This window comes from Physella acuta, unplaced genomic scaffold (genome assembly GCF_028476545.2).
Source record: "Physella acuta isolate Inbredline_101_S28 unplaced genomic scaffold, ASM2847654v3 ptg002145l, whole genome shotgun sequence".
In the NCBI taxonomy this organism is placed as follows: domain Eukaryota; kingdom Metazoa; phylum Mollusca; class Gastropoda; family Physidae; genus Physella; species Physella acuta.
Genome location: NW_026733646.1, coordinates 63,613 through 124,967, shown reverse-complemented (window position 1 = coordinate 124,967; position 61,355 = coordinate 63,613). Strand labels below are relative to the sequence as shown.

The window sequence follows — 61,355 nt, the reverse complement described above, 5'->3', positions numbered from 1 at the left end:
ATAGGCTATAAATCTGTTAGATATAGAGTTCAAGAGGGTGGGGATCGCCCTGGAGTCCCTTATACTGTCATTTGTTATCAGGCCCATTGTCTTCTTTTTCAATAAGATTACAAGTCTTAAATTAAACTTTCCTTTATCTTTCTCAAGGTTGAATGTCTAATCTATGTAGGTCTACGTATGAGTTTAACGTGGGTTTTTTTCATGGGCTTGCTAGTATTTATGAATATAAATCAGCCAATGCTTTACGGATGTTTAACTTCTTGTAAACTTAGCAAAAATCGAGATTGGCGACACCTAAAGACAGATGCGGATCCACCCATACAAACTTACTATAAGCAAACCATAAAGCATAATAATGTGTTAATTATAAAAAGCATTTAAAAAACTGAAGAGTTGATTACTGTTGATTTAATTAACTATAAGTCCACCGGTGATTCGCATTCGCGCAGCTATTAAAAGCTTCCTATATTAGCTAAACAGCTAAGGTAGAGCGCACTACTGCTAGCCCGAAAGTCTATAGCTGGGATCTCGGGTTTGAGATTGTCCCTGAGTCAGAGGCGTAGCGACCCTTCCCGGCGCCCGGGGACAAACTTTTTCGATTTGCACCCCCCCCCTCGAACTTTTCATTTTCACCCCCCTCAAACTTTCGATTTGCACCCCCCCCCCTCGAACTTTTCATTTGCACCCCCCCTCAAACTTTCAATTTGGCGCCTCCCCCTTAGGTCGGCGCCCGGGGACGTATGTCCCCCGCCCCCCCCCCCTCGCTACGCCTCTGTCCTGAGTCCACCCAGCTCGGATGGGTACCTGACTCACGTTAGGGGAAAATAATGGCAACTGGACATAGTGCTATCCCTTCATATGCCAAGGTCACAGAAACAGATTAACACTTTTTTCCCCTGCCCCCATAGACTATTAATTTAAATAGGGTAACTATGTCATCTAAATATGACTTTAAATAGCCTACTCTTTGTTTGTGATGAAAATTTTTAGTACTATATAATGTAAAATCAGTTTTTAAAAATAAAAACGAATTAACAAATTTGCTGATACTTCTTAATTAGGGCTTAAACAATTCATTTTTGTTGTTATAAGGTGTTAATCTCCCCTTCCTGTACCAAACTCACAGGGGAGGAGGGGAGGGCTATCTCCATTTTCATTCTTTCCCCCTCGTGGGGCTCAGAGATTTATCAGCCATCTCTCCGGGGAGGGAAGCGTACCCCCTCCACTATATAGAAAATGTAGGGTCTATAAAGAAAAAAAGATTGTATGAAAATTATTGAAAAATATACTTTGACCAGTGTGCCCCCCCCCCAATCCTCAAGGAAATTTTAAGCGTGCCCCCCGATGTTTTAAGTAAACCCCGATCCCCGGTGAATAGTGTCTAAAATAAACCATGACGATGACGCAAATTTATTAGGGCTATATATACCATAAAAAATGTGACAATTTTGATCCACCATTTCTTTCCATATGGGACGGCGTGGTATGATGGTAGAGCTCATGACTGCTAAACCAGAAAGTTCGGGGGGGGGGGGGAATCAAGTCTGTAAGGCGTCCCTCTCTGATGGCGCTGATGAGTACCTTAATTACGGTAGGGAAACAAAAGCGGCTGGGCATAGTGCCGAGGTAACCAGTGTTTCTTCCAGTTTTTTTTCTCGGGGGGGGGGGGGGGCGAAAAGATGCCTGGAAGAAACACTGGAGGTAACAGAAACATATTAACTCTACTTCTTGGTCATGAACGGCAAACGATGATGATCATATGATTTCTCTCCGTGCAACGTTTACGTAACAATGATCATCCCAATGTTATGTAACAATAGATCATCCCAAACAGTGTTTTCTTCCAGGCATCTCTTCGGGGGGTGGGGGTGACACCATTTATGGGGGTTACACCAAGGCAAAAAAATAGCAAAATATATAGAGAAAAAACTTGAGGGGGGGGGGTGCAAATCGAAAGTTTGAGGGGGGTGCAAATCGAAAACTTGAAAGTTCGTCCCCGGGAAGGGTCGCTACGCCTCTGGGGGGTGACACCATTAAGTGCCGCACCGGGTGACACCCGACCTCGCTACGCCACTGCACTACACCATTCTAGATTTTATATATTATCCTACTGTTTGTAAAAAATGAAATGTAGATCTAATAGTTATCAGAAAATGAGATGCACACTTTTGAAAGAAACACGTCAAACCACTAAAAATACACAGGTTATTTAATACATTTAATTTAAATTGGGGTAGTCCAAGAAGGACTCGTTCTTTTAATTTAGAACGATTTACCCCCCCCCCCCCCCATGGTCACAAAACGACACCCTAAAATGACGTCACACCTCAGCCTACAAATTCTAAAAACGATTGCAATTTAAAACTGTTGTTTCTTTATAAAGGATTGATATGGCTTTATTTTTTAAAAAAATCAAATTTCTTTACAAAAAAAAAATATATAGATCTAGAATCTATATTAAATTTCAATGTGAAGTAAATGCTAAAATACTTTCCACTCCAGTCTGTACTTATCAAAACACAACATTTAAATAAGGCTGACGCTCTCTCATGCACCACGTTTGAGTGCGAAATTTGGTCTATAAAGTATAACACGGCTCTTGACAAATTCTGTTATTTTACTATCAGGCTACAGTGAGATCTATAAAAAAATGTCTATTTTCTAACTTCTTTCTAAAAGTTTTTATACTCGTTTTTATTTGAAAAATAATAATTCGAATTAATAATTAAATATTCATGCGACAAAAAATATATTCAAAAGTTTTCGCGGAAACTAGTGATCACTCTAAACACCATAAGATACCAAACAAAACAAAAAAGCTTTGTAAAAAGGTTGTAGAAATTCTAGATCGCCCTAATGCTCTCCAAGGAATTGAAAAAAAAACAACTATAGGTCAGAGGGTTCCCAGAATGTTTTCCATCTACTTCCATCTATATTAAAAAATGAGCTAACGGAAGCGTACATTATATATATATATATATATATATATATATATATATATATATATATATATATATATATATATATGCAGATGTGAGCAATATAAAATAGTGGAGCTATAATTGGACTGAGTGGGCAGTTCGCCATAAATGGCACCTCTTTTTGTAAAAAAAAATGAGGAATTTTAAAGTTAGTTATTGTAGTCATAAAAACAGACTCAAGAATGTGTAGCCTAAATGCGAAATAAAATCCATTTTAAAATTACTTTTTAAAATGCAAATGTTTGGAATCATACACTCTGCCCAACCCTCCCATGGTCACAGGTCGTCACAAAATCCTCACCCCAGACGAATAACGTTGTTTATGGACGACCGCCATTGTAATCTTGAGTTTTAATAGTTTATATTATCAGAACGCCTATATATATATATGCTAGATAATTCGACTTCGACTTATTTCTTTGTTTCTCATGGGGAGCAAAGGGCAGCAAATCACACATCCCTGCCCGACTCGGTTTCAGGCAGCTTTCCTTATCTGCGTCTACGTGAGCCCAGCGCAGTGTTTCTTTCAGAATTTTTTTCTCCAGGAAACTCCAGGAAAGGGGAGGCACTTGAAACTTTCGATTGGGGGAGGTCTTATTTTTCTATTTCCTTCGTGGGCGGTATACGCGCTTGGGGGGGGGGGTGGCGGTGCCCCTCGAAGAGATGTCTGAAAGAAACACTGGTCCAACAGCCTATTCCTCTTCTTCTACCGTTCTTCTCTATGATTTGTTAGGACGGCCCACTTTATGAACGACCGCCATTATGATCTCGATATGTTGATATTATCAGAACATGCCTAGATCTATATGTTAGATATCAGATTATTGTTATTAAAATTTTAAATACCCATAGAATCTAGATGGTTTAAAAATATATTCAGTTATTTTCAGTATATTGTTCGCTCTTCCTTTGGACCTTAGGCCTAGATCTTCATCGTGTGTATTTTTTACTTTACATTTAGGTAATTAGACCAACCCAGTGTTGGTGATTCAAAAAAACAACAACCTTAGATTGAATTGAATAATCACATTCACATCGATTATATAATATATAGTTCTAGATTTAGAATCTAGATCTATTAGTATTGTTTTCCATGTGCATTTTGTAACTGTGTACCTAACGGTAGGCTTTGTCTTAAAGTCTTAAACAAAAATTATTAAAAATAGAGGCTCTTCTTGTCACAATTTGTGACAATTGTCACCTCATTTGTGGCAGTCTTGACTCTTGATACTTGATTCAAGTCTTGATTCAAGTTGATTGAGTCTTGCTTGGGCCTAGGGCCATTTGATTTTGTTTACTATTTAGGCATACAAACCTGAAATTTTTATGGCAATTTGTTTTTATCAGAGACAGATAATTCTACGCTGATTTAATTTTTTGAATAAATCAGATTGTTTTATGATTAAAATAAAAGGTAATCTATCGTTTTGGGTACGTAAAATCGCCCGCGGCTATTTATGTACGAAAACGTTACCTCATTGTCAAGGCTTTAATAGAAGTATATTGAATATTGTCATACTTTTGTGTCAAATATTATAGATAAATGAATAATAAACCTAAATCAATGGCTAAATATATCGATATAGGCCAGAAATTAACTTTAAACAGCAGTGTCTGAGAGCAAGATTTGCTATATAAATAGCAGCCATTTGTAAAATAGAGTGGCTTCCCCCTGAATCTAGCGCTAAAAGCTTATAAAAATAAAACTTAGACAAGATGGCTGCTATAGTACATGAGCATGGTTGCATCTGTTGGAAACATCGCTAGTCTTCATTTATTACGGAAAAGATTTAATTCAATTGTTTAAAAACAGGTACATAAATGAATCAAGGAAACATTTTTGAATTTTTTAAAACATAAATCTTCCTCAAAATGTGAAATAATTATTAAAATGTAAGGAGTCACCTGTTTTTCACATTACAAATCGCCGGCGATTTTACGTACCCAAAACGATAGATTACCAAATAAAATAAATGGGCCTACAACCCTTACAAGTTTATAAAAAAATTGATTAAGTAATGATACTAATCTGTCTTTCTGCAACTAGTTCTAGACCTATATCTCACACATTAACATTGAGGCATCCCGATTTCTGATATCTTATTTTACCAACTGTAATACTAATTTTTTTACTGCCTCCTCTGTGTTCCTCCATGTTCTTGTATCTATGTGTGTGAATATAATAAATGTGTGCGTGTTTCTTCCATCCATTTTGGTAGCAGAGCAACACTACTCATGTTGCCAACACTCCTAATAAACTAACCAATAAAAAAAGGGTCTTTAGATATTATGCCTCAAATTTATTTTTTTAATACATTAGTTCATGATGCCTCATTTTTTTTCAGAAATCACCAAATTCTAACATGGATAGTATTGTTTATGGATGTTATCAGTTAAAGTCACAACATTAATACTGTTAATTCAAATAAAAGTAAGTTTTGCATTTTCAATTTAAGTCAGTGATGTATCACAGTATCCTTACTTTGATATAAGCCTCAGAGCTTACATTTTTAGGTTCTTATTTGAATCAGGTATTTGTAAATGTGAGTTCACTATCATGTTACTGCATCAGTAGAAAACAAGAATGGATAATTAATCCAACTAATTAACTAGACCTTAGTAAATTCTTTGCCTGCAATTTAAGGGTATTTAATATATTGTGTTGGTGATTCTTGATGGTTATTTTTTTTAGATTTTAAATAATATCAGAATGTTATAATAAATTGATATTTCTGTGTTATTTGGTGAATAAAATTTTTTGTTTCTCCATCAAAAAATAATTGCGGATTGTTTTCTTCGTTTTTTCCAGTTAATTTTATGCTTGTGTGAGAAATTTCTTCATTTTTTCCAGTAAATTTTATGCTTGTGTGAGAAATTTCTTCATTTTTTCCAGTAAATTTTATGCTTGTGTGAGAAATTTTCCCATCACACTGGAGTCAGAGGAGATGATTACAGCTTGTGACACCCAGGATTTTGTCCCTTTCGGCCGCGAATACCTTCGCCGACATCCTGGGCAGTTTCAAATTAAAAGGAAAAGCAGCTATCCCATAACAGATCATGGCATCCCATTGATCAAATCTTTCAAAGATATTTGTTTACATGAGCCAGATAAAGTAATTTGTTTATTTAAATTACATTAATAGCTACTTTATTATTATTATCTTAGTAGAATTTTTGAATAATCTCATAATTTGCTTAAGACTTAAGTTCTTGCATTAACTTTCATTATGTAAACACCATTTTAAACATTAGTTTAATCACTAGTTATAATTTCTGTTGATGATATATTATATGTGACCCTTTGCCACAGTTTAAGCCCTTTGTATGTATAGATAACTTTGTCTTATTATTGTGTGTTGAGCCAGGCACCTTTTTTTAATGTGATATAATTTAAAAATCAGAGAGATACTCTCTGAGCTGTGGTCTGTTTCTATAGACTGTTAGAAAAACAATTCTGTCTGAGAAAAAACACCTCCTGCTTATGTGTTGCGCTATTGAAAAAAAATGTAAGAAATAACAAAAAATACCATAATCTATATGTACCATCTACCAGAGGTGCAAAATAATGAAAACTGTCCAGATGTATGTATACATTCATAAACCTACTGTTTTTTTTTAAACCATAAAAGTAGATCACATTGAAAGTTGTTGTACTGTTTTTGTTTTTCTAGAAGGAGAGCTGGGTGTTTAGACAACATGAGACCAGTGACAGCTATGATGAGGAGCTCTACGTCCATGGCCCTACTGTCATTTGGAGTAGAGGTAGCCAAGACAGTATTAGGACCCTGGTTAAGACCTTTACCATGGATTCTCCTGTGTTGCAGGTACTTGAGAAATAAGATCTGTAGTACGTTAGTGGTAGAACATTATTGGAATATTGGGTGAGATTGAACACCTGTACTGAGCCTGTTCAGATGTGTATTCTATGATGAAACAAAATTAAATATCTACATTTCATTTTGTTCTAATTTCCACATTTAAAATTTATCCTGTATTGAAATTACAGTGAGACCCGTGCATCTATTAATCTCTAGTATTGTCTATGTGGCTGTACATTGGTTTTTGTCTTGACTTATTATTTAGGAATTTGTCATGGATCATTTCTTTTATTCTGTCATTGTTAGGCACTGTGGGGATCTTTTATTTTATCATCTGATAAACAGACAGTCGATTACAGCTCCACAATGGGGTCAGAAGGTTAGAAATTTTTTTTTAAAGTTCTAATTAAAATGTTAATTTTTAAATGGAGTTTTTAGTTGGTTATTATGGTTAATCTTTAAAAAAAATTAAATGACGTTTTCTAAACTTGCATTTAACAAAGGAATGTTTCTTCTCTTTAACTTAGGGCAAGTGCAGAAAGGTATCTGTGTTGTGGAGTCTAGCACATTAAGTTTCTTTATAGAAGAAGGGGGAGAGTACTCAACACCATTGCCCTTTCAGGTACCATACATTGCATGTTAATTGCCGAATCTAAAAGAAAAATAACATATAGCCTGGCAATACAAAATAGATGGTTTAGGTTAAGGCTTAGTTTTTGTTAAGGTACAAAGCCGCATATTATAATAAGTTGTGGATGGGATAGAACAATTGTGATACATTTTCTTCTATCATTCTTCCATTTCTTGTTAAATGCTGTTTTAATTGGTTGTTTAAATTAGTTTGTGGTGTTTGTCTAATTTGTAAGGGATTAATAGAGATCACAGAGATAATCCTTTGCCAACAGTGCAGTCTGTGTTAGCTGCAAATGTTCCATATCATTCACCAAAGTACACTTAAAAAGTTACTGTCTATTAAGGGTTCTTACTATTATCTTTTTTGATTAAGCTCAATTTATTTTCAACAGGTCTCTCAAACATGGCTCATCAAGAATGGGCTTTTATTTGAAAGAACACTTACAAACGCTGAGATGAAGTCACAGAAAAAGTAGGCACATTTTGTTTTAGTAAAATATTTTAAAATATTTCTAAAAGTATATTTTTTTCAGCCTTTTAAATTTGTAAACTGGAGGTTTACCAACACAAATACGGACAGGCTACAGCTGCTCACAAACAGATGTTTAAGACAAATACTAGATAAGATGGCCAGACAAAATATTCAATAAAGACCTGTGGCAAAGCACCAAACAACAGCCAATAGAAAATGACATAAAAGCCTGCAAATGGGGATGGATAGGGCATACTCAGAGAAGGGAGGGATAACATCGCGAAGAAAGTATTAAACTGGAATCCAACCAGCCAATTAGATGGGTAGAAACTAACCAGCCAATTAGATGGGTAGAAACTAACCAGCCAATCAGTATTCCAGTATTAAACTGGAATCCCCAGTAGGCTGTCTCAGGAAATCCTTGAGAAGGACAGTATAAGATGAGGCTAGGGCTGCCGGGCTTATGTGGGTGCAAAAAAAAGAGAGCAGCTTAAAACTGAGTCTGTTGGAGAGGTATGGCTGCAGCCCATTGCTCATCATGGCCCAGAAAGGAATGTGAATTCAGTGAAATTTGTAAACTTGTTTCCACAGCCCTTGAACTCTGACACGTAAAGTTAAACTGTGTTGTATGTTCCAGAAACTGCCCAAGCCAGACTGTCATATTTAGCATGTTGCACCCGCTGGATGATATAGCACCTGTGATAACCAGAGTGTCAGGTATTTGCTGTTTCACCATAATAAACATCCATCCGCTAAAGTTTTGAGATCTGTTCTTCATTAAAAAAACAACAAATGTTTCAGTTTTAATACAATGGCTGTTGTAATGTCTATAAGTATTAGTTTTTTGCAAAAAAATTAAAGTTGTATTCAGAATTAAAACTACATATTAAATATAGATGAGATTATTTAAGCTTAGATATTTGAATTTAAAAATTTAAAAAACTATAAATATAAATATTTTCTCTGTAGTGGGGGTATTTTTAATACTGTACCCTTTCAAATCTGATGGCTCATAATGATATTGGATTCATCTTTTTTTTACTTGAGCATCTAAAGAGATACTATGCTCAGCACTAAGCCCAGTTGAGCTGGGTGGACTCAGGGAATCATACTGTTTTGAGCCAAAGAACCAAACTTGAGTTTGCTTGCCCACAGCATCCTATAGTTTGATTATGTTACGTTAGGTTAGCTTTTTGCCCTTCCTGGGACATAGGCAGCTGACGAGAGCTTTCCAGGCATCTCCGTCTTTGGCTAGACTCTGGTTTGATAATGTAATTTTCTAAAACTACCCAAAAGGTTTTGCTAACTCCTGAATTAAATTTTTTAGGTGTAGGTGGCTCACCCAAGATGTCGTACCTAACAGACAGCAGTATGACAGTGATTTTCACAAGTTCCGAACCTTCACTTGCTTTCACGTACGACTGTGTTGCTGGGGTTCACTCTGTGTGGAAGATTAGAAGAGCTAGACAAGAGGTCAGTCAGTTATTTTGACAAGAGGTCAGTCAGTTATTTTGACAAGAGGTCAGTCAGTTATTTTGACAAGAGGTCAGTTTGTTATTTTGACAAGAATTCAGTTATTTTGACAAGAGGTCAGTCAGTTATTTTGACAAGAGGTCAGTCAATTATTTTGACCAGAAGTCAGTCAGTTACTTTGAAAAGAGGTTAGTCAGTTATTTTGACAATAAGTCAGTCAGTTATTTTGACAAGAGGTCAGTCAGTTATTTTGACAAGAGGTCAGTCAGTTATTTTGACAAGAGGTCAGTCAGTTATTTTGAGAAGAAGTCCATCAGTTATTTTGATAAGAGGTCAGTCAGTTATTTTGACAAGAAGTAAGTCAGTTATTTTGACAAGAAGTAAGTCAGTTATTTTGACACAAAAATCAGTCAGTTATTTTGACCCAGAAATCAGTCAGTTATTTTGAGAACAGTTCAATTTTTACTATATTGTTTATATTTTTCAATAATTTAAAAAGTTTTTGTTTTAATAAAAAGAACTTTTGTATTATTCAATTCTTACTTCTATCAAAAATCAGGTTCAGTTACGTTCATTGTTTATTGTTCAACATTTAATTATCCTCTCAGGAAATCAACACGTTGGTTGCATCCGTGGATAACACATCATTTCTGCACATGACACCATACACTGCACGTACAGGTCACAACCTGTCTGCTAGTTTCTCCCAGCATGCCAATGCCTCTGGCACCATGCAGGGTTACAGTAACTCTTCCAGCTTTTCACCATTGAGAAGTTTTTCTGGGAAAGTTATGTCCCCTGGGGGGATTTTGCGCTCAAGCCCCGGTGTAGGAGTGATGGCAACCAAGTGAGTTTTAGCTTTTGTTTTTTATTCATAGAAATTACTTTGATTCTTATACTGTTGGATTTCTGAGCATTACATGCATCTCATAAAATGCTTTATATTTTATGCTTTTAAAATTTTTAATTGCTAAGCAAAAATGACATCAGCAATGTTCACATGATTTTTAAACATACTTAGTAATAAAATATGTTTATTTATATTTGTGCTTGTAGGCTATACCATACAATTTTACAATTAACCATGCTAACTTGCTTTATTAATGGTATGATTTCTAAAAAATGATATGTTTTCTAATCAGTAACATACAAGCATGTATACATTTTTGAAGATGGTATGTAGTAAGCAATATGTTATCAATGGTATGATTTCTAATTACGACCAATTTTTTTCAATCCTCAGCCGAGCTCAGTCCCCTGGTGTATCTGGCTCGGTGAATTCAGCCCTGTACAGGTTTCACACCCCTCCCCTGGCCAGGTCCCCCGGCAGGTTCCTCTTCTCCCCGGGGTCAGGGCACAACGGGTCCTTTGGGGGGAATGAGAGCTTTTACATGGACCCAATGGCATCCCTGCAGCCTAATGTGTGCCTGGAGCAGCAGTGGAGTGAAACTAACCAGCCAATCAGGTGGGTGGAAACTAACCAGCCAATCAGGTGGGTGGAAACTAACCAGCCAATCAGGTGGGTGGAAACTAACCAGCTAACCAGCCAATCAGGTGGGTGGAAACTAACCAGCCAATTAGATGGATAAAAAACCAACCAGCAAATTAGATGGATAGAAACTAACCAGCCAATCAGGTGGGTAGAAACTAACCAGCCAATCAGGTGGGTGGAAACTAACCAGCCAATCAGGTGGGTAGAAACCAGCCAATCAGGTGGGTAGAAACAAACTACTCTATAAGGTGGATAGAAACAAATTAGCCAATTAAAAGTGTCAAAACAAAAAACAATCAGATAGTTTTAATCATCTCATCTTTTTCCGTTTGTGCCCAAGACACATGGGGGAGATGAAGTAGAGTTCATATGTTTCAAAGACCTCAGCATATGAAGAGATAGTGTGGTCAGCACTATGCCCAGACGCCAGTGTTTTCCCTAATTCGAGGTATGCGCCCATCAGAACTAGGTGGACTAAGGGACATTTTCCTGACTTGAACCTGGTTTTGAACCCGAGTCTTTCGGATTCGTAGTCTAGCTCTCTGCCGCTAGGCCACACCTTCCGACACCAACCTAATAACTTGTTTAAAACAATGTCCAGTTATTATGTTATGAGTAATTTAAATACCTCTTCATTGTATTTACATTTTTCCTCTATTCCAGGGATGGCTCCCTTGGGAAAGCATCAAAAGCTTTTTTGTCTCAAGATCTCTGTGGCCAGCAGTACTTGTGTTACATGGTCCCTTACAAGCAGCATTTAAGGTAAAATCCTGTCCTGTGATGCAATGGTGCAGTTTTTTTATTCAATCTTATTTTCTATTCCCACATTTTCTTTTAGAAAGCATAACTAAATAGGCACAACTAAATTAGAAACAGATAAAAAATTATAGTTGAAAAGAATTAATAATACCTAGATTAGAGCTCACAAATTTTAAATTAATATATTAAAAAGTACAGTACCTAAATTTGTAAAAAAAAAAAAAAAATTAAAAAGAGTTAAAAAGAACATAAAAAAGAATAATTCCTAATTGTCAAACAATTAACATCAGTAAAATTCCAACAAAAGTACAAATATATTAAGATAAAAATCAAATTAAAAGATTATTTGTATGTAACAGTTACTAAACAATTAACTGATTCGTGCACGTACAGGTGTTTAAAGTTTGAGGAAAGCAATGACGGAAGCCAGCTGATCTTTGGTTCACTGACACTTCTCCCTGCCAAAGATGCCACTTCAATTGAAGTAAGATACTGTTGTGTACACATTAAACTTCACTCTTTAGTAACATCCTGTTTTTGTTATAACTCTGTGGCAAATAAAAGTAATGTGTAGTGAAGAAATGTTGTTTTCTTGTTTTTTAGGGTCAAAATATGATTTTAATTCTTGAGATATCTGGTGTTCTTGTCTTATATACTGGTACAACTAAGGTAGGGTTCAACTTATACATATCTTTATCATTTAAATAATTAGTTTAATTGTTCATTGCTTCTTTTATATTTTTTTCAATTTTCATTCTCATGTATGCATTTATTCTGCAATTGTCTTTCGTGTAATTTCACTTTTACACAGAATTTTTATGTAAAATTAATTTTGATATTGTGTTTCTGGAACCATTTTCTTTTAAGGATTATATCCCTTGTTAAAATAGTACAAATAAATGTATACAACTCTGTTGATAACTATGGTTGAATTATATCCCTTGTTAAAATAGTACACATAAATGTATACAACTCTGTTGATAACTATGGTTGAATTATCTCCCCTAGATAAGCCAGGTTCACATCCCCATCTTTTCACTGGGCTCAGGGTCCATTAGCATGGTGCGTTCTTCAACCACTCCCTTTGCTAGCCCAGTCAGGGGGGAGGTCTTCACCAGCAGCCGGCCCCCTTCAGCCATGGATGTGAGGTTTGAGGATGAGGTAAAGTGTCACAAAATTTATCAAAACTTGGTACACAAAAGAATCACTAAAACAAATTAAATCTAGTGTTTTCAACATATTATAAAAAGTAAATTTGTAGAATACTATGCTATTTAAAGTGAAGACTAGTTATGTACGTTTGCTTGTTGTCACCGCCTGGGACATATGCCGCCCCCGTCTGGGACATATGGCGCCTCCCCCTGGGACATGACGCCTCCCCCTGGGACATATGACGCCTCCCCCTGGGAAATATGACGCCTCCCCCTGGGAAATATGACGCCTCCCCCTGGGACATATGACGCCTCCCCCTGGGACATATGCCGCCTCCCCCTGGGACATATGCCGCCTCCCCCTGGGACATATGCCACCTCCCCCTGGGACATATGCCGCCTCCCCCTGGGACATATGCCGCCTCCCCCCGGGACATATGCCGCCTCCCCCTGGGACATATGACGCCTCCCCGTGGCACATATGCCGCCAACAAGAACTTTCCTGGCATCTCTACCCTGAGCTAGTCTCCCCTGTTTTTGTCTGGACTCTACTCACACAGATCTTCCTATCTTGGTTGAACTTGCCAGGAGTTTACACTCCCCCTGGTAGAGTTCTAGAGGTCATCAGGGTATACAAGCTACCAAGCCACAACAAGGCTTTTGCACCAGATGTCAGGAAAACTAGTCATGTTCTTGTATTGTATTTAAGTTTCAACTTGCCAAAGAACTTGCTCAATGGAATTTTTTAAAATTTAATGTCACAAAAGAAAAGCAGTTGAAAAGAAAAAAACTTATTTCATTTTATTAATAGAAATCTGAAATGGAGTTTTGTAATTTATTTTCTAATGGTTTATAATTTTAACATTTTTTTTACTGCAAGAGTAAAAAAAAACCAATATAATATTAATATATTATGTTATAATTATATTATTATTATAATGCTTTAGTTAAAGAATGTAATATTCTGGAAAAATGTTTGTTTCCAAACTTTAAAAACCAAACTTGCTTATCTGGCATGTTACATTCTTTGTGTTTTTAATGAATAAATTGAGAAAAAAGACTCCACCCATGTAAATAGAGATACAAACCTTCTCAGATGAATCACATCTCACCTGTGTCTGCTAATCTGGAAGATTCCAGCAGCCAGTTAGACTTCTCTATGGGTGGACTGGCAATGGTCACTCCAGGCAGCTGCTTCATCCAGAATCTCAGAGACAACATTGGCTCCAAGTTTACTGCTGTAAGTTGTTGATTTCTTACTGCTGTTAGTTGTTTACTTTTGATTTTTACTTCTGTGAGTTGTTAACTTTTTATTTTTTTTACTGCTGTAAGTTGTTTACTTTTGATTTTTTACTGCTGTGACTAATTTAACATTTGCATTATTTACTAGCTGATAGTTGTTTACATTTGGTATTTTACTGCTGTAAGTTGTTAACATTTGATTTTTTACTGGTGTAATCTGTTCATGTTTGAATTTTTTTACTGCTGTAAGTTATTTACATTTGATTTTTTACAGATGTACATGGTTAACATTTGTTTTTTTTACTGCTGTAACTAGTTAAAAGTGCAAAAAGTAGATATTGTAAAAAAAAAAGAATAGTAATTCAAGTTGATTTTTAAGTGATAGATTTATTTATAACCTCATTGTATCAAATTTTATATTGTAAGATTTATTTATAACCTCATTGTATCAAAATTTATATTGTAATATTTAAGGAACTTCTGAATGGAAGTTTTTGTAGAACAGAGTTACCTCCCATGACAACCTCACCAGGAAGTGAGTAGACATGTTTGTTTCCCTTTCATTTTAACCCAATCCTCTCTTAGGAATACATTACTTGACTCCACCCACTTAGTTACCTCTTCCTTATTCCTTTATTATTTACTTGCTATTAGAGTATTATGGTATGGTGTGGCCTAGCGGTGGAGCGCTAGACTGCTAACCCGATAGTTTCGAGTTCGAATCCGGGTTCAAGTTAGTGAAGCATCACTGAGTCCACCCAACTCCTGTTAGGGATAAAGGCGGCTGGGCATAGTGCTGACCACATTATCCCTTTATATGCTGAGGTCAAGAAACATAAACTCCACATCATCTGCCCAATGGATTGTTAGGTCTAAAGAGGAATCTTTACTTTTTTTTATTAGAGTATTGTCAATTTTAGTTTCCCAGTTTCTAACATGATGTCTTATCATGCAGTCGACCTTTGCCTGAAAGCCTTGAAGCACCTGCTGCCCAAGGATATTGCCCTGCAGGTACTGGGGCGCTGGTACACTGTACGCAACTCCCCTGGGGGCGTGGGCAACGTCTCGGAATGGTCAATGTTTAACAAGTGCATTCTGGGAATGATGGGATATGACACTGGCAAGCTGGGACTAACAACTAAAGTAAGATTTGTGTTTCTAGTCTAGGACAAAGTGTGACTTGTGTTAAGTAATAACATGTTTTTAAAAAATAAATTTTTTTTCAAACAAATTTTCTAAATGTAAAGAACATTTTTATAAAATAATGCTTCACAAATGTAAAAATATGAAAGTGTTTTAGAACATTATCATATAGCGATGGCTTGGGATTTGCAAATATTTTTTTATTAACGTCAAATTTTGTATTCAAACACCAAATTTTGTCCACAGGGAGAGCGTGATGGCTCCTCTTCTCCTGTGATGCATACCAAAAAGGCCAAACCTTCTGACCAAGGGTTAGATGATGTGAGTCATAAATTAATTTTTCTTAACATTGGAGAGTATAAAACAAAACAAGTAAACCAGTAAGCAATAATTATGTCCTCTAAATTTAAGTAACAAATTGTGTCCCTTGCATTGAGTCACAAATTATGTCCCTTATAAATGGATAGCTGTAAAAGCAGCCTTTCTATCTGTCACCTGGTAAAAAGGGGAAACATGAGCCTATCCGAGACTACCATAACATGGCCCTAATCCTAGATTTATTTTTTGCTCAAAATGTACTACCAGTATACTCAGATACTGTAAGCCTACTATCCTGTGTTTATAAAAAAAAAACATTAATGTACTTTTAAAAAAATACCTGAGAAGCTGAATCCTCTCCCTAGGACTGGGACTACCTGTTGATCTCTGACCACCACCTGCTGTCCAGCACGTCCCATCACACCCTGGGTATCACAGGGTCCGCCACCTTCAATGAAAACTGGCAGCCGTCGCGTCCCTGTGCCATCAACAGTTCCGCACTGCTCTTCCCGTTTTGTCCTGCCATTTTAATTGCATTACACTTAGTCTACGAGGTGGGTAATATTTCACCTTCTAATTATAAACAAGAATATTTTATTTTTATATTCTTTACATCAATAGATTTTATTAACTAGAAATAAAAGGTTATTATTAAAAGAAGATTATTATTATTTTAGCTGCACACAACTATATTTTATTTGTTAACTTCTTAATTTTATTCTTTTTGTTATGAATCCAGGAAATGAAACTCAATATACTTTTGAAAGAAGAGTTGCAGGACTTTGCTCCACTGGTCCATCAAATAGCCTGGTATATTGCACTCAGTACATTTTAGAATTTTAGTTGGTTTATAAACAATAAACAGGTTACGGTGTCTGGTTATCAACCTCTTATTTATATACATATTTTTATGTGTATTTATCTAAGATTTCAGTGTGCTGAATTAGTTCGCCATATAAATTTATTTTATTCTTGTGCTGAATTAGTTCACCATATGTAATTTATTTTATTCTTATGCTGAATTAGTTCACCATATGTAATTTATTTTATTCTTATGCTGAATTAGTTCACCATGTGTAATTTATTTTATTCTTATGCTGAATTAGTTCACCATATGTAATTTATTTTATTCTTATGCTGAATTAGTTCACCATATGTAATTTATTTTATTCTTATGCAGAATTAGTTCACCATATGTAATTTATTTTATTCTTATAATATTGTTTATAAGACTGACTGTAATGCCATATTCCTCACAGTGATCTACATTGTACCAGCTATGCTGATTGTTACCAAAGAGATTTTCCAAAGTTGTTTGAGCAGATAGATGACATAAGTCAAGTTACAAATGGTAAGGTACATGTGACATATGTCAAATTATAGTTGTTAGGTACATGTGACATAAGTTACAGATGGTAGGTTCAAGTCACAAGGTGACACCTAATTACATTAAGAATGTTACCTTTTAGAATTTCCTTGGATTTCCAAATATTTTCTTCCCTGAAAATATTCCTTTAATATTTTTCAGTTACAAAAATGGTTTTTAAAAGTATTAAATTTAAAAAAAAAATTATGTCATTCTCTAAAGGAAATTTACACCTAACTCAAGTTTCTTCACTATTCATCTAACATTTGTGGTCAAATCTCTGTAACATTTACTGGAAAAAGAAAAGTAGTCTAGTTACAGATGGTGATTTATTCTTGTTCAGTAAACAACCTTTACTTTTTTTTTCTTTCAGATGATTTGAGCAAAATGCAGTATCCTCAAATCTTTCCTAAAGAAGCTCCCACTGTGCTAGGGTGGATAACTCAAGCCTTGGGTTCAGGGCCACAACCTAAACCCATGCCTTATCTCCCTTTATGTGAAAACATAAAGAAAGTCATATCAGTAGGACTTTTAAAATATTCATTTTTTTTTCAATAAATTAAAAAATAATTAAATGTGTTTATTAAAAATGTTAACATTTTATAAAGATAGGAATAGACTGAATATAACTGCTGCTGTACTTTCATACTCTTAAAACCGTAAAAACAGTTCATTTAGTTCAGCATAAATTTCCTCTCAGTAAAGATACATTTTTTCCTCTTCCTATCTTACAGAGCTTTGTATTTTCTGTCTTGTAGGAGTCTGTTAATCAGTCTCTCATGCGGTAGCAGTCTTATCAGTATATTTTCTATCATGTCGGTGTCTATCAGTCATGAAAGTGACTAGCGATCTATTTTCTATGCTGAGAGTTTCTAATCTACTTTGTACCCTGTAGGTGTATTCTGTGTTGGTTAATGAAGGTCTCCCCGCAGAAATTTCTGTAGAGAAATGTCTAAAGAAGGTCGCCCCTGCAGGTTAGTAGTCTATTTTTAAATCATTTTTTAAGCGTAATGAGCCAATCATTGCAGCTTTAACTAACTAATCATATTGACATTTTTAAAGTTGGTTTTTAAAACCTTTATTTATTTACCAGAAGTAAATAAAATTTGGAGAAAAAGCGGCGTATCATATGCCGCTATTTAGTTGTTTTATTTTCTACTTTTCAGTAATTCATAATTTGTGAATTCGACAGTACCAACGCTGCCACTGAAAATATTTGCTTTAAAACACTATCAGTAGCTCGTCAAGGATGATATTTCCCCTACCCCCCCCCCCGTGAAAGTAAACTCCTCTTAGTTACCTCCCCTAAATTTAAAATCGTTTCAAACTAAATTATCTGCCCCTAATAGCTGTCACTAAACACGGCTCTACGATTGTAAATATTTAGCGTGAACCACAGCTCACCAGACCATGTAGGGGTGGGGGTGGTAGGGAGCTTGGTGTTTTCTATCGTCTCCAAGAAGAGAATTATATATATAGATTCTTTTTATCTTTTCAGGCCATAGGGCACCCACTGCAGACACTTCACTGTCCTTCTCCTTGTCCAAAAGTTTCCGCATGTCCCTGGCATCATCGCAGGCTGAGAAACTGGTCCTTACCATGACGGAGCTTGGTAGGTGGTTTTATAGTGACTGGTCAATAGGGCTGGTAAGTAGGTCACCAACCAGCTCTAAGGGCTCAAGCAGGTTTTATTGAGCCGTAGAACTGGTTGGTGACCTACTTACCAGCCCTATTGTCATAGTAAGGTCTGGCCAGATTCAACAGCAATGGCTGGTCAGCTCTTTTTCTTCCTCATTCATAGATGTAATATTGGGAATTTCCTCCGAGATGATTCAGTATAACACATCAACATATTATCCGCTATTTAGCTCATTGAAGACTTCAGACTGTTTTTCTTTCTGGATTTGCTTCCGTTGACTTTGTTCACCTTAGAACAGTCTTCCCGGTAGCAGTTGTTTTATTTTGGAGTTTTCTCTCCAAGATGGGTTGCTGTCTCCAAATTATGTGCATCATCTGCTTGGGGTTTCAATTTGTGACTTTTGGAGTGAGCTATCTTACACACCATCCCATGGGCAGTTCTTAAAATAAAGTTTGTTCCAAATCAACATAAGTAGTGTCTGGTCAAGTTTATTAGTAGTGTATGGTCACAATAACAGTTATAATTGGTCAGGCAAAGTAGTTTCTGGTCAGTTTATCATTAGTGTATGATCACTATAACAATTGTGGTTGGTAAGCTAAAGTAGTTTCTGGTCATTTCTATCCGATTTTTATTTCCTTCCCCAAACCTTGTTTGGATGTGATGATTATTGGGTCATTGGATGACTTGTCTAATTGGTGCTGAACTCAGCACTTTTGGTTAATCAAGCCCAAGTTCTAGCACTAGACCAATGTGTCTTTAGTCATTGTACTAGGAAACCTTGATAAATTGTTTCTTTTATTATTCTACACTCATGTTTTTTTTTTAAATTGGCATTATTTACAATTAAATGATTCAAATCCTGAAGCTCCAGTAAAAAATTTAAGATTGAATGATTTAAATCATCTAGTTTCAGAAAAAAATGTATTTCATATTTTAATGGTTGAAATAATCCAGCTTGAGTTGAAGTAAAAAAAAATTCTGTATTTTATCAGACCTGACCCAGAGAGATATTGACTGCCTGCCTGTGGGTATCAGTGTCCCCATGAGGGAGGCGTGTCTTATATGTAGGTCCCAGCCTCCATCTGACTGGCCACAAAGCGCCTATATCCTGATTGGTAAGTCTTGAAAGGCTAGGTTAATTTATTAGTCATGTGCGTTTAATGAGCTCCTGGGTATAATTATATTTTAATGTTTTAATTTATTGAAATATCTGAACTGTTTATTTTAAAGAAATTTTTTTTTAACCAGGTCGTCAAGATCTTTCAGAGTTAGCTTCCTTGAAAGTAGCAGCCACAGGGGTTAAACATCCAGAGTCGACGCCCAGGGAAAGAGAGGATGTTGAAAAAGAAGATGAAGATGGCATGGAACATCTAGACGATGAGGTGGGATAATTTCTTTTTACTATATCAGCGTTATAATGATTAGACTCATAGCTATTTAAAAATACTGTGAAAAGAGAAACATTATAATTTATCTTGAAATAGCTTTATAAATGCATTCAGAAAACATGTAAATGCAATTATGAAGATAATACTCATAATTATACTACGAAACTTACAGATCTACACATTGTGATTTACTAATGGATATATGAATGTAGATATTTGATAGTTTAATTTTGTACAAGTAACATAAAGTTTAAGAGAGGTTACTTAGAAATTTTTAACCCAGATTTCTATATAATTAAAAAAAAAGTTTCCTTTTCAAACCTGACGGTCTATGGGGCAAGTGAAGTAGAGTTCACTTGTTTCTGTGACCTCGGCATATTAAGAGATAGTGTGGTCAGCACTATGCCCAGCCGCCTTTACTTTCCCTAACGTGAGTTAGGTACCCATCAGAGTTGGGTGAACTCAGGGACAGTCTACTGACTTGAACCCGGATTCGAACTCGAGACTTACAGGTTAGCAGTCCAGCTCTCTACCACTAGACCACTCTGTCCCATCTATATAATTACACCTAGAAGAAATCTCTTTGTAATGTAAGCCTCCACCTCTCCAGGTTTTGAAGCTTAGGTTCCCTAAGGACCTGCGTCTGCAGGAAGTCAGGCGCCTGCTGCAGTCAGCTCGACCTGTGACTATAGCCATCAAGCAGAGGCCAGAGGTCAACGACCATGACTTCATTGAGGAGCAAGAAAAAGCTTTACTGGCAACTTGTGTTAGAACTATGGCTCTGCCAGTGGGAAGGTACCTGGCTACATACTTTTTTTTATTTGTTCTGATAATGATTTATAAGTTTTATTTTCTTCAATAAATTAATTAGGATGTATTAAAGCTTTTCTTTTTTAGCTTCTCTAACCCTGAACTTGCCCTAATCTTGACAGAAAATTTGTTCATTACTGTTTTTTTAATGTCCTAATTACCCTAGTCCTAACCGTTACCCTAATCGTTAGACACAAAAAAATTCAATATAAAGAGCCTTCTCATGAATTATACAGAAAAACCAAATTATCAACCATAAGACTAAAACTTTAAAACAGACTTATAGATATTTAAACACTGCTTTTATTTTTTAAATATTTAATTCTTTGTCTTAACTAACTCTTAAAAGCAACTTACAGAAGTATAATTCTAACAGTTAGAGCAATAATTTTTAATATTTCAACAGTGATGGGAATTAAATGGTTACTTGAATAAATGTAACAAAACAATTAGATGCATCCTAATGCCTGACTACATCCCAATTTATCCATTTGTACTTTTTTATTTTTAAATGCTCTTTTGAAATAAGACTTTTAGAAATAAATTCTTGGTTTTCTATTTGGAACCACCTAAATTGACATTAGCAGTGAAACTAAAATTTGTTTTGTAAATTGTTTTTTACCAAAATGCTGTCAGGTTTTCTAGTTAGCCCCTCCCAAGTTAACATCACTTGTGAAAATTGTTTTGTTGCCAAAATACAGTCTTAGTTATCTAGTTAGCAACCACCTAAATGTACATCACTAATGAATTTTAAAATTGTTTTGTTGCCATATGCAGTCTTAGGTTTCTAGTTTTTTAAATTGATATCACCAGTGATACTAAAAATTGTTTTGTTGCCAAAATACAATCTTAGTTTTCTAGTTTTTTAAATTGATATCACCAGTGATGCTAAAATTTGTTTTGTTGCCAAATGCAGTCTTAGTTTTCTAGTTTTTTAAATTGATATCACCAGTTATACTAAAAACTGTTTTGTCACCAGGGGCATATTCACACTCCACACCTGCAGACCTCTGCTGACTGAAACACTTCCCATACCGAAGCTGTGTCTGACTGGCAGGTCTCCCCCCAGGTATCCTACATATTTTAAATTTATTTTTATATATTTAGTTGAGTGGCTGGAAAGATTCGCAACGGAAAACTGCGCACAAAGAAGTGGGCAAGGGCATTTTTTCTTTCTTAAATAGAGCATTTATAGACATAAACAAAGAATGACCACATTTTAGCATAATAAAACACTTTTCCATGAAAGATGACAAAATTAAAGTGAATTAGTATGATTAGTTTGTTATAGTGCATTTTTCTTTTTACGCAGTTTTCTGTTGAGCATTCTTCTGAAAATCATTTAGTGGAGATAATGGTTTGGTCAAGCAGTAACTTTCTAAGCTGCCCACTTTATTGTCTGGAGTTCAATTCCTGGTCATTAGCTAGACCTGGAAGCTGGGTTTTGAATTCACCCAGCTCTGTAAGGGACTTATACAAATTTAGGACAATAAAGATGGATGTGCTGACCACATGTCCTCCTTATATGTGGGTGAACTTTAACCTCTTTGTTGACTCTCAAGTTCCGAAAGGTTATTTTACTTTTTGCTAATGCCAGTTAAGTACCTTTTTACATCTGGTAACTCAGGTGAAGCAGGGTTGATTTGTTTTGTTTTTCAACCTACAAAGGGATTTTGTTATCTTCAGTCTTTTCATTAGTCAGGTTCCGTTCAGAGCTCGGCAGATTTAGATACATCCTAGGACTTTGAGCCCTGGGTAACAGCTCAACACTTTAGCAATCTTATATGGTGTCACTTGTTCATGCTATCCCATATGGTTTATGCATGGGGTTAAAAATATTATATACATCGATGTATATATAAAAATGAAATAAAAGCATTTACACATAAAATGGTATAGTTTTAGATCACTCTGAAACTGGTAATTTACAGTGAAATAAATTAAGGTGATTGGCAGTTATGTTTCTGATAATGCTAATTGTAACCATTTAACTATTGCTTAAGCTCATGACTAACATTTTATCTAAACAGTATTGTTAAATAATTTGTTATAAAGATCTAACGAAATGATTTTCCTAAATAACATTAACAATTGTTTAGTTAAATAGATTTAATGACAGGGTTTATTTTTAATATCCAGAAACAAAACCATTTACCTAAATCAAATTAATAAATGAAAAGGTTTATTTTTTATTTATTCAGAAACACTTAGATTCTTTTAAATAATAATAATTGTTTTGTTAAATAGATTTAATGAAAAGGATTTTAAATTTTTTTTTATAGAAACACAACAGTTTACCTAAATAATATTAACAAATGTTTTGTTAAGCAGATTAGATAAAAAAAAATGCAATTTCTCCAGAAACACAAGTTGACTTAAACAATAACAACAAATGTTTTATTGAATAGATAATAGATTAGATTTTCAAAATTTTCAAAAAAATTTCTCCAGAAACAAGACAGTTGACCTAAATAATATTAACTAATGTTTTGTTAAACAGATTATATAAACAAAATTTTTTTAATTTCTCCAGAAACAAGACAGTTGACCTAAATAATATTAACTAATGTTTTGTTAAACAGCTTATATAAAAAAAAAAAAAATTTTTTAATTTCTCCAGAAACACAACAGTTGACCTGACCCGCATCGAGGTGCCAACAAACATGTCAGTGTGGCCGCTGTTCCACAACGGAGTGGCCGCTGGCCTCAGGATTGCTGACTCCACCCAAGTGGAATCTGCGTGGATCATTTACAACAAGCCTAAAGAACTGACCAATGAGTTTGCTGGGTTTCTTATGGCCCTTGGGCTGAACGGCCACCTGCCTAATCTGTGCACGTTCAACATACACGAATATATTAGCGAAGTGAGTTATATGTTTGGTTTTTGTTTTTAATGATTGGTTATGTTAATGTATGTTCAACATACATGAATATATTAGCGAAGTGAGTTGTATATTTGGTTTTTATATTTAATGATTGATTATGTTAATGTATGTTCAACATACATGAATATATTAGCAAAGTGAGTTGTATATTTGGTTTTTATATTTAATGATTGGTTATGTTAATGTATGTTCAACATACATGAATATATTAGCGAAGTGAATTGTCTATTTGGTTTTTGTTTTTAATGATTGGTTATGTTAATGTATGTTTAACATACATGAATATTTTAGCGAAGTGAGTTGTATATTTTTCATCCTTATCCCACCTTTGAAAGTTGTAATTTCTTTTCTTAGTTTCTAAATTATTTTAACCACAGACAGTTTACTCTTTTAATATTTTGAGAACAATAAAAAAAAAGTAAACATTTGGGGAAAAATAATTTTTATGGCATGGTTGGGGGAGGGGAAGTAACAAGATTTTTTTTTTTCAAGAAGCTGCATTTACAAAAAGTTTGGAAATTGCTTTAGTAGACAATATCATGCTTCTCCAGAGCTAGATTGTTCCAACTCCATTGTTATTTTTTTTTCAACGTTTTCCCACCATTTTACTCCAAACTCACTATGCCATTGTTGTCAAAACATTTGTGGCACATTTTGTCACCATTATTGCAAAACAATATATTTAATATAGAATATGCTATATATTATATGATTTTGTATTATAATTACAAAGTCTTATTGTGAACATATTTGAAAAGTAGAGTTAGAATAGTCTGGTTCAAGGGAAGTGAATACCTGAAAGAATTAATATGGCACCCTATTTGAAAGTGTTCTTCATATTTAAAATATAATAGTTAGAAATTTAAAATATACTTTGGTAAGATGCAAACCCAGTTTTTACAAGTTTTATTAATTCTTTTTATATGACATAATTTAATTCACAGGGGAGTGAACTTGTCACAATAGGAATCCTTTTAGGGATGTCTGCAGCAAAGTAAGTTGTCTTCTCTTTAGAAATTTTTGATAGAAAAATGTGACCAAAGCAATTCACATGCATCCACTATATTACATTTAAAAAGTATGTATAAAAGCACAGTAAAAATTTTTTAAATATACTATAGTACAATTTAGAAGAAGAAAGTATTTAACTGCTTGTATAGAATTTATAAGCAAACAAAGTAAGAAACCTTTTTGGAGCTGGCTAGATGAAGTAGAGTTTAATCTGTTTCTGTGACCTATGCATGTGAAGGGGTGGTGTGTTCAACACTATGCTCAGCTGGCTTTTCTTTACCTGACTTGAGTCAGGTACCCATTAGAGCTGAGTGGACTCAAAGACAGATTACGAACTGGGATCCGAATTCAAGACTTTAAGGCTAGGGGTTGTGTGCACTAGCACCTGGTCACCCCGCCCCAGATGTATATTCTAACAACTTTGTGAATGTTCTTCAGGCATGGCACCATGGACCAGATAGTCACCACACCACTTGACCACTCTGCCCCATATGTTGACATATAAACTCTAACAACTTTATGAATGTTCTCCAGGCGTGGTACCATGGACCAGATAGTCACCACACCACTTGACCACTCCGCCAGATAGTCACCACACCACTTGACCACTCTGCCCCATATGTTGACATGTAAACTCTAACAACTTTGTGAATGTTCTCCAGGCGTGGCACCATGGACCAGATAGTCACCACACCACTTGACCACTCCGCCCCATATGTTGACATATAAACTCTAACAACTTTATGAATGTTCTCCAGGCGTGGCACCATGGACCAGATAGTCACCACACCACTTGACCACTCTGCCCCATATGTTGACATATAAACTCTAACAACTTTATGAATGTTCTTCAGGCATGGCACCATGGACCAGATAGTCACCACACCACTTGACCACTCCGCCAGATAGTCACCACACCACTTGACCACTCTGCCCCATAAGTTGACATGTAAACTCTAACAACTTTGTGAATGTTCTCCAGGCGTGGCACCATGGACCAGATAGTCACCACACCACTTGACCACTCTGCCCCATATGTTGACATATAAACTCTAACAACTTTATGAATGTTCTTCAGGCATGGCACCATGGACCAGATAGTCACCACACCACTTGACCACTCCGCCAGATAGTCACCACACCACTTGACCACTCTGCCCCATAAGTTGACATGTAAACTCTAACAACTTTGTGAATGTTCTCCAGGCGTGGTACCATGGACCAGATAGTCACCACACCACTTGACCACTCCGCCAGATAGTCACCACACCACTTGACCACTCTGCCCCATATGTTGACATATAAACTCTAACAACTTTGTGAATGTTCTTCAGGCATGGCACCATGGACCAGATAGTCACCACACCACTTGACCACTCCGCCAGATAGTCACCACACCACTTGACCACTCTGCCCCATATGTTGACATGTAAACTCTAACAACTTTATGAATGTTCTCCAGGCGTGGTACCATGGACCAGATAGTCACCACACCACTTGACCACTCCGCCCCATAAGTTGACATGTATAATCTAACAACTTTGTGAATGTTCTCCAGGCGTGGCACCATGGACCAGATAGTCACAAAAGCCCTGAGTGTTCACGTCTCCGCCCTCCTCCCTCCCACCTCCATGGAGCTCAACATCGCTCACAACACCCGCGTGGCCGCCATCTTGGGGGTGGGGCTGCTGTACCAGGGGACTGGTCACCTGCATATGGCTGAAGTGATGCTCTCTGAGATTGGTCAGTAGTGGTGTTTTGATACGGTTCATTGATCACATAAAGTTTGTTTTAATGGTTTTGTTTTGTCAATGTTAAAGTTTATGGCTGATGATTACTGATCACATAAAGTATTGTTTTGAGGTTGTTGTTTTTTACTTTCTCGTATATACGAAGTATAGAGAAAGTCTTGTAATCGTGCAAAAAAAAAAATCTAGATTTTTGCAAATCTCGACGTTTTACATCTCACTGATACGGAAAAACATAATTTTGCAATCTTGTCCGTATGTCTGTGTGTGTGTGTGTGTGTGTCCGTGTGTAAACACGATAACTTGAGTACCGTTACAGCTAGGTTGATGAAATTTCATATATAAGTATTTTATCAAAATCTTAGATCCGTATCAACTTTTGAGCGATTTCCGATAACCGGAAGTGGTACTTTTTCTACTTTGAATTTTTCAAAAGCCTATAACTTGAGTACTATTTCAGATAGATAAATGAAATTTGATATGTAAGTAAAAGATCTAATTCTCTACCTTCTGTCAAATTTTGAGTAATTTCCGTTGACCGGAAGTACTTATTTACGCTATTTCCGATTTCTCAAAAAAACGCATGTAAATTTATAAAGTACCAATAATATTGCGCACTATTATACACATCTTTATGTAGCGTTCACTTGGTGTGCATTTCTTTTTTCTACGAGATTATATTCTATTTTTTAAAATTTGAGTATTTAAAATTGATTAAAAATCATGTCTAGAAGTCTATATCCCGAGTTGCCATCCCCCGTAGTGTTATATTAGAAAATTCAAGAAAGTTTATGGGAGATCACTCTCGGTTTATTTGTGTTAGGGATAGGGCTAAAGTAAAGACAATGGTTACTGATCACATAAAGTATTGCTTAGAGCTGAGGGTTTTTTTTTGTAAGCGTGGGGGTTAGGGTTATTGTAATGATGCTACCAGCAAAAAATTAGAACCAGAAACAAATAGTTGAATATGTGGTGAAAATTATACTTTAATTAAAATCCTGTGTTTATTTTTTAAATATTTAAATAATTTTTTTGTTGAAAAGGGTTTTTCTGTTTAATATAGTTTTCTAAATGTTATTTTATTTCATGTGTTTTATTTATTGTACTGTGTTTTGTTTATATTTTACTAATGTGTATTGTCTAAATATTACAAATGTTTATTGCCTATATTTTAATGTTTATGGTCACTTTGTTTCTAATGTGTATTGTCTTAATATTACTAATGTTTATTGCCTATATTTTAATGTTTATCGTCACTTTGTTTCTAATGTGTATTGTTTATATTTTAATGTTTATCGTCACTTTGTTTCTAACGTGTATTGTCTATATTTTCTCAATGTAAACTGTCTTGGCCAGGTCGACCTCCAGGACCTGAGATGGAGAACTGTGTAGACAGGGACTCGTATGCTTTGTCTGCTGGACTTTCCCTTGGTCTCATCATGTTTGGGGTAAGTACAAAAAACAAATTATCACATAAAAATACGGGAACTATATTTATTTTGACAAGAATTTTTTTTTAAACATATTTAAATTATAAAACATAAGGATCTTGTCTAATTTATGCTTAATTATATTGAAAGAATGAAAGGAAATTTTAATTAGGTACAAAAATACTTAACTTTTTGTGTGGGTTTGGGTGTATAACTCTAGTTCTAAGAAAAGAAGAAATATAAATTCTCAAGTAAAATAATATGAATGGTGTTAAGTTTTACAAAACAAAAATTAGATCACTGCTAGTTTTTTGCTTGAAGCTGGTGGTCTTGTCATGAGTTTTTATTTCTTCCAGAAAGGCAATTAGACAATGGGAAGTTTTAATTAGGTACCTAAGTACTTAACTTTTTGTGTGGGATTTGGGTGTATAACTCTATTTCTAAGAAAAGAACATATGAATTCTCAAGTAAATAAAATATGAATGGTGTTTTACAACACAAAAGTTAGATCACTGCTAGTTTTTTTCTTGAAGCTGGTGGTGTTGTCATAAGTTTTTATTTCTTCCAGAAAGGCAATCAGACAATGGGAAGTTTTAATTAGGTACCTAAGTACTTAACTTTTTGTGTGGGATTTGGGTGTATAACTCTATTTCTAAGAAAAGAACATATGAATTCTCAAGTAAATAAAATATGAATGATGTTTTACAACACAAAAATTAGATCACTGCTAGTTTTTTTCTTGAAGCAGGTGGTCTTGTCATGAGTTTTTATTTCTTTCAGAAAGGCAATCAGACAATGGGTTTATCTGACTTGAGCATGGCAGACTTGCTGTGTCATCTCATGGTGGGCGGACACACTAAACAAATGGTCAGTAATTCATTTGTTATCTATCTTTCTTCTTCGTTCTTAATTTTAGTGTTGGAAGGGAACCCCTTCTAACACAATTAAGTATATGTGACAACCTATTATGCGCCATTGAGGCCATTGACTCCGATTTCAGCCTGCTTTTCTTTTTGGATTTGCTTCCATAGCCTTTGTCCAACCAAGAACAAACTACAAGGCAGCAGTTGTTTGATTTTGGAGTTGTCTCTCCTAGAAGAGTGGCTGTCCCCAGCTCCGATTTCAGCCTGCTTTTCTTTTTGGATTTGCTTCCATAGCTTTTGTCCAACAAAGAACAAACTACAAGGCAGCAGTTGTTTGATTTTGGAGTTGTCTTTCCTAGAAGAGTGGCTGTCCCCAGCTAACGAGCCTCATCTACCAGAGGGTTCAAACTCGAGACTTTTCAGTTTAGCAACCATGAGCTTTAACAACTTGACCACGCCGAGCCCTGTTATCTATCTGATTTGCCTCAGATTTACTTTTACGCCATACTCTGCTTCATATGCCCTGTGGATCCTTAAGTCTCCCTTTTACTTTTTTTAAAACTTAACATGTTAAATGGGGCGGAGTGGTCTAGCGGTAGAGAGCTGGACTGCTAACCCGTAAGTCTTACATGTTAAACTTTTTTTTTCTTGTTCAGCAATGGCTCAACAGGGACAGACTTTACAAGGCACCAAGTTTTCTCATCAAAGTAATACATTTTTTAAAAATTCATTCAAATTTTAAAAATATTTTGTTTCCTGCAAATGTTTAGGAATTTTTATGCAGTTGTTGTATTATAGTTAATTATAGTTGTTTATTCAAAATTGTTTTATAATGTTTACCTGTAGGAGGGAGATAGAGTGAATGTTGATGTTACCTCCCCTGGTGCTACTCTGGCCCTTGGTATGATCTTCTTCAACACACAAAACAGGTATGTTATGTCAGTGGATTTTTTAATGTTTTTTTTTTTTTATTTTTTGTAATGTAACTTGCGTCATCATCTCATGGCCCGTGTATCACAAGGGCTGTAACAAAGTAATGTCCTAGTATCATGATTTTGTCACCACTAGTGTATCACCAATCAGTGTTTCTTCCAGACATTTTTCTCCGGGGAGTGGGGGGGGGCACTTGAAATTTTTTTTGGGGGGGGGGGGGGGGGCGGTAGACTGTTAAAAGTATATATTTTCTATATAAATTATAGAAATTTCATTTTGTTCGGGGGGGGGGGGGGGGGGGGTAAAAAAATTTCGGGGGGGGGGGTTTGTTCCCCCGAAGAGATGCCTGGAAGAAACTCTGTCACCAATCCACATGTCACCTCTAGTGTATCACCAGTCCACATGTCACCTCTAGTGTACCAATGTATGTCACCTATAGTATACCACAAGGTCATGTCCATTTGAATTGTGTCACCAAAAGTGTGTTATCACTCATTCATCTCCAGTTATCAAATCTACATGTGTCACTCAGTCATGTCTATGTGTCACCTTTTGTCACCAAAGTGCATCACCTCTTGTGTATAACCATTCCATGTGTCACCTCTAGTATACCACTAAGTCATGTCCATTTATCACCTTTACTTGTGTCACCTCTAGTATTACCAAAGTGTGTCACCTCTAATATATCACCAAAGTGTGTCACCTCTAATATATCACCAAAGTGTGTCACCTCTAATATATCACCAAAGTGTGTCACCTCTAATGTATCACCAAGTTGTCATTTCTAAGGATCACCAAAGTGTGTCACCTCTCAGTCATGTCCATGTGTCACCTCTAATGAATCACCATGGTGTGTCACCACCAGTGTACCACCCAATCACATCCCTGTATCACCTTACATGTACCACCTTTATCACCTTACATGTACCACCTTTATCACCTTACATGTACCACCTTTATCACCTTACATGTATCACCTTTATCACCTTACATGTACCACCTTTATCACCTTACATGTACCACCTTTATCACCTTACATGTACCACCTTTATCACCTTACATGTACCACCTTTATCACCTTACATGTACCACCTTTATCACCTTACATGTACCACCTTTATCACCTTACATGTACCACCTTTATCACCTTACATGTACCACCTTTATCACCTTACATGTACCACCTTTATCACCTTACATGTACCACCTTTATCACCTTACATGTACCACCTTTATCACCTTACATGTATCACCTTTATCACCTTACATGTACCACCTTTATCACCTTACATGTACCACCTTTATCACCTTACATGTACCACCTTTATCACCTTACATGTACCACCTTTATCACCTTACATGTACCACCTTTATCACCTTACATGTACCACCTTTATCACCTTACATGTACCACCTTTATCACCTTACATGTACCACCTTTATCACCTTACATGTACCACCTTTATCACCTTACATGTACCACCTTTATCACCTTACATGTACCACCTTTATCACCTTACATGTACCACCTTTATCACCTTACATGTACCACCTTTATCACCTTACATGTACCACCTTTATCACCTTACATGTACCACCTTTATCACCTTACATGTACCACCTTTATCACCTTACATGTACCACCTTTATCACCTTCTTCCTTTACCCCCAGCGCTGTATCAGAATGGCTGAAGGCACCAGACACCCAGTTTATGTTGGACCAAGTCCGACCAGATTTTCTCTGTCTGAGGGTCAGTACAGTTTTACATCATCTTTTGGCCACATGGAAAAGAAATCATTCATAAACATGATCCGTTGTTTTAAGTCTAATTAATGGTTTCGCTTCTTCCTAATTTTTTAATAATCTTTTAGCCGTCATTAAAAGAAATATTTATAAACATGATCGTTGTAAATCAAATAAATTGTTTAAGTTTTTTCCTAATTTTTAGATAATCTTTTAGTCATTATAAAAAAAAATCACCGATAAACAATAACAGTTGTTTTGAATCAAATGAATTGTTTCGTTTCTTCCTAACTTTTAGAAAATCTTATAGTTATAGCCATTATTCAAAGAAATCATTGATAAACATAAACAATTGTTTTAAATTAAATAAATTGTTTCATTTCTTCCTAACTTTTAGATAATAAGCTATGGACTTGTCAACTGGGATACCATCTTACCCACCACAGCTTGGCTAACTAGCAACATTCCTGAGGTAAGACTATCCAATAGTTGTATCCACAAACTTTCAATTTCCTGAGTTTCTAAGGATTACTTGTTAAAAAAAATTGTGGAGAGTTGAAATGCAGTTCTTTTGTTGTTTTTTTTTTAATTTATACATCAATGTGAATAAAGAGTAAACAGATCTTCTAAAATTCTGGCATGGCAATGTAGTATTACATTCAGTTTTCACATATCAGTATTGCAGTTAAGGTTAATGGAAGGTCTAAGGTGAGAGTCAAGTTGAGCATTAACTGTGATGAAAGCTAAATTCGATATACTGCAGACTATCTAAAAGCTATAAGATTATTTAAAGTTAGCTAGAAGTATTTTTATATAGTTATTTTTTTCAAACCTTAGTGGCAGATGAAGTAGAGTTCATTTGTTTTTGTGATGAAGGTCATCTCTATGCCCAAGTGCCTTAATTTTCCCTAACATGAGTCAGATACCCCTCAGAGCTGGGTGGATATAGACTTGAGCCCAGGATTTGAACTTGAGACGTTTGGGACAGCTGTTAAACTTTCTACCACCCAGCCATGCTATCCCCTTTGTTGAAAATTTAATTTTATTTCACATCTAGCTTTCATATATCTTCTTTCTTTAGTAAAAAAATGAAATAAGTTTATATCAATAAATGAACTTGTATTTAATTAAAACTGCTTTACACTTTCAGATAGTGAAAAAGTATGCATTTTTTAAAACAAGACCAAATGACGAGACTGAATTGGATTCTTCCATTGATCTGCAGACCATGAGGTAAATTATCATTTGTCTTACATCAATTGACACCAGTCATACAACTAAAATAACAAATATAATTAGGTGTGGCAACTGGTGGTCCAGCAAATGTGGTGGTTGTTTTCCACCATATGTGACAGCTGCTCCAAATGTGAGGCAGGGTTTGGGGAAAGTCATATATCGGTAATGTTCTGCCATGAACATATTTCTTCCTACAGGGATCGCCTGTTCTTATATACGCCTGGTATATTGTGTAATCAACACAAAAGGTCCAATTCAATATAATACAGTTCTTTATTTACACATGACTTTGACTCCTACCATAACTATGTCCTAACACTTGATTGTCTAACACTATATAACTACACTAACACTTGACTTATCCCTATACACTCCCATCACCATCCCTCACACTATCTACATTCTAACTTTCTACATCTTTCCACTAGGGCTACCTATCTCTAACTGCCGACCCACGCTTCTGATGTCATTTGACCGTCTCATGTGACTTGTCATCTCCTGTATTTCTATTGGTCTACGCTATGCTCTGTTTCTGCTATCCTCTACTTGACCTCCATGACGTAAACTTGCGTCATCACAGTAGGGATAACTAATAGAATTACTTCTTCAGCCAAGCCCACTGTAACATCACAAGTGGGGCCTGTCTAGTGCTGGCTCTCAAGTTTGCTGGCTCAGCTAATAAAGAGGCATTCAAGACATTGGTATGTTGTTGTTTATGTTTTACTTCAATGTGCTGTGTTAAAAATAAATAAGTGGCTTATAATATTTTAATTTAGTTAATTATGTTAAGTTAATCACTATTATATTTGCTTAGAATTTTCTTGTACAATAATTATAATAATTTCTATCATTATTTGTATATAACCCTTACTTTTATAGTGTTTATATTAAAATAGTTCAATGACTTGTTTAGTTTAATGCAGTTTTTAATAAATTGTAACCATAGGTTCATGTAGTCTTAAAATAAAAAAAATTCTGTTTACCTTAGCTATTATTGATTTTTATTTGAATTGATGAGATGAATATCATATGTGAATTGTGATGTTTGTAACATCATGAATTGTGATGTTTGTAATATCATAGGTACAATGTTTTAATGTCTGTAACATCATATTTACAATTTATTTGATGCGTGGTGTGTCACATTGTTGTGATGTTCATAAAATCATCATGTCAAAATATTGTGATGTCTGTAACATCTTATTCTTAATGTTGTGATGCTCATAACATCAAAATGTTGTGGAGTCTGTCACATATTCACAATATTGTGATGTCTGTAACATCTTATTCTTAATGTTGTGATGCTCATAACATCAAAATGTTGTGGAGTCTGTCACATATTCACAATATTGTGATGTCTGTCACATCTTATTCTTAATGTTGTGATGCTCATAACATCAAAATGTTGTGGAGTCTGTCACATATTCACAATATTGTGATGTCTGTAACATCTTATTCTTAATGTTGTGATGCTCATAACATCAAAATGTTGTGGAGTCTGTCACATATTCACAATATTGTGATGTCTGTCACATCTTATTCTTAATGTTGTGATGCTCATAACATCAAAATGTTGTGGAGTCTGTCACATATTCACAATATTGTGATGTCTGTAACATCTTATTCTTAATGTTGTGATGCTCATAACATCAAAATGTTGTGGAGTCTGTCACATATTCACAATATTGTGATGTCTGTCACATCTTATTCTTAATGTTGTGATGCTCATAACATCAAAATGTTGTGGAGTCTGTCACATATTCACAATATTGTGATGTCTGTAACATCTTATTCTTAATGTTGTGATGTTCCTAACATCATCAATGATGTCATAATGTTGTGATGTCTGTAGCTAGACAGCCTGGGCTCCTCTATGAAAATGTTGGGTGACCAGACACTGCTGGACCAGGCCGGACGCTCCACTGTGGAGAACTGCATCAGCATCAAGCTCCTCTCCCTGGCTATTGTAAGTTGTTGTTTTTATGTAAACCCTATCTTTCCAAATGGACGTGACTGAACAAAATTATTTCCTTGTCCCTTTAGGAAGAAAACTAACCTTCATATCACAATTCCCTATGGGTTTTTAATTTATTTTAAAAATTTGTTGGCTGTAGAGTTTTTTGCCAGTGCAATACTCAACAGCATTTGCTTTGCCCAAGTAAAGTTGGGTACCACTTAAAGCTGAGTAGGTTCCAAGATGCTGTGCAATTGCTAGTTGAAAATCTGGACATGAATATTTATCCATGGCTTAGTAATTATTTTTTTCAAATTTTTTTCAGATGAATTATTTAATTTTTTGATACATTTTCAATAATATACTTTTTACATCTGTTACTAGATTCTTTGTAATTCTTTAATTTTGTTACCTTATAAACCTGATTTATTTATTTTAAACCTACTTTTTGTATTTCTATACTTTTTATATCTATAATTTGATTTTCTATAGTTCTATAGACTTTTTACCTTTTGAACCTGAGTTATTTACTTTAAACCTGATTTATTTATTTTGAACCTGAGTTATTTACTTTAAACCTGATTTATTTTTGACGTATGACGCAGGTGATGGCTGGCACTGGTGACCTTGTGACCCTAAGAATATGCCGGGCTCTACGTCGTCGCGTGGGCTCACAGTACCACCAATTCACGTATGGCAACCACATGTGTACGGCCATGGCCACTGGCCTGCTCTTCCTGGGTGGGGGAAAGTAAGTTTTTTTGCTTCAAACACCGAAACAGTTTTATGCATACTGTTTATTTTGTTTAAATTTCATAACATGCTACAACTTTTCTTAACAAAGTTTTATTTTTCTTGTAAATTAATGCTACATCAATAATTTTTTAAGTTTATTTGTTAAAACTTCATACACAGCAGTTGTAGAAATAGTTTTCATGTTGAAGTATGATCCTAGAGAAGATAGGGTTAATGCACAGATATTGTTTTAGATATGTTGTTTTATTGATTGTAAAGGACAAAAGTTTGCAACAATAAAATATAAATCAGTACAACTTTTTGTAAAGTGTTTATCAGAAAGTGCTGTGAAATATTTTCTGTGAAATAATTCCTTTAAAAAAATGTACCCAGAGTGGCATAGATTTATCTTCCCCTTTAATTTTGATGCTGGCCCATCCTGCAGATTAACCAAAAATGTACCTTATGATGTAGTTTTACCAAAAATGTCCCTTATGTTGTAGGTTTAACAAAAATGTCCCTTATGTTGTAGGTTTGACAAAAATGTCCCTTATGTTGTAGGTTTGACAAAAATGTCCCTTATGTTGTAGGTTTGACAAAAATGTCCCTTATGTTGTAGGTTTGACAAAAATGTCCCTTATGTTGTAGGTTTGACAAAAATGTCCCTTATGTTGTAGGTTTAACAAAAATGTCCCTTATGTTGTAGGTTTGACAAAAATGTCCCTTATGTTGTAGGTTTGACAAAAATGTCCCTTATGTTGTAGGTTTAACAAAAATGTCCCTTATGTTGTAGGTTTGACAAAAATGTGCCTTATGTTGTAGGTTTAACAAAAATGTCCCTTATGTTGTAGGTTTTACAAAAATGTCCCTTATGTTGTAGGTTTTACAAAAATGTCCCTTATGTTGTAGGTTTTACAAAAATGTCCCTTCTCTTTTAGGTTTAACAAAAATGTCCCTTATCTTGGTGGTTTAACAAAAATGTCCCTTATGTTGTAGGTTTAACAAAAATGTCCCTTCTCTTTTAGGTTTTACAAAAATGTCCCTTATGTTGTAGGTTTTACAAAAATGTCCCTTATGTTGTAGGTTTTACAAAAAATGTCCCTTCTCTTTTAGGTTTAACAAAAATGTCCCTTATCTTGGTGGTTTAACAAAAATGTCCCTTCTCTTTTAGGTTTAACAAAAATGTCCCTTCTCTTTTAGGTTTAACAAAAATGTCCCTTATGTTGTAGGTTTAACAAAAATGTCCCTTCTCTTTTAGGTTTAACAAAAATGTCCCTTATGTTGTAGGTTTAACAAAAATGTCCCATGTCTTTCAGGTTTACATTAAAGACAACACCAGAAGCAGTGGGAGCCATGTTGTGTGCCTTCTACCCACAATTCCCTCTCTCCAGTACTGACAACAGGTTGGTCAACAATTTTTGCACCCTCAAAACTTTTCTCTGTTGAGATGGTGAGGGGTGGAAGCAGGCATTGTAACTGAAATAGCAATGTAAACAGAAAGTGATATTTCAACGCCAAGGGTAGACAAAGGTACAGAATATAGTCCAAGTAAAGACAATTTCAACGCCAAGGGTAGACTTGGACTATATTCTGTACCTTTGTCTACCCTTGGCGTTGAAATATCACTTTCTGTTTACATTGCTATTTCTCTGTTGAGATAAAATTGTAAATACACTAGGCGCTCTTAAAATCTCTTTCACATCTAAAGAAGGCAAAGTATTGTTTTATTATCTTTGTTTGGATCATTATACATGCTTTGTAATAATTTTTCACAAGTATGTGGTTTAGAGTAAAAATTAATTTATAACCAGAACTATAAAACTTAAACAGAACTATAAATTTATAACAAACGAAATGTCAACTACTACAAAAAAATTTTTTTTAACCAACTACATGTTGACATATTAAAGGTTTACAATTAACAAATTACAAGTTTACCACCAACAAATTACAATTTTACCACCAATAAATTTGATATTGACAATTTAAGCTTATAGACAACAAATTTAATGCTGTCAAATTCAGTTTATAGCTGACAATTATATTTATAATGCTGTCAAATTCAGTTTATAGTCAACAAATTTAAAGTTGACATTTATATTTATAATGCTGTCAAATTCAGTTTATAGTCAACAAATTTAAAGTTGACATTCAGTTAACAGTCTACAAATTCAACATTGACAAATTCAGTTTACAGCCAACAAATTTAACATTGACAAATTAAGTTTACAGCCAACAAATTCAACATTGACAAATTAAGTTTACAGCCAACAAATTCAACATTGACAAATTAAAAATTAACTGCCACCCACTTGCAGGTACCACCTGCAGGCATTCCGCCACCTGTACGTCCTGGCCTGCGAGCCTCGTCTGGTCATTCCCAGAGATGTGGACACTGGCAGGTTTTGTTTTGTGCCGCTACGCATCAAGTTCAAGGTCAGGAGAAACTTATCTTCGGTTACTGATTAGTTTATCTAGTGGTTAATGACTAATTAGTTTATCCAGTGGTTAATGACTAATTAATTTAACGCATCAAGTTCAAGGTCAGGAGAAATTTACCTGTTGTTACTAATTAGTTTATCTTGTGGTTAATGATACTTAGTTTATCCAGTGGTTAATGACTAATTACTTTATTCTGTTGTTATTGACTAAAATTATTTTATCTTGTGGTCAATGACTAATTAGTTCATCCTGTGGTTAATGACTAATTAGTTTATCCTGAGGTTAACTACTATTAAGTTTATTTAACTTTTTGTTTAGGACTAATTAGTTTATTCTGTGGTTAATGACTAATTGGTTATTAATGATTTTGCAGTTCATTTAGAAAGAAAAATAACAAATTGTTGCTTGCGATATTCCAGGGTTGCCAGTCCTACAAGCCAGTTTCATTTAACGCAGGTGCTCCGTACATAGTTCCAGAGCTCAATAAGTTGGAGGAGGTGAGTGACTGAGGGTGGGGGGGGGGGGAAGATTGTAACATTCTTGGAGTAAGTAATGACATGTTGGTTTTTGAAAGTTGCGAGAACTATCCTTAAACTAAACCCCTATAGCACTTACTCTTTCAATTATTGCTTTTGTTTTGTTCTTAGTATTTAGGTTGTTTTTTTTTAAAATGATTTTGAAACTGAGACAAGATAGCGATCGTACTATTTATAAGGACTTGTATTATTAACTCTTACATAAATAATCTGATGTAAATAAAATAAAATGCAGTTTCATACTATTCTGTAAAGTCGTTCAAAAATTCTATATATAGTAAATATATTATGCTGTCTCTCTCTTATTAAATTTAAACTTTATTAATGTAAAAAGAACATTTTCATGCTACCTGTTAAATTTGTAATTTTATTTATTGGTAAAAAAAATTGTAATTTTTTAAGTAAATTGTTTTATGATACAACACTCTGTTGTTGAAAGAATTAAAAGATGCATAAATAATGTTCAGACAAGTTTGATTCTAATGTTCAGATCCAAGTGTTGGGTGCCAGGTACTGGCCTATAACCTTTAGAGAAGACAAAAACTGGGATACACTCAAGTAAGTCTTTTTGTTATCAGAATTGTTCTGTAACATTTTCATGATCCTAGTTTTTAAAGATTTCATTGCTCTGCTTAGAAAAATATAATAGTAGAAAATAAAAGTCACATGCTATTGAGTTGACTGTTTCTACTATTTGACAGGCTGCTGCTTCAGAAGGGTGGCATTCTATGTGTAAAGCAACGAGCGGGACATTTGTCCTACACTGAGGATCCTAAAGTGAGTCCTTCATTTTAAAAAAATATTTTTAATTTACGTGAAATAATAAGTGGGACATTTGTCCTACACTGAAGATCTTAAAGTGAGTCCATCATTATAAAAAATATTTTAAAAATTACTTGAAATAATAAATGGGACATCTGCCCTATAAATATAAGCCTCCTGGTAATCTTTAAGGTAGTCCTCAATAGTATAAAAAAACTTTTAAAATTTATTTTGTGGTTTCTTGTCTTTTATATTATAGTATAGAAAAAAAAAAATTCCTCGTATATTTACTGTGTTGACAAGTTTGAACTCCTTTTATTATCAAATTTGACATTTGTTTTTATTTTATGTTTCCAGGGTTACAGAAGTGCATTGGCTAAATCACTGATAGCAGATAACTCTTGTCATTTTTCTAGCCAGGTGAGATAACTTTTGTTGTCAGGGGAGATAATTATTGTCATTATATTAAAGGAATAAATGTAGAATTTTCTCTAAATTTTGTAGCCTGGTAAGAAAGACGTTTTAAACATTAATAGCTTAAATATAATTTAAAAAATTAATCACTAAAGACTCAGTAGTTGCAGATAAAAAAAATCTGGCAAAAAACATAGTTTTAATACATTTATAAGAAATTTTTATCCTACATCCTTGAAGTGTACAAGTACAAGTGTTTCCCAGAACAATGCGCAAACAGAAAAATATGCAAATTTAAACTAATTACACTAAGAAACTTAAATTTTGTCATATTTTTTGGTAACAAAGTTCTATTCTGCTATAGTGTACATGTGGTCATTCTTTGCTAACGTCTATAAATGCTTGATTTAGAAAAAATTCCCATGCACACATTTTTTGTGCGTTTTCTGTTGTGCAGTTTTCCATTGCGCATTTTCTGGTCACCCCTACAAACCAAAAATTAAGCTTGATACTACCATTTGTTTGTTTGTTTGTTTGTTCCAGCCTTCTGTCATCAAGTCTTTCACATCTGATGCCAAGATCACAGCACTGGCAGAGTTTTTCTTACAACAGGACAGCTCGGTGAGTCACACGTTCAGTCAAATTTTAATGTAACGATTTTTACTCAGACTTTTGTTTTTCTCAGGGTTACCTTAATGAGATTTCACAATTAATGAGACTATAGTGTTCATTTACTCTAGAAATTTGTTATTAATGTTTGTTTTTTTTTTTGTTTTTTTTTGCAATTTAATTTTTTTTATTAAAAACCTATATTTTTACACTGACTTCTATATTCTAAGTATGAACCTCAATGAGAACACACAAACTAAGGATACTATGGTATTCATTTACTCTAGAAATTTTTTATTGATGGTTTTTTTTTATTATAATTAAAAAACCTATATTTTCATCAAGCTGCCTATATTTACAATTATTTAACTGTTTTGGCCTTTATCAGCTTAAAAAACTCATCTGAACTTTTAATTATGATAACATGAATTTCATTGTTTACTAGAACAACAGCATGATGCAGGCCCTGTCCTCTGTGATCTACCAGTGTGTGACTCAGGAGAAAGCGGAAGCCATTTGTCCACATTTTATCCTAAAACATGTAAGTAGGGCTCTTTCACTGCATTTTTATATTATACACCAACCCATCTAGGAGAGACAACTCCAAAATTAAACAACTGCTTCCCTGTAGTTTGTTCTTGGATGGACAAAACTATACAGGAAAAAAAGCAGGTTCAAATGAGAGTCAATGGGTCACACTGTGCATAAAATGTTGACATGTAATACTTAATTGTGTTGGAGGAAATCACATCCAGCATTACAGTTGAGAACCAAGTAGAAGAACTGTCAACGAAAGTTCTAATTAAAAAAAATTTTTTTTGCATTTTGATTAATTAATTGAATTATTTTATGTTTAGCAATAATTCTTTAACAACTTGCTCTCAGCCCTGTTAATAGAAATCAACTGTCAATAAATCTAATTAATTTTAATTAAAATTTTGCACTTTAAGCTTTCTCAGTAGTTCTCAGCCTCTTCCAGCACATTTGGATTTCAGCAGCTGAATTTAATTTAATTTTTGTAGTACTTTGGTTAATTAAATTATTTGACTTTTAGCTGAGTCAGCAGTTTGCCGCCTCCACCAGCACATTTGGCCTGCAGCAGCTAAATTTAATTTAAAAATAATGTATCACCTTGGTTAATTAATTATTTGACTTTTAGCTGAGTCAGCAGTTTGCTGCCTCCACCAGCACATTTGGCCTGCAACAGCTGAAGCTGGTGATGAGCTACTACCTGAGCCAGCACCAGCTGGTCAGCTCTGCCCCGGAGAGGCTGGTACAGACAGAGTTCCTGCTGACACTCCGGTGCCAGATAGAGAGGCTGCTGGATCAGTGGCTGACAGGTAGGGGGAGGTAATTTGTGGAGTACAGGAAGGGGAGGTAATTTGTGGGTTACAGGTAGGGGAGGTAATTTGTGGGTTACAGATAGGGGAGGTAATTTGTGGAGTACAGGTAGGGGAGGTAATTTGTGGGTTACAGGTAGGGGAGGTAATTTGTGGGTTACAGGTGCGGGAGGTAATTTGTGGGTTACAGGTAGGGGAGGTAATTTGTGGAGTACAGGTAGGGGAGGTAATCTGTGGGTTTACAGGTGGGGGCTGGATAATTTGGGGGATATATTTAAATTGATTTCTGTTTTTTTTTTTTTGTTGTTTTTTTTTTTTCAAATTTTTTTTTAAACAATTTTTGTCCTGAGAAACTTTTAAAAATAATTTGAAAATATTCAGTTTGCTCTATTTTATGTTAAGCTAAGGCCCTAAATACTTTTACACATTTTTTCTTCTTTTTTAAATAGAAAATTTAAAAAAAATAATTAAAAAGTATTTTATTATTAAAAGGTTAAAATCTAATGTGAAAAACAGTAGTTGTTTTGTAGTTAAATTTTACAAACTTGCAAATGAAATTTTTAAAAAGAAGTCATTTAGATCTATATGTTTTGTTAGCATTTTTCTTTGTGTTTTTTTTTTCAAGTTTTTATTTCTGATAAAAAAAAAATTCCCACCACCAGACAACAAGGACTGTATGTTGAACTACCTGCGGGGTGAACTACTGCAACACCACCCCACGGGCTACCTGGCCCAGTACCTGGTGTGGTTTTCCTTCCCCAGCAAGTTGGACATTTTTGATGCCGGCTACACCAGTAAGTTGGCTGGTTTTGAATTAAGTTCTAGCTGTAAGCTATAGTGTCAGGATGACCTTGCGTCTAGCTGTAAAGCATATTATCAGATTGTGGCCTTGATTCTAGCTGTAAGCTATATTGTCAGGTTGTAGCCTGGGTTTTAGCTGTAAGCTATAGTGTACGATTGTGACCTTGGTTCTAGCTTTAAGCTATATTATCAGATTGTGACCTAGGTTCTAGCTTTTAAAGAATGTTATGGTATGTCTTTTTAAAATCTTGGGACTGGGTTCTATAGGGGACGGAGTAGTCTAGCAGTAGAGAGCTGGACTGCTAACCCATAAGTCTTGAGCTCAAATCTGGGTTCAAGTCAGTAGACCGTCCCTGAGTCCACCCAACTCTGATGGGTACCTAACTAACGTTAGGAAAGTAAAGGCGGCTGGGCATAGTGCTGACCACACTATCTCTTCATATAGCCGAGGTCACAGAAACAAGTGAACTCTACTCCACTTGCCCTATAGACCATCAGGTTTGAAAAGGGAACTTAACTTTTACTTGGTTCTATAAAGTTTGTTACCCCTTTGGACCTGGTGCTAGAATTAGTGAAGTTCACCTGTTTCTTTGACCTCCCCATTTGAAGGGATACTGTGGTCAGCACAATGCCCAGCTGCCTTTATTAACCCTGAGTCAGGTACCTGTCATAGCTGGCCTTAAGTCCAGCATCTGAACTTGAGAATTTTAAGTTAGCAATTCTGTGCACTACCACCCAAATACACTGTTGTGGGTCTGTAAAGAGTTTGTTGCAGAAAGTTTCATTTGAGTTAAAGTTTTATTCCATCTGGTAAAGGTAGAATAATTCCTAACACCAGCGTCATATTTGTTTTTGATATCTGTCTTTTAGCTTATAGTACTTATGTCATCTTTATAGTACCTCATGTCATCTTTATAGTACTTATGTCATCTTTATAGTACCTCATGTCATCTTTATAGTACCTCATGTCATCTTTATAGTACCTCATGTCAACTTTATAGTACCTCATGTCATCTTTATAGTACCTCATGTCATCTTTCAGCCTGCCCTCCTATTCCTGTGTTGGCCGGACTGTTGCCTCACCTACACATGGCTGGTTTAAAGAGGCTCCACAGCTTCCTCACATCCAGATGACAGTACACAACATCCAGATGACCAGGCCAAATTCACGATACAGTACCAGATGACCTTCACCTCCACCATGACATGCCCTATACCACAGGCCAGCAGCTCTGTGAATAGATACCAGGTCACCTTGACCACAATGTAAATACCCAGATCCCACTAGCTACCTTCAAGTTTGATATACTCATGTGCGCTTAGATAATCATCTGACATCATAAACCCTATTTGTTTCTGTTTAAATTTATTTATCTGATTTTAGTTTTAATTAGTTCATGTTTTTATGATCAATTTAAAATATGCTGTTTATGTCAACTGTTTAACTTGTTACTGTAAATTTAATTAATTACTCTGTGAAGTAATGCTGGTAGAATTTTGTTGAGGTCATTTGTTGGCCATTTCAGTCATTTGTTGGCCATTCACATCATTTGTGGGCCATTGAACAAATTGTAAATAATTTTTTTCTTTAACATATGCAACAATTGAATATGTGATGTGTGAAGTTTGATGGCAAATTGAGATGGTTTTTGTGTGGGAAGTTGTGTGTGAGATGTTTGTGTGTGTGAGGTTGTGTATGAGATTTTTTTGTGTGGGAAGTTTTGTGTGAGATGTTTGTGTGTGGGATGTTTTTGTATGAAAAGTTTTGCGTGTTTGGTAAACAATCTGATGACTGCGAGGTGTTAAATATTTCAGTAAACAAATGGGAACAGCTGTCTGATGCTGTTTTGGTGTGAGGTGTGAGGTAGTGTGAGTTGGTCTGACATTCGAACTCAATGACTGAGAGAGTTTATGCATATAGTAAGAATAATTGTTCTCATATTTACACATTTTTTTGTTACTATCACATATTAAAAATGTTAATAGAAATGTGTTTTGTTTTATTTTACTTTATACATAATGTCTATCATAATAATTGGAAATATTTTTTTTAAAATCCTGTTTTATTAAATCTCTTCACAAGATGTAATGGGAAATAACTCAAAAACTCAAAGAGTTATCTATCTTGAGCCCAAACTGACGTGGTTTCCTTATCTCACTATCAGTAGTCTGATGATTTAGGTAGGCCCATATCACATATAAAACAGATGTTACTGCCCAAACTGGATAAAAATGGAACACATTTTTGTGTTTATAAAAACTGGTGTTGGTAAAATTAAAGTTTGAAAAAGATTTGGTAGTGTAATAAAGAAGTTTTCTTTAGGTTTAAAATTTGACTATGTCTAAACAAAATAAGTCACTGCCAGTCAGAGGCGTAGCAAGGGGGGGGGGGGGTTGCGGACCGCACCGGGTGACAACATTTAGTGGGGGTGACACCAAGGCAAAAAATAGCAAAATATATAGAGAAAAATGATAATTTTGAGAGGGGGATGGGGGTGCAAATCGAAAATTGAAAGTTTATCCCCGGGAAGGGTCGCTACGCCTCTGAGGTGGGTGACACCATTAAGTGCCGCACCGGGTGACACCCAACCTCGCTACGCCACTGCTGCCAGTATCTGTATTTAAAAATGTAGGTCTATTTTGTAAGACTCGAATCTACGTCCGATGATCCCTAGTACTCTGCCGTATTAAAAATAAATTAACCGGCTGTTCATCTAATTTAGCTCAATCGTCCCAAATAAAAAGCAACGCTAGTTAGCCTGTTGTCCTTCTTGGCCAGATGCCGCCGACCAAGACCTTCCTGGCAACAAAGACCTAGGCAAAATTCTGGCATTGGACTTGTCGATAAACCAAACTTTCTTGTTTCTCTCAAATTAACACTCCCCCCCCCCCCCCCCCCCCCCTGTCTTTATCTTTTTTTCTTCTTCTAATTCCTCTTCGTCGTACATTATAAAAATCCTTTCATATTTTCGAGTTATTTTTAGAAGAAAAGAAAAATTCATTCTTATTTCTGTTTAGAAATATCTAAAATTGGACTGGGAATTCCCGCTTTTAATTCCCGCATTTTGTATTAGACTTACTAGACAAGACGCAATTAAACAATCTGCACTATAGCGCACATTTGATGAACGCTAGAATTTTTTCATAAACATGTAAACAGGATCGACTTTGCCATAGTGATTTATGCTTTTATATAACCCGTTTACAATCGAACGCATTCTTACAGCAAACGTGAGGAATAATTTCTTTTATCCGTTGCTTCTTTTGTTTATTGAAATTAGAAGACAAACTTTCTTATTAAATTAGCGTTCGGATTCATTTAAAACTAATCTGGACGTGATGTCAAATTTTAACCTAAAGTCGCCATAGATAGGGCAAGATTTGTCGGAAGAAATTCCAACCCCGGCAACTAGAAATGCCATGATGTTCCTTGCCAGTGATTGGAGCCGGCTTTTCCGTTCGTTGTGGGAAGGGGGGGGGGGGGGGGGGGAAGCAGACTGGTTCAAGTACATATTATGTGTACAAAATCGATTTTGCTCGTGGAGGGGTGCCTGCCAGGAAGAAACTGAACAGGAGGATGATAGATTATTGTACAGTATTGCACAGAGAGTAGGCCTATTTATTTATCTGCAGCTGTTGTCGCTGCGAAAGGTTAGGGTCAAGATTGGATGGGGGGGGGGGGGGGGGGGGAGAGTTAAGGATCATTTATAATTAGTCATTAATTACTACCGCTAAGCAATGCGGTGGTTTAATTTTTTCTCAGAGTTTAATGAGAAGATGTTAAGGGGCCAGTGTTTCTTTTGGCTACAGGACATTACCCCCCCTGAGCAATTACCCCCCCCCCCCCTTGTCAATTCCCCCCCCCCCCCGGGGAAATTAACCCCCCCCCCCCCCCCCCCCTTCAAGTTAGAATCCTAACTCTAACCCAGATTACCTTAATCCTAACCTTAAGAAAAAGACCAAAACCTAAGCATTCACTTCAGCAGTGCTTCTTCCAGACTTTTTTCTCAGGGGGGGGGGGGGGCACTTAAAATTTTCGGGGGGGGGGGGGGGGGGTTCAACATCTTTCGGAGGAGGGGGGGCGGACACTAGTAAAAGTGTGTGTTTACTATATAAAATCCATCTTGTTCGGGGGGGGGGGGGGCGGTAGACTGGAAGAAACTCTGCACTTCAGCCTAAAACTTAACACAAAACAAAACCAACTCTAGACATTGGTTTCAGCCTAACCTTGACCATAACACTAACCCTAATCCTAGCCCTGACCCTAACCCTAAAATAACACTAACTCTAATCCTAACTCTAAATCTAGCCCTAACCTGAACACTAACTATAACCCTAGCTGTACCTTAAGCTATACCGGGGAAGGGGGGGGGGGTAATGTCCTACTGGGCGGGGGTAATTGACAGGGGGTTAATTACTCCGAGGGGGGGGGGGGGTAATGCCATGTTCCCGAGGGGGAAAAACTGAAAGAAACACTAAAGGAAATTGAAAAGATAATTAAAGAGTTAGAAAAGTATGTGAGAATATGGTGTGTTATGGTTATGTCTTTTTTTTTTAAACTGGGATCTGTAAAGTTAGTCAGTGACCCTATTGGGCCTAGTGGTGGATAGGGTAGTTGAAGTAGAGTTCATCTGTTTCTGTGACCTAAACATTTGAAGGGATAACATGGTCATCACTATGTCCAGCCGCCTTTACTAACCCAGAGTCAGGAGTTGTTTTTTTTTTCTAGTGCTATCTTCCTCTTCCCTCGGGCAAGAATCGATGGGTTTATGTTTCTTCATATTTTTTATATTGCCATAAAAAGATATTTTGGACACGTAATAGTATTCCGAGGACGATACCGGAAGCCCGATCGGCATCTTAATTAATCTACCACTTGCATCAAATAATACATGCCATGCTGACATTAATAAACATTTAATACATGACATGTCGACATTAATGCACCAGATGATACATGACATGCTGACATTAATGTACAAAATAATTGACATTAATCCACAACTTAATCTCATTAATCCACAATTAAATCTAATGTATCCACAACTTAATCTTATTAATCCACAACTTAATCGCATTAATCCACAACTTAATCTTATTAATCCACAACTTTATCTCATTAATCCGCACCTTAATCCAATTAATCCACAACTTTATCTCATTAATCTCATTAATTCACAATTAAATCTAATATATCCACAACTTTATCTCATTAATCCGCACCATAATCTAATTAATCCACAATTTAATCTCATTAATCCACTATTTTATCTAATTAATCCACAACTTAAACATCATTATTCCACAACTTAATCTCATTAATCCACCACATGCGCTGATTCTGTCCCTTTATTACAGATGATGACGTGATTTATGTTAGAACCAGCTTTCCCGCGTTGATGAGACCTGTTGACTTAAAATGTGACTTTGTATGCTTCAAGCGTCCTCGTGTTAGCTACAAGCGTGTCTCTGTAAGCTTCAAGCGTCATCGCATAAGCTTCGAGCGTCCCCGTCTTAGTTACAGGCGTGTCTCTGTAAGCTTCAAGCGTCATCGCATAAGCTTCAAGCTTCCTCGTCTTAGCTACAAGTGTCAGTCTGTATGCTTCAAGCTTCCCCGTCTTAGCTACAAGTGTGAATTTGTAAGCTGCAAGTGTCCCTTAGTTTCGAGCGACCCCGCGTAAGCTCCACATTTGATTCACCAAAGCTCAATGAGCTTGCCTTGCACCGACTGAAAAATTGTAAACATTCCCGCCAAGCGAAAACTCAACCAGTCGCCTGCCAAAGCTACAAGGTCAAGGAAACATGACGTCAAAGGAAGTTATCTCCATTCACCCAATCAGCAATTTTGTTTTCGCCGATAGGAAAGCGGGCGGGTTTTCGTCGCCTTGGCTCAGTGGAGCAGACGAGACTCTGATGGATGAGTTTCACTTTGAGGGGGAGGTGGCGACCTCGACGGAAAAGGAAATCAGGAAGATTCAAAGTTTGGATTTTGATTCGGTGGTGGCGGCCTCTACTGTGTCACCACAAGCTAGCGTATCACCACTTGGGTTACCACCTAAGGGGGTTGAACACACCGGAAGTGATTGTAATCAACCGATAATGGAGGTTGATGATGCAGGTGTTGAAGACGGGTCGGGCTACGGAATTGAAGATTTTCAAGATGGCGGGTTGGATGACTTCAATAGTTTAGTGAATTGGATGGACAGTTTGGACGAATCCGATGACTGTGCCGATTCAGACTTTGTCGGCCGGGGTGATGACGTCAGCGCAAAGACGGATACATTAGAGACCGATATTGTTGACAATATATTGACCCCTCTCATAACGGACAATAAGTTGACCATGAACACACCTGACAATAAGTTGACCATGAACACACCTGACCATAAGTTGACAACGAACACACCTGATAATAAGTTGACCATGCACATACCTGACAATAAGTTGACCATGCACAAAACGGACAATTTGTTGACCACGGATTTAGCGGGAAATGCGTTGACCAGTAGCGCTACGGACGTAGGAGATTCAACCTCGCTGCACACACTGTGTGGGGCGGGAAATGTGAATGTCGAGCATCATACGACAGGAGCTGACAGGCTTTCAGTCACAACAGCTGACCATAGGCCGACAGCTGGCCATAGGCTGACAGCTGGCCATAGGCCGACATCTGAGCATAGGCCGACATCTGCCCAAAAGCCGACATCTGACCAAAGGTCAACATCTGATCATAGGCCGACAGCTGACCAAAGGCCGTTATCTTACCAAAGACCGATATCTGGCCAAAGGCTGACATCTGACCAAAGGCCGACATCTGGCGAAAGGCCGACATCTGACAAAAGGCCGACATCTGACCAAAGACCGACATCTGACCAAAGGCCGAAATCTGAAAAAAGGCCGACCTCAGACCAAAAGCCAACATCTGAAAACAGGCCGATATCTGACCAAAGGCCGACATCGAAGATTCACATTCCTGTGGCTGCCTCCAACCATCCCACAGAAAACCCCAACAATCCAAAGAACACACACACGCCCCGATCAACAAACCGGAACGTCAGACCGGACGCCACCGACCCGGCGTTGAAGCTCCAAGGACGCCACGTTCAAACATCCAAGTCTCTAACACGCCTTCCTCGCGGTGCCAGCACCACTGGCAGCAGACGCCGTGCCTCTGCTGACAATAGACCTGCGACCTCAACCTCCCGCAATCCCAGACCCCAACTTAAGAATCCTAACGAATACATGTTCGGGACGGAGACGCTTCTACAGAAAAAATGGTGCTTGATAAATCTCAAATCATTTCCCCTGACCTATGTCCACAAGTTCTTCACCAAACCTAAACGTACGCAGCTGATTGAGTTGATACATTACTTGCTCGGCTACTTGGACGTGGTTTCTGCAGCTTATTCAAGGGGTCCTAAAGACGAGGTATCCTTCCGTGAGAAAATCGCCTTCCTAAAAACACATTTTATCGCGTATAAAGATATTTACATGCTCAAATGTACCCAGAATGTGAAAAAAACTCCGCCAGCTCCAAAAGAAAAACCCGTTCCTCAATATGCCCCGACGCGACGAAGTATAAATAGAAGTAACGGAAGCGACAGACACGTTAGATCGAAGAGTTACTCGGATGAACGTGGGAGGAGTTTTCAAAACAGGAATTGTCATCGCAACGAAACGAAAGATACTCAGTCACGTGAGTTTAAACGGAATGGGAGAAGAGCTTCTTCTGATGGGAGGTACGGCCGAGGCGAGCAACGGTGGAATAAGGTCGGATTTTTTCGCGCGTCACGCAAGGAACGGTGTCCGCCATCTTGTATCGAGACAACGTATTTTCGTAGTGAGCGGGGCGTTACACGTAGCTCACGTGGGTACGGCCCGGATGTGGATTTAACTAGAAAAACCAGCAAGGACCGGACTGTCAAAGATTACAAAAATCAAACTAAAGAGCCCGTGGCTGGTCCGATTCACAACGAAACAAAACCCTTCACCGATCTACGACAAAAAATAACTAACTCTAATAAAAACGAGTTACTCTTGGGTATTAAATTAGAGAAAGATGTGAAGCCAAAAGATAAAAAATTTGAGAGAGATTCAGAACATATTGATATTAAACCAGAAATTGATCAAGGACACACAGATTTTAAAACTGAACCTGAGAATGGTCCCAAAAATAATGTATTCGAGAAAGATCAAAAACATAAAGAGCACGAAGCTGCTAAAGATGAAAGGCAAAAAGATCCTAAATATGAGAAAGATCAACAACAGAGTGAACAAGAGCAAGGTCTCGCGGAGTTTAAAACTGAGAAAGTTGATGAACAAAAAGATGAGACGTGTGAAATAAGTAAAGTAAACGAAGATACGAATAATGGCAGACAGCAAAAAACGAAGAAGACTCAACGGAAAAAATCCCAATCATCGAATGAGCGCAACACGCGCGACTCCAGGGGTGCGGGTAGAAGATATGATATTGATTTTAAATCACGTGATCAGCGTACTGTGGATCACAGGGGCGACACAGCGCGATGCGGCACACCACGACAAGACACACCGCGACAAGACACACCGCGACAAGACACACCGCGACCTGACGTACCGCGACGTGACCAGCCGCGGTACGACGCACCGCGACAAGACACATCGCGACAAGACACACCGCGACAAGACACACCGCGACCTGACGTACCGCGACGTGACCAGCCGCGGTACGACGCACCGCGACAAGACACACCGCGACAAGACACACCGCGACCTGACGTACCGCGACGTGACCAGCCGCGGTACGACGCACCGCGACAAGACACACCGCGACAAGACACACCGCGACAAGACACACCGCGACCTGACGTACCGCGACGTGACCAGCCGCGATACGACGCACCGCGATACGACGCACCGCGATACGACGCACCGCGATTCGACGCACCGCGATTCGACGCGCTGCGACGCGACGCATGTCGGTACGACACACCGCGATCGAACATGCAGCGACCGGACGCGGTGCGGCGTGACGCGCTGCGATACGACACGTCGCGGTACGACAAGCTGCGGTGCGACATGCTGCGACAAAACACGGCGCGGCTCGAATTGGCGCGAGAGCACGTCGCGCGGCAAGACACGCCGAGAAACCGCCAAGTTTTTAAACGACGTCGTAGTCCACACTCAGCCGACCTCCAGGGATACCAACCCTTCTATTCATCATCGGACATACACGCCACGCACGACATCAACCACCACCACCACCAACAACAGCAGCAACATCCCGACATCTTTAACACAAAATACTATCAAGACCAAAACAACTTCACTGCTGGGTCTAAACCCGTGTGTCTAAATAAAGAGATGACGAAGTCATTTGACGCGAGTAAAAGGAATTTCCCCGTCAAGGAAGATATCCCCGCGCAAAATTTCGACCACGTGGCTACGTTTAGCCAATCAGATTTCAGATCTCAAGGCGAAAGGACAGCGGTGGGTCCAAAATTGAAACAACAGCCGTGCGAATGTCCCGAGGTTGCGCCCACCCACTCGGTTGAAATGGATTCCAGAAGTTCAAACCAGGAGACGAAAGTGCAGAAGGGGGTACCAAAAGACGGCGCTCGAAATTGGGGGGAAATACCTGAACCTTGTCCTTCGGCGAACAAGAAAGCCAGACCCGCCTCAACAGTCGGGAGCTACAAGTGTCCTGTTCTGATTGAGTTTGACAGCTGTCATCTATTTAATATAGGTACTCACTCGGTATACAGCCGACTTCCGCAAGCTGTCCTTGACCGATGCCACCCAGATGACCCACGACGGCATTCCCAAACGACGCGAAAGAGACAACTGAGCTCAAAAAGAGAGACGGGTCAGACCGGAATTGACGTCACGAAAAGTTCAGCGACTCATTTAAAAACAAAAAATGAGAAAATAGACGCTCATCATAATGGATGTTTAAATCAAACCAGCGCGCAAGAGGAAAAAATAAATGCGAGTAAAAATACCGCTGTGAACGTAACAAACAAAAACACGACAAATAATTTCTTATCTGCGAATGGTTTCCTTGATGTATCGAAAATGATTGACGTGAATACCCCATATGATAACAAAACTCTCTCGACTGAATCTGGCTCAAAGAAGATTAGGGCGAGGTCTAGATCTAAGGGTAAATATGTGCGATATGCCGCCAAGTTGCCTAAACCCTCTAACCCACCCGCCCGCTCGCGTCTAACAAAAGCTCAGATTCTACGCATGTGTGATGAGTTTTGTGCCATTCAGCCACCAATCGAACCATTACCGGAAGATGACGTCACGAACCCGGTGCCACTCTTGGAACCGGTTGAACCCGAAATGGCGATCACCACACCAGAGCATGGCTCGCTAGAGCTAGTCAGCAAGACAACAGAATGTACTTGCTGTAACCAACCACAACCCGGCACCGACGCCATCATACAAGATCTCTGTTTCATCGACGAAAGTCCAATCCCTCTAGAACTAAACCCCAAGAAAAACACCTCAATAAAATCAAAAGACAAATGCGCAAGCTATAACCCACCACAATCATGCACCAACGCCCTTAAGCCCGATACGTGCTCCATCAAGCAGACTCAACCCCCTCTAGAACAAAACCACAAGAGCGACAAACCAACAAATACAACAAACAAATGTTCTAGCTATAACCAACAACAATCCTGCACCAACGCCATCGCACACGACCCCTCCACCCTCGAGAAGACTCAACCCCCTCTAGAACAAAACCCCAAGAGCAACAACTCAACACAGAGCGCGGTGCCACAGAAAACATGTCCTGCTTCGGTAGTATCCAACGCACCAGTTCTTAATCCCAGGCAAACTCCGAAGGAACTCGGTCCAGATCTCTCAAGATCTGGCTGCCAGAACTCAGCTCTACCTGCAGGTTCTAAGAATAGTTCTTCTTCCTATCACTTTTCACGCGAGGTTCCCAGAACTGACAAACTTGACGTCACAAATCCGTCCTTTCTCAAACGGAAATGCCCGCGGGATGAGACTGAGAAATCCTACTTTTCGCCCACAGCTCCCAAACAGAAAAAATTAGCAGACGCTAACAAAAAGAATGATAGCGCGCGGTTTAAAAATTCCACAGCGACAATCCCCAGCCAGGGAAAATTAGTAGATGGTTACAAAGCGAATCACAGTGCCAGGTCGGAAAAATATTCAGCGACAGTTCTTTGCCAGGAAAAAATAGTAAATGCAAACAAAAACAATGAAAGTTCAAGGTTCAAAAATTCTTCAGCGACGGTCCCCAAAAAGGAAAAATACGCGGAACATGACAGAAACAACTGTTATGGGAGCGACGACGAAGAACTAAGAACAGAACTCTACTATGATTTCTCACCCCCGGGGATGTTAAATTTTGATGATCTGTTTCCAGACGACGATGGCGATGACGTCATTTGTGACGAGATCCGGTCGCCGATTGTCCTCCGCGCAGCCGACCGCGTGTATAGAATCAATGGCCACGAAGATAAGGTCAACGCGTGGTCTCCAAGCGAATTTCAAATTGAAACAGGAGAGTTCGAAGATTTTGAAGACGTACACCCGAAAGATGGCGGCGAATACGACTTCTTAGCAGAAGACGGTGAGGAAATGTTAAAACGTGAAGGACGCGGGGACAAGAGAGTTCAGCAGGACATGAGAGTTGGGCAGGACATGAGAGTTGAGAACGACATGAAATCGAGAGATGAAGCAGAAGATGACTTGGCGTGGTATGTTGAGGAGAACTCTAAAAATAATCCCATCGTAGTTCAAGACTATTCGGAGCTTAGTAAAATGTCCCCTTTCTCCCACGATCAAGACCATTCATGGGGTTACAGTAAAGATACTATTCCCACTTCGTCTATGAAGAGCGCAGGTCTGTCGACGGAAGTCACCGAAGCCTTCGTGCATTCAAATCAGCAACCGGAAGTGTTCCTTTCCCCCCAAAGTTTAACTGACTTGTTCGACGAGGCTTCAAATCATCTGCAAATCGAAGAGAGTAATTACCCTTGTTTTGACTTGAACCCACAGTTGCCTCCCACTCAGAACAACCTGACATCCGCAGAGGACGACTTCCTGTCAAAAATAACGCTCACAACACAGCCGAGTGTCCGTCCACAAAAAGGATCGGAGACTCCCGTGTTCAGCTTACACCCACCTCACAATCTCAAAGACACGGCGGCTGGTGAGGGGTGGAACATGGAGACGCCCCCAAGGTGCGCCGTGTACCTTGACCTCTGGGAGGGAGCCACGCCCTACGAGAGCGACTCCCAGGATAGCCAGAGCGGGTTGGATTTTTACGAAGGTGGGGAGTTTGATGATATCCAGCCACATCCGGGGATCGACGCCGACTCGTTTACGCCGCCATGTGGTAGCCGCCATTGGCAAGTTCATCCACAGCCTCTTTCTGATTGGCAAGGTCATCAACAGCCAGTATCTCACGGGCAAGGTCATCCGCAGCCTCTTTTTGATTGGCAAGGTCATCAACAGCCAGTATCTCACGGGCAAGGTCATCAACAGCCTCTTTCTGATTGGCAAGGTCATCAACAGCCAGCATCACACGGGCAATGTCATCCACAGCCTCTTTCTGAAATTAACTGGCAAGCTTATTCCCATCCTGTTTATGAAAGTAACCGTCAAGGTTATCCGCAAACTCCCTCTGGCGCAAACAATGCTGGTCGACCGATTCAGTTTGAATTATTTGATTGGCTGACAACTCCTAACAGTTGCTGTTCCAGATCCAATGACCTTAGACGTCAGGGGTCAAACTCGAAGGGTTTAGTTGAGGACAGCGAGACGCCTTTTCCCAACGAGTACTTGGAACTTTACGTTAACGCTAACAAACGGAAGTGGGACAGTGTAGAGGGAAACCCCGAAGACGAAACCGACTCGGATGAATCATGGGAAAGTTCGGATGAGTTCTACGAGATAACGGCGGCTAAAACGGCAGGACTGAGCCGCAGGCAGACGATTTCTGCGCGTAATGAGCGTGGCGCGGAGCCGTACACGCGCCTGTCGACTATGAGCAGGCATGTAGCAGACGACCGCGCTGTGCTAACGAAGAAAAGAAAAAAGGAAACGATACCCACTCCTGTTGTAATTATTGGTCGGAATTTGTTTGAAGATAAGGCATTGAAACCTTCTGGGAGCAAATTGACAGGCCAGCTACCTGCATCTAAGGATCCGAATTCCCATTCAGTAGACACACATGAGACATCTAAGAAAGCAAACTTGAAGAATGGAGACAATAAATTAGTGACCGGTTCGGAGGAAACGACAAGGAAAAGCCCTGGCCATGAAATCGAAGAAAATGAAATCGAAGCTGCGGAAAACACAGATGCGTTGACCAACGTGAGGAAATCCAAAAAACTGAAAACCGTTCGCGCGTTGAAAAAATCTTCGAGCTCACAACGCAATAAAGGTGGCCATACCTTGGGCACGAAGGAAGCGAAACGGCTGGAGGCGTTTGTCAAAGAAAGAGAGGAATCGATATCCAAGTTTACACAGCAATTGTACGAATGCTGCCCGGGTTTCCTAACACTCAAGTTCGCGAAGGCCAAGACCGATACGAGTAAGCAAATCGATACCAAGACCCAAACGAGGATAACGACAAAGATCCAGTACCCCATGAGGATTCCTAAATCGTGCACAAACGTCAAGATGTCGCAGCGGCGTGGGGCGTTCAGCAAGGTGGGCGTCGTCAACCACAACAACAACGCCAGCAACAACAACGACAAGACGGATCTTCACCGCGGGAAGATAACGAGAGAACCACCGACAAAAACCGGAAGTAGAAATCTACCAAATAAACTTCCATCACCGAGCATGGCGTCCAACGGGAATATGAACCTGCAAAGGGAGAAGAAGAAATTGGCGGAGCTGCAGTCGAAAATTCTGAAAGAGCACCAACGCACGCACGAAGCCCCAAAGGGCGTTTCTATCTCTCTGGTGAGTAAAAGTCACGGCTCTAGGGATAATGCCGATTCTGAAGCCGGAGATTCCTGTCGTATACCAAAACAGTTGCCGGATATCATGATGCCGGCTATGAAAACCGGCGTCACGCCTGATCGAACGACACGGGCCAGCGGCGCCGTCTGTCCACTTCCGGCCGTCGGAAACTTCGACGACGCGAAAGTTTTCCGCTTCGTTAAACGCCTGGATACCCAGTACGGTGAGCAGCTGGCCAAGGGGGACTCCAACACCAAGTCACGCTTGAACAAATTCTGTAAGGACTACCTCTCCATGCACAGCGTGAACCGGAAGCCGAACAGACAGCTCGGCGCGCACGGCAACCTTGACCCCAAGCCCAAAAACCGGCACCTTGGTTGTCTCCCTTGTATGAACACAGGCGCCCCGGAGAACTACCCGGAAAGGAATTCCGACACGATACGAAATACGTTGCTAAGTAACGCGAGCGCGTCTGACAAAAACCGAGAAGCAAACGTTACCAAGACGACGATGGATGCTAGTGTCGTCAAAGATATCGTCGGCCTCGGTCTAGGAACTTCTAAAGTTACAGATTCTAGAACCATCGGTAAAAATATGAGCTTAAAATCGACCGACGAAGCGAGCATTTCCGGGACTCTTGATTCAAGACCAAACGATGACGGAAAAATCCCCAGAGGTGTAGGTTCAAAGACGAACGAGAACACAAAGATATCCGGAAAAGGGAAGCAACTGCAAAGAAAACAAATGCCACGTCTGCATCCGGATATCCTGCGCAGCGTCAACCGACTTTCCGCCAAGCCCGAGTCGACGGAAACAAAACTGCTGTACCAGATCCAAGGCTGGGAGAAACAGTTCGGGAAATCCCTCAACGTCAAATGTATCGCCGAGGCGGGAGGTACGGACATCACGAAGCACTGGACGCAAAAGCGATCCAACTGTCTGAAGAAGGACAAACAGCTTGGGGTGATCAAGTCTCTTCTCGTCCCCGAGAGCTCGCGAGAAGACTGTCTCCAATCGCGCGTGGGCTTTCTCAGCCCCCTAAACCTCCCCGCCCCCATGAGCAGCGGCAACCTACGAGAAATCATGATGAGCGTCAAAGATTCAACAATTGACCTTGACATCGAGACGCCTCACGACAAAGAGGCAGAGGCCATGGACATTGAGCACACGGATTTGTCTATTGAGACGTTGTCCGCGAATTTTCCGCCTCCGCCGCCGGAAAACGATAGCGTGACGTCAGACGCAACCGTCAACCTTCCCAGGATTGAAACGGGGGATCTCGAAACTGCCGCCAAGCGCCGCGTTTGTTCTGCGCATGAGCGAAGATTGAACTCAGCTCACAGGAAAATAACAACAATAGACCTCGATATGAATAAACAATGTATCGGGGAATCCCATAACGCTATTTTTAGCCCTGTCGCAGAGGCTCGGAAGGAAACACCACGGGAGACGTATAGCAGGGGAGATAACGTCGAAATTCAATCGCTAAGTTGTCTAAAACACGAAATCGATCAAAGACGATCGCCTTGGGATTACATCGAAGACAGAAAGTCAAGCATGGATCTTTACGATTCTGATTTAGGTCCGATGGATGATCTACCGGAAACCAAAATTTTGAAAAAAAGACTTAACGTCAACCCACCAACAAAGAAAATCGAAAGTAAATTGAAAGTCGAATTTAATCTGAGGAATACCGCAGCGAAGAGTGCAATACCCACTTTTACACACCTAAATGTAGCAAATAAAAACCTACCGTCTAAAACAGCAGTAAACGAAATTACCGAAACTAACCGCAACGCTGCTGGTATCGAAGAATCGGATAAACGTAAGCCTGTGATTTATCCCGCAGCCTTACCCAGGGGATTCACTGAAAAATTTATGTTTGAGGGCAGTTCCAAAAACAAGCTCAATGACCCGGATGTTAAACAGGACACGGAAACTAAAAAACCTGAGCAAGCATTTCCTGACGTCGCTGACGCGGATGATGAGATCCTGGAGCACCAAGAAACCTCCCCCTCCCCGGGTTCCTTACTCCCCCACGACTCGTCGCTGTTGAGATCTGAAATGACCTCGACCTTGGAAAACCTGTCGGCGTCTCCGACCTTGTGGGGCTCCGCGCTGACGCCGGCATTCGATATCCCAGACGTCACTTCCGGTCACAATACGGACGAGTCTGGACTTTTCACCAGGGCTCTGGCACAGCTGCCAGACGCCAATGACGTCACGCCGGATATTTGCCGGGAGACGCCGACCCCGATCAACGAAATCTACGAGGTCGAGTCCTTGACCTCGATCAAGCAGTCGGTGGAGAAAGACTTCCCGGAGATGTTTGTCGACATCCCGGAAATGGCCGAGTCGCCGGTGCCGGTCGATCAACCGGACGAGCCGTGGCTGGACCACGATGACGTCAGCTGGACTTCCGGTGTCCGGATGAGCGGCTACCGGATGTTTAAAAGTTTGAGTCCCATTCTGGAGACGCTAGATGAGGATGATGCCTCGGTCTATCAAGACGAGCAGTAGAGTCGGTCAACTTTCATGAGGGAGTCAGTCGACGTATTGGGAGTCAGAGTCAGTCAAAGTACCACTATGCGGATTAGGGAGTCAGTAAACACTCTAATATGAGTATTAGAGAGTCAGTTAATATATCAATATTTAGATTAGAGTCAGCTAACATGCCAATATTTGGAGTCGAGAGTTGGTCAACATACCAATATATGGATTATAGTCAGATAACGTACTAGTATAAGGATTAGGGAGTCAGTCATGAAGATTAGGAGTCAGTCACTAGTCAAATATGAGCCAACATATTGTGCGAATGAGTCAATCAACCTACCCATGGTGTGTGCTGGTCTAAAAAAAACCAATGACCTTGCCCTTGAGACCGCGTGAGTGTTTATAAAACAAAAGACCTTGACATTGAGACCGTGTGATTGTTTTTTAAAAATGACCTTGACCGTGAGACTGTGTTTAAAACAAAAGACCTTGACATTGAGACCGTGTGATTGTTTTTTAAAATGACCTTGACCTTGATAATGTGTTTAAAACAAAATACCTTGACGCTGAGACCGTTTTGTTGTTTAAATAAATGACCTTAACTTTGAGACAGTGTGATTGTTTACAACAGATGACTTTGCCATTGAGACAATATGAGTACTTAGTACAAATGACAATGTTCTTGAGACGCTTTGATTATATAAATTGAATGACCTTGAGACGACGTGACGGTTCAAATCAAATGACCTTGCCATTGAGACTAAGAGCATATTTCTTTCACATGACCAGTCGATCACTCTTTACATTATTACGTCACACATACCCATTTTCGATTATATTTTTTGCATTTCTTATACAACATTATCTTAATATAAATACATTCACTATATTGTACACAATATATCTATTAAAATAAATTTATTATTATGTATTTACATGAATATAAGTATTGTATAAACATTACCTTAGTCGTATAAATATTTTTTACACAGCTTTTCCATTGTCTTAGTAAAAGCTATATTTACTTTTACATAAGGCATTATCTTTTTATTATATAAATGTATGTTATAAATGTATACAGTATTATTTTAGTATGAATGTCTCGAGTGCGCACATATATTTTAGTGCTATAATACCATGTGACTCATCTATTTATATCACGAGCTTATTGTTTTGTTTCCATGGTGATCTCGCTCGCATTTTATTACTTGTTTATCTCGATTTGTTTTTATTTTTTACATTAAACATTTTTGAAAAGTGGATTTTCGTACTACATTTATGTTTCAAATGTCATGTGATGTATTTTGTCTATGCTTTGGTCTAAGGTCAGTGGTTCATAACCTGGGCTTGATCGAACCCCAGGGGTTCGGCGAGTCAGTCTCATGGGTTCAGCGGATGTCAGGATGCACACCCGACTTATATGATTTGCGTTCGGATTTTGTCAGATACGACAGCGTGACATAGTAATAAAGTGCGCCAGAGAAAAATAACACGAATCGGTATCGTGATTAACCTATATCCTGGAACCCTTGACGTCACGAAAAACATGCGTCCAGATTCCAGAATCGTGTCAACGCCACCGTTACTGATAGTGTACATATAAACTTGGGGACGGAGTGGTCTAGCGGTAGAGAGCTGGACTGCTAACCCGTAAGTCTCGAGTTCGAATCCGGGTTCAAGTAAGTAGACCGTCCCTGAGTCCACCCAACTCTGATGGGTACCTAACTCCTGTTAGGGAAAGTAAAGGCGACTGGGCATAGTGCTGACCACACTATCTCTACATATGCCGAGGTCACAGAAACATGTGAACTCTACTTCACTTACCCCATAGACCGTCATGTTTGAAAAGTTAACTTTACTTATATACGAACTTAATTTAATTTCCATATCTTTGCCCAATAGTCGACTTGCGTTTGTCGTGGTGTTACCATGGTACCATTAAATATTTAGTTTTTGCGTGATAATCATATTTTCATTGTTCTTTTATTTAAACCGTTGGTGTTGATGCACGGTTAATTTTGTGCACCAATTAAATGTAAAAACCCTACCAATTATTTCACTTTGAATTTTTTTTCCTATTTAGAAGGGTTCCGTAAGTGCACATATGAAGCTGGTAGCGTACGGTACCTCCAAAAAGGTTGAGAACCACTGCCTAAGATAGATTACGTTGGTGAATTGAACTTTTTAACTTTCCCTAAAAATAACAGTATATGTGAGTTCGTGTACAAGGGCGATAACCGTTTCTTATTGCCCATCACAAGTCATGAAGTTAAAAATAGAATTGCAGTTGCATCAACTCAATGTCACGCCACGAAAAAATAATTACTGTCTAAAAAACTTAAGAGCGAGTATGATGCAAGCTAGAAAGTATTCATCTGTTGTTGTAGTAACTATTTTTGTATGTTGTAGTAGCTGTGGCCTTATAATGTTGTAGTCGGTGATGTGTTATGCTAGTGTTGTAGTTGTCAGTTGTTGTGGTAGATGATGTGGTGTGTTGGTGTTGTAATAGTTATTGTTGCGGAAAATGTGGTATGCTGGTGTGGTAGTAGTTGTTGTAGATGATGTGGTATGTTGGTGTAGTATGTAATATTTGTTGTTGTAGATGATGTGGTATGTTGTAGTTGTCTGTTGTAGATGATGTGGTATGTTGGTGTTGTAGTTGTTGTGGTATGTAGGCGTAGTTGGGTGATGATGTTGTAGATGATGTATGTTAGTGTAGTTGGGTGTTGCTGTAGATGATGGGTTATTATGGTGTAGTTGGGTTTTGTTGTTGTAGATAATGTGATATGTTGGTGT

General features: G+C 38.0%; 1 protein-coding gene across 2 annotated transcripts; it reads left to right on the top strand.

Annotated features, from left to right (window-relative positions):
- Positions 1-5,331: 5,331 nt before the first annotated feature.
- Positions 5,332-44,026, top strand: LOC131932357 (anaphase-promoting complex subunit 1). 2 transcript variants are annotated; one of them, XM_059289273.1, is made up of 52 exons: positions 5,332-5,412; positions 5,875-6,094; positions 6,653-6,805; positions 7,106-7,178; positions 7,327-7,421; positions 7,825-7,904; positions 8,542-8,621; positions 9,232-9,377; positions 9,986-10,224; positions 10,621-10,842; positions 11,533-11,631; positions 12,022-12,112; positions 12,232-12,297; positions 12,637-12,789; positions 13,876-14,019; positions 14,496-14,556; positions 14,977-15,164; positions 15,411-15,485; positions 15,848-16,036; positions 16,222-16,292; positions 16,742-16,833; positions 17,222-17,370; positions 17,744-17,822; positions 18,347-18,460; positions 19,480-19,602; positions 19,736-19,869; positions 20,486-20,670; positions 21,665-21,754; positions 23,306-23,549; positions 24,515-24,564; positions 26,140-26,324; positions 27,686-27,777; positions 28,540-28,626; positions 29,279-29,329; positions 29,469-29,551; positions 31,228-31,306; positions 31,697-31,771; positions 32,450-32,532; positions 33,146-33,236; positions 34,388-34,501; positions 35,095-35,240; positions 36,541-36,627; positions 37,543-37,660; positions 38,086-38,163; positions 38,693-38,760; positions 38,904-38,979; positions 39,322-39,384; positions 39,922-39,999; positions 40,433-40,528; positions 41,147-41,327; positions 41,990-42,121; positions 43,171-44,026. In XM_059289273.1, the coding sequence occupies exons 2-52, from the start codon at positions 5,927-5,929 to the stop codon at positions 43,260-43,262; spliced, it is 5,808 nt and encodes a 1,935-aa protein (XP_059145256.1). In that variant the 5' UTR covers positions 5,332-5,412; positions 5,875-5,926; the 3' UTR covers positions 43,263-44,026. The 2 variants fall into 2 exon arrangements, with proteins under 2 accessions (XP_059145256.1, XP_059145255.1); XM_059289272.1 differs by having other exon boundaries at positions 13,858-14,019.
- Positions 44,027-61,355: the final 17,329 nt, after the last annotated feature.

Excerpts from the sequence above, each read along its gene's own strand:
- LOC131932357 (XM_059289272.1), top strand. The coding sequence starts at position 5,927 with ATGATTACAGCTTGTGACACCCAGGATTTTGTCCCTTTCGGCCGCGAA. Across the intron at positions 19,603-19,735 it reads AAGCGCCTATATCCTGATTG|GTCGTCAAGATCTTTCAGAG; the intron begins GTAAGTCTTGAA and ends TTTTTTAACCAG. Across the intron at positions 19,870-20,485 it reads TGGAACATCTAGACGATGAG|GTTTTGAAGCTTAGGTTCCC; the intron begins GTGGGATAATTT and ends CCACCTCTCCAG.